We start from the raw sequence: 72089 nt of genomic DNA on the forward strand, positions 1-72089 counted from the left end.
TACCAAGTTGTCTTTTATGTGTGGTGAATGCAAACATGTGTATGTGTTCATGACCATTTGTGTTCAGGGAGAAACACAGAGCTATGTCAGGTGCTTTCTCTATGAATCTTCACAATATTTTTATATGTTTTTTTAATGTTTTAATAATGTATAATGTATTAATTATACATAATAGGTGTCTCGTTATGACATTTTCATACATTGAACATATTTAATTTTAATAGAGTTTACTCTCTATTATGCTTCCATGCCTGCCAATTCATTGCCTTATTCTCAACTAGCCCCATACATTTTCTTCCACTGTGTGTGTGTGTGTGTGTGTGTGTGTGTGTGTGTGTGTGTGTGTGTGTGTGTGTGTGTGTTGTCCAATAAGTTTCATTGGGGCTATTTAAAAGAGCTCAATTGAGAGTTTGTTTACTGGAGCAGGAGTCCCTTACAAGTGACTATACCACTGAGGAAAATGTCACTGTCCCCAATCAGTCATCCACTGCATACATATCTTCAGGAAGAGTAGCAGTCCCATAAGCTGATGCTCTATGTCAGAGCATTAATGGGCTCAGTCTTGTGCAGGTGTTGTGAGGAAATTGCAGCAGCTGTGGGTTTCATAGTGCAACCCACCAGAATTACCTGCTAAGAGATCTGGTGAAAAAAAAAATAAAACCACAAATCTAGGATGCAGAACACAGAGAAGTTAAGGTGGGACTGGGATGGAAACATCCTCTCGGCTTGCTGGGGGAAACTGATGAAGTAGGATAGTCTTACTGTCTTACTTAGCTGTGGATCCACAACATAACAATATTGACCATCCAAGTAAGAGGGGCACACTGATACAATAGCGGCAAGTTGTGATGGGAAGTAACCAGATGATTTTGGATTAGATTTGAGACTTGTTCCGCAGGAGATAATTCACATATGACCCTATAAACCTGGTCAAAAGCTCCTGGGTCAGGAAATGATAATCCCTAGAGGGGAAGCCACTAATTTTGTTTTGCCAAGTAGACATGATGTCCCCATCAAATTGCCTTTAAATAAGTATATTTATACCAATAGAATAGTACTGTTGTCAGCTTTGAGCAGAGGAGTTTCTTTTTTCAGTGGTCAGTAATGATTGTAGAGACTCATAACTAGTCAAAGTACTGAGAATAAATGACGGTTGACTGTCCAGTTATAAATAGAGTATTTTATCAATGGTGGGGAGACCTAAGCAGAAGGACCATGGTTTCAAGGCAAACATGGGCTACACAGACCAACTCTGCCTCAAAAACAAAGCAAAAGTTGCAGTGCCTTAATAGTAGTTTTGTTTTCATGAGAGGATTTCTTTAGGATCTCATATCTAGAACATAGTATTTTTATATTGTATGTGATAGTCTTCACTTATCATCAAAAATGTTTTCCAAGGATGTCAGTGGATTGCTGAAACTACAGAAATTAGCAAGCACTGTATATAAACGCTATGATACTGTAACAATAATCTACCTGGCTCTTGAGTGACTGTGGTAGTTTGAATGAGAAAGGTCTCTCATATTCTCTGATACTTTAACACTTGGTTCTCATTTGTTGTGTTTATTTGGGGACATTTTAGAGGTATAGCCTCGCTATAGGCAGGCATTGAGAATTTAAAGCCTTACACCTCATCCAGTTCACCATCTCTGCTTTGTGATTGCATTCGAAGATGTGAATGTTCAGCTTCCTGCTCCTGCCTCCATTCCTGTTGCTTGCTGCTCTGTTTCTTCACTGTGATAGTCTTATCTCTTGGGGGTGATATTGCTTCTATAAGCTGCTCTTCTCACGGTACTTTATGACAACAGTAAAGTAACTAAATGGAATTGGTAACAGAAAGCAAGCTATAGGTTGGAAGACTGTGACCATGTATTTTGAATGACTGTAAAAGACTTTGGAACTTCGGACTAGGACGAGAGTGGAATGATGTAAGCAGAGCTTAACTGGCTATTCCAGTAGGAGCCAGGAAGAAAGTATTACTGAGAGCAATGTGGACTACAGAAGTCCAGCTCAAGGGGATGCTGAGGGCTAAAGTATTAGCAACTGGGGTAGAGCACATTCCTGTGGTATTTTAGCAAAGAATCTGGCTTCTTTCTGCGCAAGTCCTGAAAAATTGCCCGAGACTGTATTTAAAAGTAATGCATTAGCCTATTAGCCAGGCAGTAGCGAATGCCTTTAATCCCAGAGCTTGGAAGGCAGAGGCAGGTGGATCAATGTGAGTTCGAGTACAGAGCTAGTTCCAGGACAGCTAGGACCGTTGCACAGAGAAACCCTGTCTCGAAAAACAAAAACAAAAAGCAAAACAACAATAACAACAAAAAAAGTAATGCATTAATTTCCTCAGCAGAGAAAATTTCAAGATTACATAATTAGAGTCTTTGGAATTGTTATCATTGATAATGTTTAGGCTGCTCTACAATGAAAAAGAGCAAGTGAAGCATTAAAATTACAAAATGCATAATTTAGAGAGAAAAAGAACATTAAGAAGCTTCATATTATAGCCAAGGCATGTACTCAAAGAAAGGTTATAATAGTTAAAGAGCTGTTTCCCACCATTAATAAGAGGCCTGCTCTGAAATGGAACAAAGAGAAGGGTACCATCTGAGAAAGACCCACCCAATAAAGCTTGCAACTTATAAAAGAGAGCTGAAGACTTTTTCTGTTCCTAGAAAGCAACTCTAAAAAACAAAAGCCACTGTTAATGTGATTGGTTCATTAGTTCTAGGAGGCCAGAGTCCAGTTCAAGTTGTCAGTGGAAAGTGTTGTCCATGTGGAACTGGCTTTTGAGGAATGAAGGATGCAAGAGAGGGGGATTCATAAATTCTCCCTCTATGGTTTTAGAGAGCTGAGGAAGCCAGGAAGCATGTGGCAGAGGAGCCCCTATGTGAAGACCTTGAGATTGCAAGAGCTAAGAGAGGACATTCCATAAAGATGTGAAATAAAGCTTGAATTATACTAGACATCCCAAGATGTTGGAGATGCTACAGTCATGAGACATCTTACAAGAAAAATCATACAAACCAGTATGAACCAGCCCAATAGAGAGGTATATGCTATAGGCAGCAAACTTAGAGTGATAAAGCCATCTAAGCCTTTTGAGAATAAATTCCCAGACACTGAAGAAGGGGTTATGGGATCCAGTGTTTGCCCTGCTGTGTTTTGGTCTTGCTTTGATCCAGTATTTCCTCACATGGCTCTAGTTCACCATGCGGGAATAGTAGTGCATAATCTGTGTCACTGTATGTTGGAAGTATGTAAATTGTTTTTCCATTCTCAAGGGTTTATAATAAGTTATTATCTTGGGTTTCATAAGAGACTTTGGACATTTAAACAGTATTAGGACTCTGAAAGACTGTAGAGACCTTATGGGTTGGGCAAAATGCACTTTGCATCATCAGACCATGAGACTGTGGGGGCTAGGGAGTGAAATATGATAGTTTGAGTAAGAAACGTGTCACACCCCCAAAGGCTCTTGTATTTGAAGATTTGGTCCCTATTTGGTAGAATTGTTTGTGGAAGCACGAGAGAAACAGCATTGCTAAGGGAAGCAAGTCACAGGAGGCAAGCACTGAGAGTTTAGAAGAATTGCAACATTTCCAATTCACTCTTTTTGCTTCTTGCTTTGTTTGAAGAAGTGAGATCTCAGTTTCCTGTTCCTGCCACCATTCGTAATGCTTGCTACCATGCTTCCTGTCATAATGAACTCTCTTTATCTTCTGTAACTATAAACTGAAGGAAACTCTTTCTTCTATAAGTTGTATTGGTCATGGTGTTTTATCACAACCACAGAAAAGATACTAATGCTTTGACTTTCAGGTAAGTGTCATATGCAATGTAGATATATTGGCCGAAGGAAGGAGTCACACGGGACAAGGAAGAGTGAGATCTCAACGGTTCTCAGATACTTAAACTAGTTAGCATGCAGTTTAGACTGTGAACTTTTATGTTTCTGGAATTTTCTATCTAATATTACATAAACAAATTGACCATAGATAATGGAAAGTATATCAAACAAAACTGCACATAATGGAGATATTGCATGTTTAATATGTTTTGGACTATATGTAAGGCAAAATGTTTACTACAGTCAAATTAATATTTCATGTCAAAGTAGATGTCTTTTGTGGTCAAGGTAACTAAGATCTAATCTTTAATTCATTTTTGGTATACATGTGATTTTTATTAACTATGGTCATATGCTGTGCCTTGTCTGTAGATTTATCATGCAAAACTGCAATATTATGTTCCTTCATCTGCATCTCCCCAAATCCCACCCAACCTCATTGTAATGAACTTTGTTTCTATATTTTTGAATTTCATTAGACTCTGCAAATTTTGCAGAATTCCTTTCTCTGGCTTCTTTTCTTTACCATGGTTAAGGTGAGAGGATCTCATTTTTGAAGGCTAGGTAATATTTGATTTTACACACAAACATTTACTTATCCATTCATTTCAGAGACAATATCTCTCTATGTTGGCCTGAAACTACAGAGATCCACAGGTCTCTACCTCCCAAGTGTGAGGATGAAAGCCATATGTCACCACACTTTGTTAAATTCATTGTTTTAACATTTTATTTGCTTTATTCATTCATTCATTGACAAATACTTGGGTTGATTCTGAATCTTGGTACTATTATGTATGAGTATGAGAAGGAGGATGTTTCTACAAGGTGTTTGTTTTATTTCTTTTAGCTATATACAGGGAAGAGATGCATCTCATGAAAGCACTTTTTTCACATTGTGAGTAAAATTTATGTTTCAATATATTTTGATTAGAGTACCAAGTCTTCCTAGCATCACTTATCAAAGAGATTATTTTTTTATGTTGTGTCTTCTTGATGCCCTTGTGGAAAATAACTTGCTTATGTATGCCTGAGTTTACTTCAGCATCTCTGTTCAGTTTCACTAGTCTTTGTGTTTGTTTTTTAATACCAGCAGTAGAGTGTTTTAATTATAATAGCTTTCTAGTGTGGTTTGGAGCAGAAAGTTGAAGCTTCTTGCTCTTTCTCAAGATGCTTTAGTAACTCAGTTTCTTTTATGGTTCCCTGTGAATTTTAGATTTTTTTTATCTCTCTAAACAAAACAACAACAATAACAAAAAAAAAACATAAAACAAATTGATTTGCCTGAAGTAAGCGAAACTTGCATCTCAGCCAAAAATGTCATCTTATCACAATAAAATGTCTTTCTAATGTGTGATTGAATTTGGTTTATAAGGGTTTTACTGGGAACTTTATATTTATGTTCATCAGAGTTATCGGTCCATAGTTTTCCTTCGTGCTGATTTCATCTAGCCATGCTAACCATGACAGTGACTTCATAAAATGAATTTAGAGGTCATGTGTGCTTCCACTTATTCAAAGATTTTAAGGAGAACTTGCATCAGCTTTTCTTTGAATATTGTGTTAGAAACAGCCATAAAACCATTTTATACTGGGCTTTTCTTAGTTGGCAAGTTTTTAGTTACTACTGCAATCTTTCACTGGTCTCCTTAGCCTATTTCTTAATGATTCAATCATGGTATACTACATATGTGTAAGAATTTGTCAGATTTTAGCTAAATTAATTAAGAAGATAAAAATAAAGATTTCCAATAGCTCCTTGGTTAGGGATAGGACTTTGTGTCCACTTTCTCTTCCCAGTGCTAGGATTGTGTCTGGTTTGAATCTGTGCAGGTCTTTCATATGCTGTCACAGTCTCTGTGAGTTCCTATGTGTGTCTCAAATGAGTGAAATGAGAAATGCAAGTCGACACATTACAACAAGTTCTCAAGAAACTAAAGCAAATTACAAGGACCTATTGTGAATAAGTATCTACCCATATGAGTACTGTAGAGGAAACCAAATTTATTCATTGAATATAAGCTACCTGAAGCACATTTTCAAGTGGCTGAGGAAGCATTACTTCTTAGGCCTGCCTACTGGTGGAGGACTTTGTCCACATTTGCTGAGTAAACACTTCATGAGATCGAGGGAATATAAGAGTTTCAAAGTGCAGGCTTTGAAACATTCTTAGGAATCTGAGGAAAAAGGTAGTGTCAAACACTACTTCCTTCTCACACTAGTACCTTTGAATTCCTCCCATAATCATAGGTACAGATAACAATCTCACAAGTTAGTTGATAAGACTTGTGCTAAAGTTTTCATGTGAAGTTAAATATAAAAATAGTCCCTTTCTAATTCACAGAACCTTCTCAGGAACAGAAAAAGAATCCTAGCAACATGAATCTACTGATCTTATTACCTCAACACTGGCTTTGTGAAGGCATTGGCATACTTTATGTATGTATGATTCCTAAGCTAGAAAGCATCAACATAAATAATCTATTTAATTTGTGATTGAAGTCATTCAAAATGGAAACATTTAAATCAGTAATCATGATTGTAAAATACAGTTTCACACATTTTATTTTTGAAGAGTACACAGAGTTAAACCATGTATCTATAAAATGTTTGTAGTTAGAAACTTTTATTTTCCTACTCAAGTGTTTCACTAGTAACACCATGTACTATCCTTCAAAGGCAGAATTTTACAAACTTCTTAACTATTTCTTCTGCAATGAAGTTGAGTATTACTAAGTAAATATTTACACTAAATTTGTTTGGTTTAACTTAGATTTGATTCTAGCAGATTGCTATGGTTTGGACATGGTTCATCCCCTGCCCTCCTGAGGACCAAGCTTAGTCCTCAGTGTGTTCATATGAGAGTTTGTAAAGCCTTTAGGAATTTGGGATGCAGTGGTATGTCCAGAGTCCAGGAGTAAGTCCAGAAACCCATTAAAGAGGACTGAGGTGATTCTAAAGAGAACTTGACCTAATTATCCTGTGTGTTAACTGTGTAAAAGCTTACAGTGGCCCCCTCTATTGTTCGTTGGTGTCCTGTCTACCAATGATATGTTCCTCTCATACATGCTTAGTCTAACTTGACACCTTCAGCAGAGGAGAACTTACACTATGCCATGCTCTGGAACTTGGAGAACTGTGCAATAAGTATGCCCATTTGCTTCAGTTACCAAGCTTCAGGTATTTTGTTTTAGTAATAAAATGGGCTGATTCACAATAATACCCAAAATTTATATGTTGTTGATCTGTGAGCTGTCTTAAACGACTGTATGCACTTCTTTTCATGCAGTCCCCCTTTTTTTCTGTGTGTTTGCTGAAATACTTGTGTTCAAATTAAGTCTGTGTATTTTTTGTTTTGTTTCATTTTTGTGAGACAGGGTTTTTATGTGTAACAGCCCTGTCTGTCCTTGAGCTCAGACCAGGCTAGCCTGGATCTCACAGAAATCCTCCTGTATCTGCCTCCTGAGTGCTGGAATTAAAGGTGTGCACCAACATGACCAGCTTGGTCTGTGTGTCTTTTAAAGCTTGAACTGAGCTGGGGAATGGAATACAGTTTCTTCATTACAAACAATATTTATTTGCTCATTTGCCTAATTATCTGGAGAAATTTTCATTAACTTTGGTGAGCAATGACATGTAAACACTATAAAGTTTGCATTGATTTTTCCATAAGCCTAAGAATAAAACCTTAATCCCAGAGCTTTTCTTTGCCAGCTTCTTATGTCAGATGAGTTATTCCTACATCCCACATTTTCTCTTTTCTTGTTGAATTATTTTTTACATTTTTAAAAATTATGTACATGTGTTTGTCCCCAAGTATATGCACCACTTGTGCGTTGGTACCCAGGGAGGACAGAAGAGGACAGAAGAGGCCCTAGGACTGGACTTACAGGCACTTGTGTGATGCCTGATGTAAGTGTGGGAACTGAACCTAGGTCCTCTGCAAGAGCTGTATGTGCTCTTAACCACTGAGCCAGTTCTCAAACTCCTGTTTTAAATGTATTCTTGTTTAGCAAGTATTTATATGTTGTATGTTTCTAATAAAACATTTGCAAATGTATAGTTTTGATCCTGAGCATCAGAAACTACTTTTCTTCTCCCATACTTGACTGATGTTTAGACTATATTCTAAAAAAATTATTCTTGGAAATATGAAGATATTCCTCTATTGCATTTTAATGACTATTGTTCTTAAGACAATTATATGTTTTCTGGTTTCTGATTATTATTTATGACCCCCTGTGTTTGTTACTTTGGGCATCTTTATTCAGCAGAATACTATGCTTTTCTAAAATGTTTTAATGATGTGTTCTGTTGTCTGATTTCATATGTTGGTTGGGTCAGACATAGAATGATCTTTTTGCCAACAAGGTATCAGAGTGAGATTCTCAAGATCAAAGACCCCAAGGAACTGATTGCATTGAGTCAGAGCTGAGCTGAGCCTCTTATCATAGTTGGTATTTCTAATCACTGTGCTTCTCATGGCTTCCTGAGACAAACCCACATTTTCTTTGTTTTCTCTCTTCTCTGTAGATATTATTATTATACTGAATAGGTTACAATCTGAGTTACTGCAGCTGAAGTTTTCTCTAGTCCTGCCTGGTCCATGGTCAGGACAAATTTTTCTCACCTGCCAGTCCCACAACCGCTCAGACCCAACCAAGTAAACACACAGAGACTTATATTGCTTACAAACTATATGGCCATGGTAGGCTTCTTGCTTTCTAGTTCTTTTATCTTAAATTAACCCATTTCTATTAGTCTATACTTTGCCACGTGGCTCGTGGCTTACCAGTATCTTGCATGTTGATACTCATGGCAGCAGCTGACAGTGTCTCCTGACTCAGCCTTCCTATTCCCAGAATTCTCTTTTCTGCTTGTCCCATCTATACTTCCTGCCTGGCTACTGGCCAATCAGCATTTTATTTATTAACCAATCAGAGCAACACATTCACAGCATAGAGAACATCCCACAGCAAGTTACAACAGTATTTACTTTTCTTCCTGTGATGTCAAAATACCTGACAAAGGGCAACTAAAGGAACAGTTACTAGAGGTTTTGTGTATCTCATGATAGCATGTTCAGTTTCTGTGTGTCTGAAACAAAGAATTGAGCAAGACAAATGTTACTGAGGAATCAGGATTCTCTTCATTAGATTCTTAGTCTCATTGATAAGCAAATTTACAAATGGACTCATAAGTAAGCATGGAACTACTTTATTGCAGTTTAAGAGAAAAATCACAGGGCAAACAATCTGTACATCACAATAAATGTTGGGAGAAGGGAGATGGAGAAGAGGAAAAAAGAAAGACATGCCTTTCCTGTTAAGGTCAACAGTAGTTGGCAGCAATGGTGGACTGCATCTTTAGAAGGTGAATGGAATCTTCAAAGAAAATAGTGAGAATGTTAAGGAAAGTATGTTTAGGAATTTAGGTAGTATCTAAAGATATAAAAGGGGGTCAAAGAAAAATTACGTTTTTGAGTTAAAACTGAGAAAAGCAGGCTGACATAGCAGTAAAGATTTTTGGGAACTGCCCTGAGGGAGAAGTTTCTGGGATATAGAAGCACATTCTCTAGTTAAGGGGTAATTATTCCTCCCATCTCATTAGCATGCCTTCATGTGAACTGGCTTTCCTAGGTAATTGACAGGCCTAGCTGTATTAACTCTTTAGGGAGTGGACATTAATAGTATGCAATGTTCTAATACTTCAGACAGATCAGAACATCACAACTCCACCTAGAGCCAGAGGTAGAAGTTAGATATCAGATTCCATCATTTTAAGGAGGAGTAGTTTTCCCTGAAGAGTATTAAAAGAAAACAAACAAACACCCTATCTCTGTATTTCCACATTTTCATATGGTAAATGAGAGGTAGGGTCCAAAGCTCATTATGTTATGAACAGTGTCCATCTTCAATGGGTTCCAAGCCTACCAATGCCTATGTAGCTTCCTGTATTAGTCAGGGTTCTCTAGCGGAACTTATGGAACCTATATAGTATAATTCTCATATACTTACTGTCATATACTTTTCTCCTTTTAGTAGATATATTTCTAATAAGTTAAATTATATTTTTATATTAGACAATTCCATGATATTTCTTCTTTCAATTCTAAGGATATGCTTTCCATTTCCCCTAAGTAATCCTAGCAACTTTACTGTTACATTGTAAATGTTGTGATATTTATCTGTTAATGATGAGAATAGAAATGTACATGCCTTACCAGAGAAACAGAGTCTCATCTGTACATGAACATCTTTGCCATAAATTTTTAAAAGTGAAGATAAACAAACAAAGCTAACATTTACTGCAGGCCAGACCTATACTAGCATTTATACAGTTGTTAATTGGGTGTAATCTAGAGTTCTAATTGCATAATCACACAAGTTTTGAGGAGGACTCCGGTTCTGTAGAACATTATTTCCACCATGAAATCTTGTGCTATTAGAGAGTCAATTGTGCTAAAAAATTATAATGAGGTTATGCAAATATAACTGAGTCATGTGGACATTTTATTGTCTAACTCCCACTCTGTAATAATAATAAAACTTTCTATTTATAGAATGACATTCTGTTAGGAACTGAAAGTACATTTAGACATAGTTTCAATATGCCTGTTACGTTTCACTCTCACAAGTAAGAAAAAGAAGTATAATGGTGTAATTTCAAAGAGCATGTTTAGTAAATGTTTAGCCTCTTCAGTAAAGAAATGAATTTTTACAACAAGATAGAAATTTTATAGATAACTTTATATTACCTAAAGGTAGATTCACATACATAATTGTGTTTCAATAACCTTGCGGCATGCTTGAAATGTCCCCCTGAATCCAAAATTTATGTCTTCATTTACTAGTCCTTTGTGTCTTCAAGCTTGGAAAAGAGCTGGAGTGTTACCAGCTTAAACTTAAAACTATACTGTTTATTCTGTATTTTATTGCCTAAGCTGTACTGAATACTCACAAGGATTAAGGATATTGGGGGCCATAGTGTACTCTGATCATCAATTAGGCAGATTTATGTATCACATGTGCTAATGTCCTCTATAATATGGACCCACCACTGTTCTCTTAAACAGTGTTTACTATTTAAATTTTATGCTATTGCACTCTAAATTTAACAACTGCCTTGTTCCCCATTTATCCATAATCCCTAGTATTTGGCATGGCAAAGATGCAGCCATTTCTCTTGATTAAATTAATACAGATGAAGATAACTGACCTTGAATTATTTTACAAAGATTTTAGCAACAAAATACTTCCAGAGTTAAAGTTATATTCTGTAACTGGAGAAGATCTGGACAAGTCCAGTTTGGAGCAGGTGTGAGGCTTATGGCCATGCCCTGGAAGAAGGCCAGTGTAGAGCATTTCCCCTCCAGTGCTGTCCAGCGGCACCCTGGGAAAGCAGCTTGCCAACTGAGCACTTCAGTCACATGCTCATTTAAGGGGAACGATCTGTGCTCTTCTCCATAACCATGGCTCGATGACCTCAATATTACATTAAAATTAGAGCCAGGACAAACTCAGCAAACAAGATACTTCTGTTCTCCAACTAAGCTTATAGGTAGCTTAGAGACATGAAGCAAGAAAACTGAATGTGACTTTAACAACTCAGTTTCAATAGAAAACTCCAAAATCCTGTTCAGAAGTTCTTAGGAGGCCTGAGACCCATCAGGAAAGTAAGATTCATGTAGCCCTTGGAGGAATAAAGATTGGTGAAAAAAATACATGTTTGTTACTAAGTTAAATGTTTCCAGATCTAGCTACACAAATCTCTTTCAACATTTGGATATGAAGGCTCTGGGTTATACTAATGGGTCAGTGCTTTTCTTAGTATTTGACTTTTAAAATTTGAGGACAAATTTTCATGAAAGTAGCATGGGGTCAGATACTATCTGAATGCCACTAGTAAGTACCTTTGGAGGTGCTGCATAGCAGTCCTTTCAACATTTTCAAATTGTCAACAAAATTATTAAGGACTCCCTTAATTGTGTATCTGTTCTGTATAGAGTCACTCATTATCTACCCTACCATGGGTTTATTTTATTTTCTAGCTGAAGTTTAATTTGTCAATCTATTAGTCTGTTATGTAGATACTCCTAAAATATAATGTTTATAAAGGTGGCAACATTGCGTGTATTGCTACAAATATATTCCTGGTTTCATTTTTATAGTATATATTCAATAAATACTTGTTGACTGGCAATGTGACTTTGGGCCATGCATATGACTTAAGTCATTTCTGAACAGTAAGTCCCAAGTATTTAATTTTGTTTGTGCTCCCCTGCTCTGCTACAAACCTTCTAGGCCACATTAGAGAAACTGCATGGAGCTTTTACTTTGTCATGTAATTGATGTACAAACTTCTAAATAGAATTTTATTGCTCAAGAGAAATTACTAATGAACGGTTGCTTTAGCAACCAAGTCACAATGTATCTAAATGGTACAAAAGGGTATGTAAATGCAAGAGGTCCTGATGTTGAGGATAATAGTGGTGGTTTTCACCATTTTTCTTTCATTTAGCACAATAAGATGTCATTTCATTTGCTTTTTCTTTACATAGTTTTCTTACTATTACAGTATTGTTATCGAATTCATCACAAAATTAGTAAGCTTATTAAAAATTTATCAGAAGAACTATAGCTTACTAATCTGCACCTTTCAACAATTTTTAGGAGTCATTATTGTTTACTGTAGAATTTGTAAGTTTTAAGTTTCTCAATAGATCTAAATTTGTCCTGTTTAAGGATTTCACAATGCTAAAGATTCTCAGGACACTGTATCACCCATAAAAACCAGAAGTTAAATGTTTCCTACATTAAACATGGCTAACTATAACAGCTATTAATATTACTCAAATTCTTCTAGTTAACTATTTTAGAAGGGTTCTCTAAATCCCCAGTAATTTAGAGAAGAAAAGTGGAATATAAATTTGAGCCCACTAAAAACCAATATGTTTTTCTAGAGCCCATTTTACTTAGAATGTACAGATGCATAAACATTCCTTATTGTAAAGTCAAGTAAGAAAATGTCTTGGCCCAAAGTTGCAATATCAACCTAATTAACATTTTAACCCAGACAACAATGGTAGTGAAGGATATCTTTTATTCGTCTGGATATAACTTTAAATATTGGAAAAATAGTAATAATAAGATTGTTTATTCCAAATACTATAAATATAATTACCACAATGTCAATATACATGCAAGTATATATTTGTTTGTGTGCACACTTTTGTGTTTGTGGAATAAATAAAACACTTTTGAAATCTTAATATTTGTCTTAACTGCCAATGACCACTAGATGGCAGCTAGTATTTGGCAACCTTAACACTCCTTTATTTCTAGTGCTTAAAATAGCTATAGCATCAGGTCAGTTCTGACAGAGCAAAAATTAATCTTGCCACAGACATGCAACTCTGCCCTGTCAGATATCTAAATTTAAAATGCATGCCGTTTCCCGGTCAACAGGAAAATATACAGTATTATTTTACTGTTTCTATTACATTTTTTAATTTTACTAAAAGATTTATGAGATTTAACCTTTTTAAAAATCATTTGATATGAGGCTTTTTAAAGTGTGAATTTGCATTTTTCATCCTACTGTAAGGGGTCTTCAGTTTCTATATTACATTGTGTTGCAGTTTAGCTTTTACCAACACATTAATTTTTGTAATGGTTTTCACTTCAAAGTATTTTACTTAGAGTTTTACTATTGTTTAAATACATTGGAATATGTACTTTGTAAAAATTAAAAGTGCCTCTGAATGATAAAAAAATAAAGTGTGAATTTGGAGCATTTTGAGCTAAGTGTATCCATTCTTGAAACATTAATTTCATTCTGCCAAGGCTGAGTTAAAAACAATCTTTTTTTTGTTTTTGTTTTTGTTTTTGTTTTTTTCGAGACAGGGTTTCTCTGTGTAGCTTTGCGCCTTTCCTGGAACTCGCTTTGGAGACCAGGCTGGCCTCGAACCCTGGCCTCGAACTCACAGAGATCCGTCTGCCTCTGCCTCCCAAGTGCTGGGATTAAAGGCATGCGCCACCACCGTCCGGCTGAGTTAAAAACAATCTTAATGCAGATGCTCAAATCTTAAATGACCCAACTGTTATCAACACTATTTAGAATAACACAGTTCCTTATTTTATGAATGAAGTAATTCTTTAATAATTTTAGTAATGTATTTTGACAATATCCTGCACTACAGCATCTGAATGCAATGTTGCTTGTCTTTCCAGAACATCTTATGCAAACTTAAAAAGAAAAGTAAATAATTAGCTAAATATAAAACAAATGTCTAAAAAGTTATCTAGGAAAATGGAAGTATGAAAAAAATTAACCCATCATCAATGAATTCAAAGTGATGAGAACTGGACTAAACAGATAATTTTTATGGGGATTAAAAGAATGCATTTCTTTGACATTTTTACTTATCATAATAGATACTTCTCTTTCATTGGCTTGTACATTTTCATGCCCACAGACATGTAATTGTGGTCCAGCTGAGACAAGAGTAGTCTTCTTGCTTTCATAAAACACCATTCATCTCTTGGTTTTTCACTTTTCTCTGGTCCACAATTATTTTCTACTCTCGTTGACGTTGCTATCACAATTCCATTGACATCTGCTCTCCTTCTGTTCATTCTCTCCTCTTCTCATTGTGCAGATGGCTACCCACATGATTCTATCTACTACCAAGAATTTGATGGCATTTACACTCTCTTATTGCTCTTTTCTGTTCAGCTTTTTCTGAGCTCCAGATTGGAATATAGGTGTGTTTGTGGAGCTTGGGCACATATATGGTTGAAAAATAATTCAAAATTACCATATCCCTAACTGAAATTTTTATCTTTCTATTTAACTGACCCAACCCTTTAAAGGACCCACACACTCATCCAAACCAGGAACTTGGAATCTCTCAGCTCTCACCCTTACCCTTGCAACTTAACAACTATAATCTCTGGGATCTGACCCCTTCTCTTTACACCATTCAAATCCCTAATAGTTTCTTTCCTATTCTTGCCATCTACTGTTCCTCTACCTCCTTTTTAAAAGTGTGTACTTGACAAACACAATTCTCATCCTTTTTATTCCTCTGTTTTTTGAAATAATGTTCCCTTTGTCTAGCCATGATTTCAATCCTTTGCCTGGTGATCATCTGTTCTCTTTTTAAGGTCTACCCATTTGTGAAGATGGCTCTAATATAATAGGTTAGACCCCGAGGTATGGGCTGCCTCCTGGGGTCACGCTGTTGTCCAAGGGATACCTCACAACTGGGGCAATGCTGACCTGAGTGGTATATGCAGCCACCTGGGGCCATGGTGACATTCAGGACCAACATGCCGTGGAGCATGAGGACTAAGTCCATGATTCTACAGCAACCTGGCTCTGTGGTGATATCAGTGGCCCATGTTGTCACCAAAGACCATAAGAATCCCTAGCCTCTGGGCTGCCACCTGTGGCTATGCTGGAGTCTAAGGGACATATCACTGCTGAGACCATGCCCATTTTAGTGGCCTACCCTGCTACCTGTGACTAAGGTGTCGTCTGGGCCCCAGCTGCTGCCAAGGGCCATGTCTGGGTCTGTGGCCCCACTTCAGTCAGGGTCTATATGGATGTCCAAGGATTTGGTTACCACCAAAGTAAAAAAAATATTTTTAAAAACAAAGAATATTGAAATAAAATCTCCACAGAACTTGAAAGGACAATTTTCAGCTTCGTATGGAAACATACAAAACCCAGAATAGATTTTTTTTTAATCTTGAATAGTAAAAGAGCTGCTGGAGGCATCCCCATCCCTTATCTCCAGTTGAAATACAGAGCTGTATACTGGCTGTATAGCATGGTATTGGCACAAAAAACGCACATTGACTATTGGAATCAAATTGAAGATCCAGACATAAATCCACACACATATAGACACCTGATTTTTGATAAAGAAGTCAGAAATACATACTGAATAAAAGAAAGCATCTTCAACAAATGGTGCTCTTCAAACTGGATGTCTGCATGCAGAAGAATGCAAATAGATGCATGTTTATCACCTGGCACAAAACTCAAGTCCAGCCGGGCGGTGGTGGCGCACGCCTTTAATCCCAGCACTCGGGAGGCAGAGCCAGGCGGATCTCTGTGAGTTCGAGGCCAGCCTGGGCTACCAAGTGAGTTCCAGGAGAGGCGCAAAGCTACACAGAGAAACCCTGTCTCGAAAAACCAAAAAAAAAAAAAAAAAAAAAAAAACTCAAGTCCAAATGTATCAAAGACTTCAACATGAAAGCAGATATGCTGAACCTGAAAGAAGAGAAAGTGGGAAATAGACTTGAATGCATTGGCACATGGAAAGAATTTCTGAACAGAACAACATTAACATGGGCACTAAGATCAACAATTGTTAAATGAGACTAAAACTAAAAACTAAACTTCTGTAAACTAAAAGAACAACAACAACAAAAAACTTCTGTAAGGCAAAGGACACCATTATTTGGACAAAGCAGCAGCCTACAGAATGGGAACAGTGCTTACCAACTACTTATCTGATAGAGAGATCATAACCAAAATATATAAATAACTCCAAACTCTCCCTCCCCCTCTTCACACACACACACACACACACACACACACACACACACACACACACACACACACACAATACATATCAAGAAAAGTAAAACTAAAAGATGGATTTTAAGATAGATTAAAATATAGATGATTTAGCTGGGCATGGTGGCACATGCCTTTAATCCCAGCACTCAGGAGGCAGAGGCAGGTGGATCTCTGTGAGTTTGAGGCCAGCCTGGTCTACAAAGTGAGTTCCAGGACATCCAGGACTGTTACACAGAGAAACCCTGTCTTGAAAGGATTAAAAAAATGGATGATTTAAAGATGGAGAACAGATCTAAACAGAATTCTCAGAAGAAGAAACTCAAATGGCTATTCAACATCCTTAGCCATCAGGGAAATGCTGCTTGAAATTCCATCTTATACCTGTCAGAATGGCTAAGATCAATGAAACAAATGACCACTCATGCTGGTCAGTATGTGGAGTAACGGAAGTACTCATCCATTGCTGGTGGGGGGTGCATACTCATGTAACCACTGTGGAAATCCATGTAGCAGTTCCTCAGGAAGATGGGAATTGATCAAGCTATACTGCCCTTGGGCATATATCCAAGGATGCTTTATCCTACCTCAGAGACACTTTCTCAATCATGTTCATAGTTGCTCTATTAATAACCAGAAATTGGAAATGCCTCAGATGGCCCTCAAAAGATAATTAGATAAAGAAAATGTGACAGATTTGCACAATGGAATATTATTCAGTCATTAAAAAATGAAATCATGATATTTGCAGGTAAATGGATGGAAGTACAACAAGTTCATCCTAAGTGAGATAACCCAGACCCAAAAAGACAACTATGGTATGCATCACCTATATGTGGGCATTAGCTGTTAAGTCAATCTTTAGACCTACAGAGCTTAGGTGTAAAGTAAGGAACCAGGGCAGACAGATTTCCTAGGAAAGGGAACTACAATATCGGTAGTTATAGATGAATAGGGTAGCTGGAGTAAGAGGATCAAGTGGAGAGGATGAGGGAAGGGGAAGTGACGAAGAGAATGTAGTTAAATACAGAGAGAGATAGTTAAATGGGGGCCATTTTGAAGTAGTATCGAATCTAACAGACTAGAAACTTCCTAAATTAAATACATATGTAAAGGCAATCTAAATGAAATTGCCAAATAATGGGTGAGACAGAGCTCCAGTTGGCCGTCTCTTTTCACCAAATGAAGTTTCCAGTACTGGGATTCAGTTACATATAATTGAGTTGTTGGGCAAAGGGGTGCCGCCGTGGGAGCCTACAAATAACCCAGGTCATTGCCATGACTATAGGCTGCACTACACAAACAGACAGCAAGGCCCCATTGCTGAAAACAACACCCACACAACTCACTGGAAATGGAGAAGTGAAGCTTGTGCTTACATAGAGTCTTCACCCCTAAGACTCTAATTAGAGTCTTCATTCCTAAGACAAGAAACGTATACAGCACACTACCAAAGGAGAAACACACACACCAAACCAGCAATAAACTTTCAATCTACAGTGTTGTCCTGCCTGCGAGATATGCTTGGGCAAAGAGTGGCATACAGAATGTGGGAGAACCAGCTGATGACTCAGTTGACATAAGGCCCTGTCCACAAGATGTAACCAACACCCAAAGCTGTTTGGGTAAACAAGAACCAGAGATTAGAGAGTCCAGCTCTCTAGGGCAAAACCAAATACTGCTATTCAAAAAATGTAGCAATAAAGTGACTCCTAACAACATTCTCCTATGGGTATAGATCAGTGCCTTCTCAGCCATCAAAAGGGGAGTTTCCTCCTGTAGCAGATGGCAGCAAATGCAGAAACCCACAGCTAGGCATTATTAAGAGAACGAGAAACATTAAAACCCTCAGCCATAAATGGGATTTCTCCATCAAATTCATTTCCCTCAGGGATCACGGAACCCTGCAAAAGAGGAGGCTGAAGAGTGTAAGAGCCAGAGGGGATGGAGGACACCAAGAAAACAAGGCCTCTAAATCAACAAGATGGACTCACATATGAACTCATGAGATTAAGGTGGAATTCACAGAGCCTGCATGGGTCTGCATTAAATGGGGTCCTAGACCTGAAAGAAGTGGGAAAAATGCTCCAATCTCTAACCCAGAAGTAATCTCCAACTGATTACCACTTGCAAATGAAAATGTAGTTTCCTCCAAAGAATTTCACTGAGGAAACATACTAACTCTTAAGGGCAGGCTGCAAGCCCAACAGTAAATGGACAACAGAAAACAAACTGATTGACATCTTTTGAGGTTCCTGTCTCATAATGCAGTGTCAGGGATGTTTCTCTCTCTCGCTCTCTCTCTCTCTCTCTCTCTCTCTCTCTCTCTCTCTCTCTCTCTCTCTCTCTCTCTCTCTCTCTGTGTGTGTGTGTGTGTGTGTGTGTGTTTACCCTATAGGTCCTTTGTGTATATATTATGGCTTTAAGTTTTCTGTTTCTATGGGATTCCTGAGTGTGCGAACCAGGGCTTCTCTGTGTCTGTATCTGTTTCTTGTACCTTTTCTTGGGCTCTTTCCCTTCAGTTTGTTTTCTCTGCCTTATTCCAATGTGTTAGTTTTTGTTTTGTCTTTATTAAATTTATTAGTTAGAAACTTATTTGTATTATAACGAGAGACAGAATGTGGATGGACCTTGGTGGGAGGGGATGTGGAGAGGAATTGAGAGTGATAGAGGAAGGGTAAACTGTAATCAGGATATATTAGGTGAGGAAAATACATTTTCAATAAAAAATAAAAAAAAGGAAAAATTTCCAGTTAATTCAAAGGAAAGCAAAAACAAACAAAAAAAGAAATAGGAAAAGGAAGTGGAAAAATAGAAAATTAAAAAGTGTAAAGCAAGATAACAGACTTATTTTAACTTATTAATAATCAGATAAAGTATCTTATCCACTCAAATTAAAAATCAAAACAATACCTGCTCATAAGAATTATGCTAGAAATATAAGACAAAAGAGATTATAAATAAATGTGGTTCCTGTCATACCTCAGTGATTAAAACAGCTGTATGAACACCAAAGTGGACTTCAAATGTATTATTATTTTTGTTTCTCTGTGTGCATCTGTCTTTGTGGTATGTGTGTGCATAACTGTAGGCACACATATGCTATGGAACAAATTTGAAAGTCAAAGAACAACTTTAGGAAGTAAATTTTCTTCTTCTGCACTGGATTCCAAGGAGTAAAGCCAGATCATCGGGCTGGCACATGAACAGCTTTTGCTCATTGAGTGATCTTGCCAGTCTTCAAAGTAGATTTCCAAAGCAAAAACAAACAAACAAAAAGGGTAATGAAGATAAGAAAAAGAATCTTGTGATGATAAAAGTACAATCCCTGGAGAATACACAGTATCCTAAGCACTGATCACCTAATAACAAAGTTCCAAAATACACTAAAAAAAAAAAAATGATAGAGCTGCATGATATTGCTGGCAAATTCACAATTAAAGACAGAAGTTTAAATATCATACCCAGTAATTACTGAAATAAGTAGTGGACATTCAACATGAATGTAAATGTCTTGAACCACACTTCCAATCAATTCGATACTGATAGAATATTCTACCCAACACGAGGACAATACAAGTTCTTTTCACATGTGCATAGAACAAAGAGAGTCCAGAAAGCAGATCATGACACACAATTCAGGAAAGTTGAAAGAATTGAACTTGCAAGAAGTATGGCATCTTATAACAATGGCCAGAGAGCTATCATTAACAATAAGATATCAACTTATTAGACAAAAAGAAGGAAAAAAGAATATTAGACAATATGTTTAAAGGAGTGAAAACTCAGTCAGCCAAATTTTTTGAGATTATATTAAATTAGTACTTGATGACATTCAAATTTTTATGACATCAAGGTATACAGGTTAGAAAAGAAGAAATTTGCAACTCAGTATCCCCAGGCTCCATCTTAGGAAACTACATAAATTAAATTCAGTTAAATTAAAACCAAAGTAAGCAAAAGAACCAAGATATTAAAGATTATGGCAGAACTAAGTGGACAATAAAATGGAAAACAACATTAGTGTAATTTTCTAAATCCAAATTCATTTACGTAATGGCAACAGCATCTACTTTAATTTTGCTTTTAAAAATAAAACAAGACAATGTATAATGAATGTCTAGCCAAGAACTTAGTTAATAGGAATGACTTAAAGCTTGGGAACTATCATGGCTGTGATCGCTGTCCTCATTTCCAAGATGCTCCCTTCTAGTGAGAGGAAATGGAACACGTAGTTGCTTTCTCCTTCACAGCCATCACCAAGATGCTGGGTGAAGAGTGCTCTTTGTCCACTCCAGTCTCAGAGACTCAGCTATCATCACTCAAGTTCTTAATGACATTGGAGCTCATGACTGCCGACCATCGCAGGGAAATCCAGCCAGTGTCCTCCTTTTACTCTCTGGCAGTTCACCTCTGTTTGTTCTTGGCAGACCTCATGCAAGTCTCCTGCAGCAGTCTTTCTTACTTGCTGTCTCGGTGTTTTTACATTTTACAATATCATAGTCTTTCTGTTTACTTTCCCCATCATAATGATTAATAAGAAAACATCCATCTATACACATCATAGTCCAGAGAAGGAAATGGCCATTAGCAACAGCAGGCAGTAAAATAATTACACTGGTTTCATCTTGATAAAATCTACTTGCTCACAAACATGGTATGTACTCACTCATAGGAGGATACTAGATGTAAAACAAAGATGACTAGACTGCTACTCACAACTCCAGGGAGGCTACCTAGAAAACAGGACCCCAAGAAAGACACAGGGATAGCCCAATGACAGAGAAATGGATGAGATCTACATGAACAACATGGGGGTAATGAAGGGCAAGGGTCGAGGGAAAGAGAGCTTAGGGGAGCGGGAGATCCCAGCTGGATCAACAACAGAGAGGGAGAACAAGGAATAAAAGACCATGACAAATGAAGACCACATGAGAGTAGGAAGAAGCGAAGTGCTAGAGAGGCCCACAGAAATCCACAAAGATACCCACACAACAGACTGCTGGCAATGGTCGAGAGACAGCCCGAACTGACCTACTCTGGTGATAGGATGGCCAAACACCCTAATTGTCATGCTAGAAACCTCATCCAATGACTGAGGGAACTGGATGCAGAGAGCCATGGCCAGGCCCCAGGTGGAGCTCCAGGAGTCCAATTGGTGAGAAAGAGGAGGGTTTGTATGAGCGAGAATTGTTGAGACCAAGATTGGAAAAAGCACAGGGACAAATAGCCAGACGAATGGAAACACATGAACTATGAACCAATAGCTGAGGAGCCCCCAACTGGATCAGGCCCTCTGGATAAGTGAGACAGTTGATTAGCTTAATCTGTTTAGGAGGTATCCAGGAACTGGGACCAGGACCTGTCCTCAGTGCATGAGTTGACTGTTTGCAACCTGGGGCTTATGCAGGAACACTTGGCTCAGCCTGGGAGGAGGGGACTGGACCTGCCTGGACTGAATCTACCAGGTTGAAATCAATCTTCAGGGGAGTCTTTGCCCTAGAGGAGATGGCAATGTGGGGTGGGCTGGGGGGAAGGTGGGGGGTGGAGGGGCAGGAGGGGGGAGAACAAGGGAATCCGTGGCTGATATGTAAAATTTAATTAAATTATAAATTTAAAAAAAAATCTACTTGCTCTTTTTCCTCTTATACAGTATTTACGTTTTATCTTCCTAGTCTTCTTTTCACAACAGTAGAAAAGGGATTTAGTTGTCTATTTGTCTCAGATTTATTCTTCATCTAACACATCATTAATATCATTTCTTTCTCTGGATCCTCTTTAGTCATACCAAAATAAAATTCCAGGTCTGTCTTGTTTGTTCCAAGTCCCTTTCCTAGAGGATTTTGAGTGTATTTTGAGAAGTTATCTACTGAGACAGAACCCCCTGATAACTGGAGAATGCCATCATCTGACAGTGATCATGAGTGTGCCAAGTTGTCCAGCTCTTTCACCCTCCACTCTGAGGATGAGCTCCCATGCTGCTAGGCACAACTCCAGGAATTTGAGAGAATATATGTCTTACCTCATGTTCTGTATTCACAGCAGCATTAAGGAGATTGACCCCTCTCTCTTCTGAAGAATGTCTCTCAGATAACTTTCAGAACAATAGACTCACCAGAAAAAAAAAGAAAAAAAAACTGCTATATCCATTAGAAATTCACCCTTGGAGGCAAACTTCACCACTCTGACTTGTTACTGAAATTAGAAGTTTCCTTCCTCTAGAAAAGTTCAGTCCTCCAAAAAAAGACTCCAAGAACTTCCTATTTCCATCTATTCTACTTCTCAATCTGCTATCTCTTTACTCAAACTTACTTTTCAATATTTTGTTATCTTATTAATTTTGGTTGTGTTGTTATTTTGGGTTTGTTTTGTTTTTAGGATAATGCTGCAACTCCAGCATTCCATTCTTCTTGCTAGCATTTCTGTGAGTGTCTGGCCAATAAGGGACAGCAGAAGGATTGTGACAGAGGAAGGAAGACCAGTGGGTTTGATCTCTCCCATCTTGCTTTGTCTCCTTACTATTTCTCTTGGTGTCCTTATACCAGTGAAGTTTCATTGATGAGGTAATGATGGCTTCCTATAAAATCAGCCAAATCCAGTTTGTAGATTCCATACATTTGCAAACTATCTTCATCACCACACATCCTGCTGTCTTCTCCCATCCCCCTAGCACTAGGCAATGTATATGCTAGCATTCTGGCACTCCCCTCTCAGAAAGCTTCATCTTCTCTGTCCTTTGTAGTCTGCCCCTCTACTAGAAGGGACTTCTAGTTCTTAATGATTTCAGTCATTTCCCTTGGTCTCTTTTAGGGACTCACCCTGCAGTTGCCAGCTCATTGACACCCTAGAAGTCTTCGTTACACTCTAATTAGGACTGAGTTAACAGTTGTTTATATTAAATTATCGTGTTCAAATAGCTAGTGTAGTTTTTATTGCTTACCATTATTAGTCTGTCTTGGTGAAAGAAAATTTTGGGGGTGATTTATGGGTGGTGGAACAAAGACAATTGCATCATTGGGAAGTTTCACTCCCACATAAGGGTTCAACTCTTGAATTCTCTACTTCCAAAGAATCCTCACCTGCAGTAAAACTTCTAAATATTCTACCAACCCCAAGAGGATGGGTAGCTGAAGCAGGAGAGTAAGCCAGGTAACTGAGCTCTCAGATGCGGGTTTGATGAGCCTCCTCTCTCCTCCTATGGGGGAATGTTATGACTCCATTATTAGTAGTGTAGACAAATACTGCGTTGTTCTGCTTACTTATTTGCCTGGACTATGACACAAACTATATGTGCTTCAGAGTAGCCAGTTATCATGTCAAACCCAGAGGAAGGAGCTGTCCTAAAACTGATTCTTCTACATTGAGACTGTCATCATTTTGCTCTGGTATCAGCATATGAAACAAAATGTGATTCTGCCTTAGGTTTAGGCTTATGTCATGTAACAAGACAATATCATTACCTCCATTTTTTTTATGCAAGTGACATGATTATTTTCTTCTTTATTACCAAATAATACTCCATTATATGTGTATATGTGTGTGTATGTGTGTGTGTGTGTGTGTGTGTGTGTGTATGGGTGTATGTCTTATGCAATACAGCCTTTTACAAGAATGCTCCCCTTGAATCCAACAGCCAATGCAGTAGGCACAAAAAAGAATAAATATTAGGTGTTTATTGAAGTGGAGCAATCTTTGTACACTGTAAATATGCATTATATATTTACATTAATAATATGTATATACATTACATTAATAATACATACATTAATAAAATTAATAATAATAATAAAATTACTAAAAATACTTATACATTAATATAAGAGCTAACTGGCCAATAGCTGGACAGGTAGAGGTTAGACAGAACTTGCAGACAAAAAGAGAGCAGGGGAAGAAGGGAGGAGTTTGTGGCATCACCAAGAGACACAGAGAGAAGCAAGATGAGCATGCTGTGCTGAAAAAAGTTACTGCCACATGGCAGAATGTAGATAAGAAATATGGGTTAGTTTAAGACATAAGAGCTAGTTAGTAACAAGCCTAAGCTATTGGTCGGTCATTTATAATTAATAATAAATCTCTGTGTGGTTATTTGGGAGTAGCTAGTGGGACAGAACTGACTGTCATTCCCAATGAAAAATCTACTTACAGTTTATAAAATGGCATGATAAGCACCAGCTAGAGTATATAAATGAATGAGAAAGAGTGAATGACAAAAGATAAAGTATAAGCAAGGGCTCAGTGAAACCACCAGGTGGAACCATTCCACAGGTAGAAAAAAGATTTATTGGGGATCAAACTGCCAAGCTGTTCTTCTGGGGCTGGGGGAAAGAAAGAAGTGAAATGGTGGGAAAGCAAATGGATTTTATATGACAGTCAACAGGGTGGGGTCTTTGAGCTGATACAAGCTATTTGGATTGATTGAGACCTAGAATCCATTGCCCAAAGTAGTTAACCTTTGGGAGCACATTGAGGGAGATCCTGGTAAACAGAAACTTATCTCATGAGGTTCCTAAAGAATGATAAATTTTGGTTTCTGTTTACCCCAAAACAATCCTTCTGTTTACCCGTTCAGAATCCTTCTATCTAGGACATTGTCACCAGTGCTGGCATTTTGGTAGCCTACTTTGTGCATAACATAAAGAGTTGAAAAACTGTGGCCAGCATTGGGTAACAAGATTTCCTTGAATCTACTAGAACAACTGCAGTATCCCGAATAAAACTGAAGTCTGTCTACGCGCTTGCTTCTGTTCTTTTTGTTCCTGTTTTTGACAGAATCTACTCTCTTTATGCTTCATGGTGGTAACCACCTGAGCTGGAAAACACAGTATTTCCTAGGGTTATAGAAGAAAGACTGGAAACAATGGAAAGTGGGAAAGGCAGTGAAGAGAGAAGGAAGAACAATGCAAAAAATAAATCTTGAATCAATGAAGCATCCCAAGCAGATGTAAACAGTTATCTTAACTAATGGGGCATAGGCAAGATGTAAGAAAAGGAGATCTGAAGGCGGATGTCAGACTACCACCAGTTATGATTTCTTACAGTGCTGAGGAAGCGCAACACCAGAGAAAGAACTGAATGAAATCTCTTGCCCATTATCATAAGGGAGCACAAGTCTTTGTGTTTATCACACTCTGCAGGGTTTTTTTTCCTTTATAGGAAAACTATTGCTTAGAGTTAGTTGTGAATGGATGGCTTAGTTCAGAACAATAGGCCTCAAGTAGAAGTAGAATATGTTACTTGAAGATCCCATGATCTAGCATGGGGCTAGCATGTATTTAACATTCTCTGTTTTCCTATGCCATGTGACCAGCTGCCTCAAATTCTAGCTGCCCTGGCTTGAAGCCATGATAGACTCTTCTCAAACTGTAACCCCAATAAGCCCTTGTGGCCCAATCTTAGTCACTCTTCTGTTGCTGTGAAGTGATACTATGGCTATGGAAACTCTTACAAATAAAAGCATTAATTGGAGGCTGCTGACAGTTTCAGGAATTTAGTTCATTATCATCATGGTGGGGAGAATGGTGGTAGTCATAGCTGGCATGTTGCTGGAGAAATACATCTTGATCTGTAGGCAAAGAGAGACAGAGAGGAAGGGAAACAGGATCTGGCATGGATTTGAAAATCTCAAAGGCCATCTCCATTGACACTCTCCAACAAGGCCATACCTCCCAATCCTTATAATCTTTTCAAAAAGTTCCATTTCCTGATGATCACACAATTAAGTGTATGAGCCTATGAGGACCATTTTCATTTAAACTACTACAACCTTTAAGCTGTCAGAGTATTTTATCCCAACAAAAATAAAAGTAAAGGAGAGAGATATTATAGAAAGATGTCCAGTAATTTTGGTTTTGTGGATGTTTGTTTATTATTTTCTTATCCCCCTATTAGTGTTAGTATTGTTAGTTTTCCTGAGATGAACATGATAGATTCCTTGAAACTGCCTTTTGTTTATCTATTCCCTTCACAAAATTTATTCTTTCCTATGTTTTATGGTTGAGACTGTTTTACTTCCCTTTTTGTACATTATTTCCTTAAACTTATTGCAATGTATTATTTTCTTTTGTGTTTAGCTTTGTCTCTAGAATTGTCAGATACTTCAGATAGAACCAGAGGTTAATTTAGCATCATCAGTGGAAGAATACAGCCCTTTTAAAAGGTGATATGCAATGTCATCCAAATATTTAAAGCATATGGATTGTAGATAGGATTAATAACATGAATGACACCAAATGAAAAAAAAAAATCTCAAGACGCATCACACATATAAGTCTGTAGCATCTTGTAGAGCGGGAAAGTGAAGCCTTCTGTGGGAAGGGAACTATAGTATATCAGGGGAAGAACTGTAGCCACGTAAACTATAAAAGAAGGTAAAAGTAGAAACCTTTAAATAATTCCCTTTGTTGCTTTTTTCTTCCTCCTTCATGCCCCAGTCATATTAAATAGATGTTTTTTCTCCTACTGCCCACTCAAACTCATTATGTAGAATTATTATATCCATTCATCAGATGGGATGGATAGAAAAGCCCATGACTTCTTTCTAGTTGCTCATAGGTAGTAATAATGATATAAAAATTTCTCTGTTTACACCTACTCAGTCACAAGGAGAAAGTTTCACACCAGGGATTAAAATGGTAGGCCATGTAATTCTCAAACTTCCTATACAATTAGAATAGCTCTTTGGCTCCGGTTGAAGTGCTGTAGGTTGTTACCTGCAAAGGGAAAGTGGAATTGTGGGTTTTTTCTCTATGCCCTGTAATTTTTTTCATATCCTACTAGGTGGTCTAACTTTAGAGCATGGAATAGTTGGCAAATATTGTCTTGGGTCTTTTGCCAAGACAGAGTCAGAAACAGTTCAGATTTAACATCCTGTTGCATATCCGTGGTAGCACAACTAAAACACATGATTTTCATATAACTTTCAACTCCATGTGTTGCAAGCTGAGAAGAGGAATTCAGGAGCAGGAGCAAGAAAAACAAAGTGGGCACATTTGGGCGCTTTACAGGAAATACCTAACCACATATGTCATAGTCAGCTACAGGCTTCCTCAACTTTCCCCCTCACCTTGCCCGGAATCACTGAAAAACAAGGCAGAGCCCTATAGGATATGAGGTACTAGTCTAAGAGACATTTTCATTTTTGGTTTTCAATAGTCTTGTGTGTCACTAATTAAAACATACACAGTTTGTGTTTTAAATCATAATGCCTGTGTTTATTTTTGATACATAACTTATGAGTTTTCTCTAAGTGTTTTCTTAATATTCTTACACCAGGGATATATACTTTTAACTCCTGTTATACACATGCAAAATATCCCCATTAAATTACCGTGAGTCTGAAAAAACGACAATGTAATTCTCAATAAAGGAGGTTTAAGAGCTTGGTTTTCTTATATTTTCCTTGACAGGAGATCATTGAAGCTGTTTTTATTTAGCAGAGAATTTTTAATTATTACTTGAGGGAAAGTAAATATTTATTTTCAGGAAAAGGTACATTATCTAAACAGTTACCTAAAACTATTTTCCATGTTCCCCTTTTTCTTCTCTTACCATATCCCCTTAAAGCCTTAAAGTTTCAAGGAAGACTCAGCTTAAACTAGAAATCAGTAATGTAGTTGGAAGGAGAAATACAACGCTTTTACTCGTTTTGAAGGAAATTGGTCCTGCAAGAGAACCAAGCTAACAGTCGTGCTGACTTGAGAGCGCACTTAACAAATTTATTTCATGCTAGCTGTTCTGCTGCACCTGTTGGGAATCCATTTACTTTTAGAATCTATCTATAGTGTCTCTACCTATAACTCCTGCAGTAATGGGAATCAGGGCTCCTTGCACAACTCTATAAACTTAGTTCTGAGACTCCAGTGAGACAGGTACTCAAAGATAAGTGGAAGCTATTCAGCTCTATTTCAGTTCACAAAGCTAACTTCTACCATTCCAGGATAAACATCCCTGAAGAGTTATTGGTGAAGTTAATACCACTGTGAGACGAATGGCTTTATGACCTAACTGTAAAGGGTGGGCAAGATAGGAAACCGAGAGCAAGACAATAAGTTTGTTAGCTAGTTTTAATTTTTAGAAATAAAAACAGCAACAAGAAAACAAACCCTAAAAGTCCATATTTAACCCTGGTTCTAAGAATGTTAATGATCTACCATAATGTAAAGTCATCTCACAATCTGAATGTTTCTACATTCCTAACCTTAAGACTTTATGCATCAGAATCAAAGGTAAATGTGTCGTCTTCTGAGCTTGCAGAAAATGCAGACTCATGTCATACCCTAACCCTCTTAAGTAATTATTTGAGAGTTGAATAATGCCACATATAAATCCATTATTAATATTGAGGATTTTAAACCACTGGATAAAAACATAAATGACCCATAAAATAAGGAAGGGATTAAAAATCATAGAGTATAATAATTTGCTAATAGTGCAAAAGATAAATAAATTTTTACTACTGCTCTCACAATTGTAAAAGCCACAAAGTACTGAAACCCACTGCATTGAAAACATTTTTAGTCTTTTATTTAGAAGCAATTCCAAATCTGATCAAATGTGTTGAGAAAAAAAACCCTATATTTTTGTGAGACTTAGGCACAATTTTGATGTGTCCTATTTCTGGACATATTTGAGTCTCATTCACAGTCTCTTTCTGATAGTCCAAATTGATTCGTCTATGATAAATGATAGAGGCACCAGTTTTTGAATTCAGGAAGGTATTAGGCTCAACTGATTTTTGATAAGTGAATGATTACCTGAAGTTGTTTATTAAGACTTTATTGACAAGAAAACAATGCAAGTAAATCAACCTGAACCTGCAGAATATTTCAGGGAAACTAAGATTAGCGAAAAGTCAAGGAGTGAGTGAGGTGGATTTATTCTTTTGACCACCATGAAAATGCCACCCTTGCAGTTGAGGAGCAAGAGTTGGGGAGAACGGGGCAGTTAGGGCTGCAAACTGCCGAGTATCTCTTCTAATTCTCACCCATACCAATGGAAAATTCCTGGACAAGATTTCCCATAAGAGGAGTCTAGCTTTAGGTAGCAATGGCCTGCTTCAAGCATCCTATTCAGTCAGTTTTCTGGTAGTGGACTGAGGGCTGTAGGGGCTCAAATCAGTGTCCACAGATCCAAAGGTACAGAAGTCACTCTAAAAGCACCTGAGACCACCCTAAGCTCTGCGTGGCCTGGCTTACCACAGAGAGTAGAGCAGCCCCGAAGGCAGCAGAGACACTGTAAAATGACCTACTCTAGTAAAAGGCACTTCTTTGTTTCATAAATTTCCATTTCCCTAAATGTCTTTCTTATAGTTACTAAATCTCATTCTAGCCAGTACACATCACATTTCTAACTGTCTTTCTCCCTATCTAACAAAGCATGTAATTGAAGTTTCAGAAAATATGATCACTACAAATAAGGGGTAAGTGCATGGCTTAGTTAGCCCAGCCTGTTTCAAGGGAAGGAGATCAAACTTGTCTTGATTTTCAAGGGCAGAGTCACTGCCTCTAGGCTTTGTTGTCCAACTGTCTTTAATGGGTTTTTATCTTGAAGTATACTTCTTTGAGGAGGATTGGTTCTAAAGAATCTACCTGGCTATTATAAGACAGGATAAAATTCATGAAAATAAAATTTATGAGCTATTTATAAATCCAACCAACTTGGACACTTTCATATATTCAAACATAACAGAGCTTGCTTCCTTCCTTCCTTCCTTCCTTTCTTTTCTTTTCTTTCTCTCTCTCTTTCTTTTTCTCTTTCTTTCTTTCTTTTTTTCTCACTCTCTGCCTGTCTCTCTCTCTTTCATCCTTTCTTCCTTCCTTCCTTTCTTTTTTTGTAGCCAGATAACGCAGAATTTTCCAGGTTAATCTAATAATCTAATAATGATATCTCTGTTACTGTGACATAAATAAGGTCTGGAGTATTTTAGTCAGGTCCTTTTCATAATTGAGACAGATACAGAATTAGTTTTGTTTTATTTTGATTTTATAACCTTTAAAGGTATTTAGATATAGCTCTCTTTTCTTTGTATTTTTTAGTGTCCAGAATAGGGTAAACCATGAAAACAGAGTTTTTAAAAATTCATATATGAAACTTCATGATCCATCTTTTTCTGGTTTTCATGGGTGCTATATAGGTTTCAGGTGTGAGACTAAGTAAAAAACGTTCACTAGTCGGTGCCCTTGCCTCAGAGATCAATACCAGTTTTTCTCTGAGACTTTTAGCATCAGGCTCATTACTTATTTATATTTTCTTTCTTTTTTCCACTTTGCAGATAATTGCTACTTAATTGATACTGCTTCCATGCAAACCTAGTCACAAGACACACAGCTAAACCATGGAATCACTAATCTATGTGTATGCTGTAGATTTCCTTAAAAGGGTAGCTGGAATAAGCAGAGTCATTAGCAGTTTATTTGCAGCCGAGCACTTAGGGGAAGCTCTGTGGAAAACACATCAACAGTCAGGGTGTAACTGGGCAATTAACACAGGACGCCTGTACTTTAGAATGTTAGCATGGGAATAAACAGCAGCAGCTGTGAAGTGTTTGTGCTGTTAGCATGCACGGTCTGTTCTGACATATGCAAATAGCACTCATGCTTACAGAACTTGCAAGCCCTATTGTACCATGACCTCACTGATGAAGCCCTATGACAGAAGTGCTTCATTTGCACCGAGTGCTATTAATTTTTAACAAGCCACGACCACCTCTTTTTGCTACCAGAGCTTTACAGAAAACCAGGTGAGAGTGTACACAAACAAGTGATGATTCTCTTGCTCCCAGTTTGACTTGACTACCACTCTGTTGCCAGAAGATTCCCGGGAAACAGAGAAGAATTAATGCCAGAGAAAGCAAAAGCTGCATCAGAAGAGTGGCAGATGGTATCACCTGTGCAATCCAGACACACACTTGGGTAGTTGTTGTCCATGGCACTGAGTAAACCCTGTGATAATCCAGGGGTTTCCTGTAAGTAAAAGTGAATGCTGGTCTTGGGAAAGATTTACGCTTAAGAACTCCTTTTATGGTTATCAACAACCCTTGATGTGGAGTTTAAAAAAAATGAGTGCTCACTATAGCAACTGAAATTAGAAATAAACAGCAAGGTTGTCTTTAGTGTATCATTAAAGGACAGACCATAAATCCTATCTCACACAACCCTTGCTTTCTAGAAAGAGTTAGACTTTATGGTCTAAAGTATCAACTTTCTCATTTACTGTCAAGAAAGGCTAAGATTTCTCTCCATTAACAAGATGCCTTTAAAATATCTCAAGCTATCTACTTAAGGCTGGCATGGAACTCACTAGGTAGCTCAGATTGTCATTAAATTCATACGTTTCCTGCTTTGGTCGCCCTAGTTCTGGGATTACAGGCCAGTGTCCCCATGACTTTATGTCTAAACCTGGCAAGAATGGTAACACTTCATAGAGGCAACTGACACAGTAGTTATTCTAAAGCTCTACTCTCTGTAACTACACAATCCACAATCAACTTGTGGATAATTTGGCAAAAGGCCAGTGGGTAATGATACTTAGGTTTCTTAATTATTTAAATTACAATAAAATGTGATTTTATGATGAGAGAAGAAACTGGCTATGAATTCCTCATTTTATAAGGAATACGCCTTGTGACCATGATTCCTAGATTTTTAAGCATTACAGACTTCTATTTTTCTCTATAAAGTAGACAATTTTCAGTCCACCACAGTTAAGTGAGTTCATTTGAGCCATTAGTGTGTTCTTCAATGGAGATCGTAAAGTTTATTTTAACTTTCAAGGAACCCCAGACTTTTCACCTTTCTTTGGATGCATGTTGTATATAGGACTTGACTGACGCTTATAAGAGGCTGAAAAATGCATCAGAGAGTGACTGCCCTGAAATTCTATCTCCTCTGTAAAAACATAATCAACTGTACAGGTATGAAGCCAGGTTGGCGCTCTTTGATCCTTATATAATTAGGAAGAAATCATATATTTACTAAATCCTGCAAAAGGTATAAACCTCAATTCATTCATAATCCTAACAGTATTTTCATCTATGAACATAGGCTTTTGTTTTGTTGATTTGTTTTGAAATTGCTGTCTGGAAAAAGGGCTTCAAATTTCCCATCATATTCCAACCAGGAATGCCTAGCCAGCAGCTCACTCATTACAAGTGCCCATGATGGCCATGAATGTGGCCTAACCCATTTGTAGATGAACTCATAACGTAATGTCAAGAGGCCAAATATCCCTTCAACATACTGAGTCTAATGCTTAATGGCACATTGGTTTTATCTATTGAAATAGAAATTACATTTTTAGGAATCTAATCTGCCAAGTAATCAATATTTTCTATGAAAATTAAATTAAAGGAGCAGGAGAAGTGGAAAGGGAGTAAGGACCAAGGCTGAGCAGTACTATTTATTTTTCTTTGAATTGTGAGCTGACCTGTGCCCTAATAGAACAGAAATTCTAAAAGGCGATTGCCTAAATGTTCTGTTGACTCCAGTTAAGTGAGACCAGTCTACACACCCCCACACCCATACTAATTACATTTATGTAACTGTGAATAAATACCCGACACAAACCATGCAAGAAAGTTTCATTTTTGCTCACAGATTCACATGAAGAACAGTAAACTGTGGCATGAAAGGTCAGGCAGAGTGGCTCTTCTTTTCTCAGAAGACCAAGAGAAGAGTACATAGAAGAAGGGTTCAACCATGGATAGGTAGAGTTCAGTCCCCAGTTAAGGGTTTCCACCAGCCAGGACCCAACACCTAAAGGCTCAATAACCTTCAAAAGGAACTCCACAAACTGGGAACCAAGTATTCAATATAGAAGACTGCAGGGAGCATCTCATCCTCTAACTATAACATATTCTGAATCCTGGGATCAGGCACCTGAATACTGGGCTATGGTGCTGTAGAAAAGAAAGCTAGGGAAGAAATCATGATTCATCCTTCACATTTCTGCACGTCGGTGAGCAGAGTTCTTTGTTCCATATTATCTTTTTAAGAATTTTTCAATTAGAAACAACTCATGATGGTAGAAGTGACCAGTTCCTCACTGGGAAGAGCATGACTTGCTTATTGTCTGACAAAACAGTGTCTCCTTCTAGGTAGTAATTAGAGGTGCCAACTCTAAAACAGTTTACCTCCACTACCAGACTTCACTGCCTAGAATACAGCACACAGCATGTGTGGTTGTTTTGCCCTATTAAAGCTAACTTTCACAGACCCAGAAAAATACATGCTGATGTTCATGCCATGAGTAGTAAAGATCTCTGTGACAAAGGAATTTCCTATTGACTGCATTTATCCATAATCTCTTTCAGACTAACTTGCTGGTTTCCCAGGTAAAGTCTTTGACTGTTTATAATCCACAGAATTTTGGTGATGAGCACAAGAGTTTCTATTTCATAATTTCACTGAAAACCTATGATTCCAACTAACATAGGTGACTCTAGTGGGTACAGCAATCATCATTAATACATTTTGCCCACAGATTCTGTATACTCCTAGTCTATATCATTGTATGGGATCCACAATTCTATTACCCCTGTCTCCCAAATACAGTAATTTTCTTCTAAGAAGTAGTTACATGCAGATTCTAAATGTTAAAAGAAAGTCTACTAGTACATTTTGCCATCAGACAAATGTGGGATAATTTCCAAAATGAAGGCATTCTAAGCTTTTTGGGTGAAACTTTCCAAAATAAAATTACCTCATCATTTATATTTAGTGTAATTTCCATCCTTTGTTGGAAATTATATAACTACAAAACAGCATGAAATTTATACCAGATACCAACTGAAATGATTAATGACTCCACTACTAAGCATTGCCAAGGATGACCGAATTTGACCTAGATTTTATCTATGTATCAAAATGTATGGGTCGATTCTTCAAGACTTGAAAAAGGCCAAAACAAACTCTTAAGGAAAAAGACACAAGACTTTAACATAGACCATGGTGATTTGTTGGTTGTAGGACTGTGTTGAAAAGGATTTTGCATATGCTGCTCTGACTGATCAGAATATCTGATGGTATCCTATACTCAATGGAAGATGTCTTGGAAGCTAAGGTGTCTTAGAAACATGATATTTAGGAAATAAATACCCATGGGTCTTATATTTGAAAATACGCTAACTACACTCTGTTCCAGATAACCTTTTCAAGGATGTGCGTGTAGAGGACAGATTTGAAAGTCAAAAGAAGGTCTTAATGTGAAACAAACAGCAGGCAATACACAACTGCTTAGAAAGAAATAATGTCTCCTCCCAAAGAATGCTAGGCATGCCTATTGTCCAATGGAGCAAAGGTAATGCCTCTCTCCAGAGCCAAGGGGAAGCAGGATTCTCACTCCACAAGGGTTGGTTTCAAAAATTCCCAAGTTAACCCCTTTTAAGGCAGTTCTCTGTTTGTGTAGATATTATTGGACTTGGTTTCTCACTATATACAGACTTAGGGCAAAGATCCAGGGGTTCATGAATGATGATCTTTGTAACATGGTTTAAAATTATGTAATTGTAAAATAATATAATTTAAAATGATATAGAGGGTTTGGATAGTTTATTGTGGTTTATATACACATTGAATATTAGGTAGCCATTAATGAGAACTGTTTAAGCATGTTTTAGGTCCATAACTACATCTAGTTAGTTAAGATGAGCAATGCTTAGAAAGAGAGTAAACTGGATAAAAAGGCAAGGGCCAGAACTAAAGTGAACTTACGAAGATGTATCAGAAATCTTCACTAAAGAGAATAGAATGATCATATTTTCATTTTAAGATATAAAGTCTAGAAACATATACAATTGGATTTAAGTGACAGACACCATTTAAAGAGTACTTAAAAATCCCTAGACAAGTAATGTAAAGACACTGTAATAGAACGCACTGATGGATAGAAAGAGTAAGGTAACTTTGAGAGACAAATTTGAGAGAATCACCAGGATTGGATGAATCAACAGTGCATCTACATAGAATATAGATTAAACAAAAAGTAAAACAGAAGATACTGTTTCAAATTGTGAGTCAATTGTGTAGAATCTAGGAATAGGTTTGGATGACATTACCAGGCAGTAATGGTGTCCTCCTTGAAGAATATGGGGAGCATATTTCAACTCTCCATAATCCCCACAATTATCTTTTGCTACAAGGAATCAGACACCTTTTCTATGAGAAAAGAAAGATACGAATGTTTATCATCTTTCAAAGAGAATGGGAATCAAAGAAGAAGGGAAAAGGAAGAAGGCCCAGATTTTTAAATATATTTAAAACCTGTCTTCATAGGCAAGCTCTCTGCACCCTGGTGAACTACTGACAGTTGAAAAACAATTCTAAGAACTTGATGTGTATAGTTAATCCCTGCTACAGATGCATGAGCATTTTTTGTAAGACTTTTTTTCATTTAAAAAATCATAACTATAAAATAATGAATATCCTAGAAAAGCGACCACTCTTATAAAAGTTACATTTGCCAAATATTTTCCATTGAAATAAACAAAACAAAACTGGAAGACTGAAAAGGTATAAAACAATACACTGTTTTAGAGACTGGTGCTTTGATTGAGGTGTTTCAAAATGCTGAGTTAATAAATATTGATAATACAACAAAACAAGGCACTGAGAAGTATTTGCAAACTGTCTGCCTTCTCACTCCATTTTTATATCTCCCACTCCCTTCTACATCTTTTGAAATCAAAACACAGGGATGACACCACATTCGCAGATCATAGGATCCAACACGTTGTGAGAGTGGCACCGTGTACAATGGTTGTCTGTGTTATTTGGAGGCAGGCTCACTAGATGATGGTAATTACAAATTATCACTCTACTGGTAAATTTGAAGAAGCAGAACATACAATTCTTCTAAATTATTTTAGAGTCTACTAAGAATTTTTACTCTCTCCTGCGCCCTCTGACAATTCATGCAACTTTCCCAGATAATCTCCTCATCAATTTTATTGGTTTTTTTTTAAAGAAATTCATGTCATTTTCCATACCTAGTGTTTTGTGCTTACTATTGCAGAATGCCTTAAAAAGCGTCTGATGTGAAACTATGTATGAGGGAAAAGGAAGGCTCTTCGTGTACTCTATCCATTACCTGAAGGATTTATAAAATAAAAGACTATTTATAGATTGTGATTTAAACTCTCAGCACATTTGTCTTCTTCCCAGAGAATCCCACTTGGATTAATTTCTTTTTCCCTCTCCTTCCTAATTGAATCTTTTCCTCTTAATATTTCAGTCTATTGTATTGTTTTTGCTTTCACTGAAGAGAAAGGTTTTTAAATTCTCATTGTATTCCTGTTCATCTTCTGTTCTCTTAAATTAGTGGTTCCTTGTTTTGTAGTTCACCACTATGCCTGAAAATCCCCCACATCTTTTATTAAATTAACTAATTGCAGTTCTTTTTACTATCATTTGGCCAATTACTATTTGTGTTTGGTTACCTGGAGTTCGAAGAATGACACAAATTGTGTCATTTCCAGCAGCTACAAACGCCATTGAAAATAAAAATTTGGTGTCATTCCAATCAGCCAGCTCTCCCTTCCCCTTTTTAATTATTTATTTTATTTTTAAGGCTCACACTTCTGTCATTATGAAGAGGGTTGTTCATTATTCCAAAAACTGCGAAGAACAGGATTGCTACCCAAGCAGAAGAGAATCTGTTTTAAGTGGTGAGACATTTGGGTTGATTGTGGAAGTAAAGGGTGCTTTATGCTTTCACTTCCCTGGTAGAAATGCTTTGTTTTAGAATTCTTAGACCTGGCTCTTATTCACATTATTCCCAAAATAGAATGTAGTGACATTTATAAAAGGAAGAATGAGTTCTACTTTGTTTCTTTATAACCCCAGTGCTTTAAAATTTAAACATTTCATGGAAAAAAGGATTAAAAGAGTGTATCTATTAACACTAATATACTTAATTTAGGGGATTTGAGTCTGTAGAGTGTTAAAACAATAAGATGAAGTGTTGAAAGAGTCATTCTAAATATTTATTTAGCCCTTTCTACCTATATCACTGTAATTGATGTTTCTTTGAGATACAAAGAAAGCAGGATTCAATTCAATTCAACAAATATTTATTAAATTACTATTATGGCAGGGCAATCTGCTGAGTATTGCATGGAATACAAATATATGAAAGAAATGTAGTCTTGTAAGTACTTGAATGTAGTTCAGTTTTTACCAAAGTATATTTATTGAACTGTAGTGTGTTAATCTTTAGAAAAATTCAATACATTTTCTGTATACAACGAGATGTGTGGTGTGATAGACTGGAGTTGAAGAAGCCTTAAAACTATGTGCAATTTTGTGTGTAGATAGTATATAGGTATAGGTGTTATTTCTGAAAACAGTGTATTCATCAGGCTTCTCAAAATGTCATACATGTGAAAGTGTGAAAAACTCAAATGTGGCCCAGAAAGATGGCTCAGTAGGTAAAGGTGCCTGCCTCCAAGCCTGAGAACCCGGGTATCACCCTCAGAACTCACATGATAGATGAGAACTGATAGCTGAAAGTTATTCTCTGACTACCACACACGTCATGGCATGCATGTATAAATGTATATAGTTCTTGCACAAACATACACACCGAGAGAGACAGAGAGAGAGAGAGAGAGAGAGAGAGAGAGAGAGAGAGAGAGAGAGTAGATTCTTGGGTTTGCAAATGGCAGCCTCTCCCTGCATTCTAACATATGTTTCCTTCTCTGTCTACGTCCTTCTTTCATATATATGAGGGCTTGCCCTAACAAACTCACTTAGATATCACTGTTACTCAGAAAGTTCTGTGGTCAAATGCAGTCACATTTGGATGTAATAGGAATTAGAAGTGCAAAACACAGATTTGGAGATGAGGAAATAATTCCTCCCACTGCATGTGAACATTCTTTTGGACCTCAACCATGCTCATTTATGCGTGGTCCTTCCCTGGTTGCAGCTGCAGCATTGAGTAGTTGATGACTGAGACTATATAGCCTACAAAGGCCAAATTAGATACTCTAGGGCTCTTCACTGAAAAGATTTGCTTCCTTCTAATCTAGATAGCAGATGAGTGGCTAGTTAGGGATGAGAACTGTTAATAAGAAAGAAATCAAAAAAGGGTGAAAGCAAAGAGTGGGAGGATTGCAAAATAAGACTACAAACAAGCCAGGGGAGAATTAAGAAAGACATCAAGGACATAAAAAATAGAATATTCAAAGTTGTCAGAGAAAATGCAATGAATTGTCTATGTTTATCTCACAAAAAGGGAGTAGATAATACAGTGACAATAGTGACTAGAAAGACCTAAGGCTTCTGATATCTGGGAAAACAGCACTTCAGGAGATGGCAGGAGGGTCTGAATAATAAGCATTTAAATGACTTTGGAGCTGGGGAGATGACTCAGGGGGTAAAGTGCTCATCTTACAAGTGAGAAGACCTGAGCTGAGATCACTGGAATCCCTGGAAAAGGCCACTTGTGGAGGACAATGCTGGAGAAGCAGAAGCAGGAGAATCTCAGGGACTTGTCGGTCTTACAGTCTGGATGAAGTGCTACAGCCTTGAGTCTGGGAGAAAACCTTTCCTAACAATAAAAAAGGGGATGATTAAAGAAGCCAGTGGATATTGATATCTGAACTTCACAAGCAGGTGTAAATAAATACACACTCCCCAACACATGAACTGTTATGATCATGTTCAAAGGAAAGGCATGCTCCACCACAGAGACAAGGAGATCTCAGAGTTCGAGGCCAGCCTGGACTACACAGTGAGTTCCAGGACAGCCAGGGCTACACAGAGAAACCCTATCTCAAAAAACAAGACAAAACAAATAAACAAACAAAATAGATCTATTATTGACTTATTTATTTTGAGGGAAAATCTATACATGTATTTATACTTATAAATAAATCTATTTTGCATGTCAAGTTTGCCTGTCATGGAACTTGCAGAGTGTTCTACAGAAAAAGCAATCAAGTGTCTACACTATAAGTATTCAAATTATGAAAATTATTCTTTTCAAACTATGACTATAATAATATTTTATCTTATAGCTAGAGTTTTCCTGCCTAGCCCACAGTCAGGACAAATCTTTGTCACCCGCCAGTCCCACAGCCGCTCAGACCCAACCAAGTAAACACAGAGACTTATATTGCTTTCAAACTGTATGGCCGTGGCAGGCTTCTTGCTAATTGTTCTTATAGCTTAAATTAATCCATTTCCATAAATCTATACCTTTTCACATAGCTCACAGCTTACCAGCATCTTCACATGCTGCTTGTCATGGTGACAGCTGGCAGTGACTCCTTCCGCCTTCCTGTTCTTTCTTTTCTCCTCTCTGTTAGTCCTGCCTATACTTCCTGCCTAGCCACTGGCCAATCAGTGTTTTATTTATTGACCAATCAGAGTAATTTGACATACAGAGCATCCCACAGCATTATCTACTGAGTAAAATGAGTCAAAAAGAACAATTGCAAATGCATTTTAAAGCATGGGGTGCACATTTTAAAGAGTGAGACTTGCAAGCATTTCAAATGTCAAACTTGACAGAAAAAAGGCTGCCAAATTTCTGTTTGACTTTTGCTGAGAAAATCATTGTATTTTGTAATTTATTCCTTTAATGTTGCTATTAAATCCTTTACTATTCCTCCTGAAAGCAAACCACTTTCATGTAAAGAGTATATCCTACTAGATTTTCCCCAGTTTGTACGGCTTCATTTCTTGTACCCTGAATTAAATTACTTTCAAGAAATGGCTTTAAATAGAAACCTCATCCAACTACTGAGGGATCTGGATGCAGAGATCCATGACTAGGCCCTGGGTGGATCTCTGGGAGTCCAATTAGCGAGAATGAGGAGGGTTTATATGAGCGAGAATTGTTGAGACTGAGGTTGGATAAAGCACAGGGACAAATAGCCAAATGAATGGAAACACATGAACTATGAACCAATGGCTGAGGGGTCCCCACTGGATCAGGCCCTCTGAATGAGTGAGACAGTTGATTGGCTTGATCTGTTTGGGAGGCATCCAGGCAGTGGGACCGGGTCCTGTGCTCATTGCATGAGTTGGCTGTTTGAAACCTGGGGCCTATGCAGGATTGCTTGGCTCGGCCTGGGAGGAGGGGACTGGACCTACCTGGACTGAGTCTACCAGGTTGATCTCAGTCTGTGGGGAAGGCTTTGCCCTGGAGGAGATGGGAATGGGGGGGGGGGGTTGGAGGGAAGGTGAGGGGGACGGGAGGGGGGAGAACAAGGGAATCCGTGGCTGATATGTAGAACTGAATTGTATTGCAAAATAAAAAAAAAAAAGAAAGAAATGGCTTTAAAAAAACTTTATACTAAAAATGGACACTTTGATGAGAATGTGAGCCATAATCATCAATTGGTTCCAGTATTATGGCTAGATAAAAATAGAGCAATCTTTCCATTCATTAGCTATGACATAGAAGACATATATGCTTACCATCCATACACCTAACATTCAAAAGGAAACAAGTTCCACATTCAGATTATGAGAAGAAGCAAATTGGTAGAGTGGAATTGCCACCAAAGTTAAATATAGTAATGATAATCACAGTGTGAACATGAGAAAACTAATATTCTCCATTATAACATATAAATTCTCTTTTGCTTCTTATTATTAAGTATGAAATTTACTCTTTAAATATACAAATATTGTCATTGTCGATGTCATTTTTATTATTTAATTTTATTTTATTATTCTTAGTTAACCTCAAATATGCATTTTGATAGAGTTTGATCATGGGTGCATTGTTTTTCTATTTGCTAGTCATCATTATTTATTTTCTAATTTGCTTCCTAACCAAGAGACAATAGTTAATATCAGTCTGAAGCAATTGCTTACTTCAAGGCACACCTTACTATTTATATTGCACTGGCCTTTTGATACGTTTATAATTTCAGATGAGGCTGAGCAATGTGGTCTTTACAGAGGAAGCATATTTCTAGTTGAAAAACTCAACATTCTAATTAGAAATGCCGCCAGAAAATCAGAGTGCTGGAAAATCAAGTTCTTAATTCAGTGACCCTAGTAAATAAATGCAAATGACAGTGTTCTTGGTGTTGGCAGCTAACTTGAATAACTATAATGGCCAATGTGTTGTTTTCCACCATACTCTTCTTGTATTTAATAATTGTCTTCTTCATAGGAAATCATTGCTTTCAAAGAAAAAACTCTAGATTTCTTGAATGCTTTCAAAAAAGACAAATTTCTTATTTAATGTGTTGAAACTAAATCAAACCTAGAAGACAGCTCTCATATCAGTCTTTGGAAATGTTCTCAGAGAAAACTCTTTCCTAGGAAGATCATCTTTTTTTTTTTTGATCCTAGACAAGTCTGTTAATTGGATATTACATTGATACAACTTTTAGTTGTATTTTGCTCTTAAGAGAAAGCAATTTTCAGCTTATGTACAAAATCAAAAAAGAAAGGAAAAAATGGAAGTTGAAGAGGAAAAGTAAAATAATATGTATTTAACATATTCTTAATATTGTCCCGTAATCATGTAAATCTTCTGATAGACAAAATATTCTGTCTTCTGTTGTTTTAAGGTTGGATTTTGGTTTTGTTTTGTTGCTTTTGTTTATTGAGTTGAAATTTGTCTGTTTCCAAAGCTAGACTCCAACTAGCAGTGCTCCTCCTTTTGTTGGGTTGTGGGAGTACACAACCAGACCTTCTTAATTCAAACTTTAAGGACCCTCCACACACACAACGAAAATCAACTATTTCAAGGATGTAGATACTCCTTGCTTGACCAACGTTTACACTTCACACTTAACTCAGTCTTGACTGTGCAGTGTGTTCGTTGTTATAATTTTATATTCATTAGATAGAAAAGGAAATTTAAGTCCAAATCATGTTCATTCGAAAGGTAAATATAACCACAACTTCTCAATCTTCAGTCTATTTTCTAATGAATCAAGAGGAAAATTGAGGGATACTTAAGAATGTATGAGTGGTTTTATATTTTCATAGGATCTTCATCATTTGCCAATGTTCCGAAAGTACAATTTTATCAGTTTTCTGACTATATTATTTCTTTTTCTGTTTTCATGCTGGTTTCTTTGGCATAAATCATAAGCAGTGGTTTGTTTGAGTCTTATTATCCATTTGTACCCCATCTTTCAACACTCTTGATACACATAGTCCATTTAGACTGCTGAATAGGCAAGTTGAGAGAAAGAGAGAGAGAGCAAAATAAAATTCTTTCCAGTCTAAGAAGCTTGTTTCTCAAGCAATATTTTCAGCTTTCCTAAAGATGTTTTCTTTCATCACTTTTGATGAAAAAGCCATATGTCCCTATGGCTCATATAATAGAAACTATAACCATGTACATCTGGGCAACATGAAGAATGCTGAGGCTGACCTGGCAGGCAAATTATGCTACCTTAATCTTCTATGCTTAGTTCAGGGGGAAATGTTAAAATTTAAAATAAATAATATGGTCTAAGAGCACTAAAATGGCTCCAATTCATAGAATTTGGAGTAACACTTTTGAATTATTTTACCATTTTTTGAAGCTACCAATTAAGCAGCCAATACATGGAATGTTTTTTTCTTCAATATAAACTCTGCTTTCCCATGATTCAATTTTCACTTAAGTAGTCAATAACAATATACATAGCACCTGTGTGAATTATAAGTATGCAATTCTGTTTTTCTTTTTCACATTCTGTGCCTTTAATCCTTTTGTCATTTTCACCCTACTCTTTGGCTTGTTCCCTAAGTCTATATTTTTTACATTGTTTATTGATAACATTTAAATGTAATATAATTGTGTATTAACTGGATCTTCTAAAAATGCATTGTCACCGATTACTAAAATAAAACAGCCTATGGGCAAGGAAAATAATAGCTATTTCTCTTCCCAAATAAACTCTGGTTATCATATTCAAGCATTATAGTCAAATTTGTTTCCTTATTTGTTGGACTGTGAAAGAATTCATGATGGTAGCAAGGTAAAAGTTTGTGGGTGGTGGACATACAAAACTCATTGTGGAGCAACCTGGCTAACAATGGAAACCAAGGTCATTCACAAGTAGCAGATGAAAATACAACCTTCATTTTGACCCCATGGACAAAGGGGATCAAAACCTGTATGAACTATGGAAGAATAAAATAAAAGGAATTTCAAATGAGTCCTGAGGGGCTAACATACCAGGGTTGCTTCTCTTGTGAATATTTCTATAGAAGGGTTCAGAGCTGTCTTCTGTGTTTAATTAGGGTTTTGATACTTCTAGTCAATTATAAAATGCACATTGAAATTCTTTGATTCCTAGAAATGACAGGGAAGTTTTCCCCATGATACCTCAACAATATCATTGCCTAAATAAGATCTCAACAAGGACAATGCCAACAGACAAGCTAACATATAAGGGGAGAACTCTTTTCCAGATAAAGAACTAAAGAAAAGTAAGAAATGCTGAGAATTATTCTTCCCAGGTATGAATTCCTTCATCGGTTGCCTAATACCCAGTGGTCAACCCTGAAATCATAAATATACAAGCTGTACTAAATGGGCTCAGCTGGTTAAACACATATTTAGGCACACGTGTGTGTGGCGGGGGAAATGTGTGTGTGTGTGTGTGTGTGTGTGTGTGTGTGTGTGTGTGTGTGTGTGTGTTATAACAGCAAAGGAAAAGGTCATGAATTTGAGAGGGAGCAAGGGAACTTGAAAGGACTTGGAGAGAGGAAAGCCAAGAGGAAAGACTGTAATTATATTTTTGTTAAAGATAAAATAAAAAGTAATAAAATTATATTCTGTATCTGAAAATATATAAATTGATTGCTTTACAATGTCTCACAATAAACAAGATTTTTTCCCAGGAAGAATCACTGAAAATTTCAGAAGAAACTAAAGTGAATTATCAGCTGTTCAACATTTCTCTTTAGTTTCCTTTAGTTTTGTAATCCACCAAGTGTCATGAAAATGCCGTGTCCAATGAACTGTGACAAAATAGATGGTGATGTCATCCTTGGCCTCAGATGGTTGACATTCTCACGAGAGGGGAACTATATTTTCCTGGTGTGATACATGATACAACAGAGGCTTAGACAGTATGTTATGTCATCACCGAACAAAGCTGGCTTTGATTTGACACACATAAAATAAGAATGAAATATGCCACCACATATAAAGAACTGTAACTTTTTAAATTGTGGATGTTTGGGGGAGAAAGAGAGAGAGAGAGAGAGAGAGAGAGAGAGAGAGAGAGAGAGAGAGAGAGGTGTATGTGTATGTGTGTGCATGAGTATGTGAGTGTGTGTATGTGTGTGTGTGTGTGTGTGTGTGTGTGTGTAGTGTGTTTAACACCCAGGCTTCTTCTTTCCTCAAACCAGCAGTCCTCTCTCTCTCTCTCTCTCTCTCTCTCTCTCTCTCTCTCTCTCTCTCTCTCTCTCCTGCTGTGAGGCTATGATTTCAGTTTTGTGCCTATTACAAATGCTATTGAAATGAGCTTGGCATGCAGCTCAGGGGTAGCATGCTTGACAACATGCATATACAGCTTCAGGTTCTAACTCCAGCAAACTTCAGTTGCAGCAAACTATTTTCAGAGCAACCAATTATGTCATAAGAACATTGTGAAACTTAGGTAATACTAATGGACATGAGTTTATATGTAAAGTTAAATGATTTTATACTTCTAAGTTTTTGTGGTTTTCTTTGTTTTCTTCTGATTCTGGTGGTGGAAAAGTGCATAAATTTAATGTGGAGTTTCACAGCTTCCATTACAAATGTTAATTCTAGCTGTATGTAAATAATTTCACTAAGTTGTATAGTGTTTGGGTGTGGTTAAGTTTGATATGTGGTATTACTTCTTTCCTTTACTATTATAAAGTATAACATGTCAATTCTAAAATAAATAGATCAAATGTGAACTATAAACTTTATTTATATATATATATATATATATATATATATATATATAATGTGTGTGTGTTTGTGTGTGTGGTGTGTGTGTGTGTGTGTGTGTGTGTGTGTGTGTGTGTGTGTGTGTGTGCTCTATGTGCATGTATGACTTTATGCCAGAAGAGGGCATCAAATTCCATGATAGATGGTTTTGAGCCACCATGTGGTTGCTAGGAGTTGAACTCTGTAGGCAGCCAGTGCTCTTAACCACTGAGCCATCTCTTTGGCATGTTTCTTTATATATATCTTCTCCTACAGTGTTCAGGAGCTTACCCTATCATCTCTTTTGCCCCTGGTTTTGATTTTCCAAACAGGAAAACAGGACAGTTTAGGGAGAAAATGAAAGTATGGATAGAAATAATGTTGGGGAACATAGAAGTTACCTGCAAAGGTAGCTTTGGAACAGTTTGTGAAGAATTATTTGTACCACTGTGTGTGGTGGGGATAAACCTTGGCCTGTAATGTTTCATTTAAGAATGAAAGGATTCAAGGACATTGATAAGATCACATCTTCAGTTGAGAAATTAGAATGAATTGAAGAATAATTTCAACAACAGGGATGAAAGTGTTGAGAGTCTGGTGGGGGGTAGCAGAAACAGCTCATTGGCACCGTTTAGCATAAGAGGGTGCATCAGGCTGTGATGGCTGCCATAACAAAGTACCACAGGCTGGGTATGTTATGCAATTGAAGTGTGTCATCTCAATGCTTCAGAGGTTTGAGACCTTAACCAAGTATCTACAAAGTGTCTCAATGAGGGAAGAGCTCAGTCCAAGCCTTTCTCCTGGGCTTGTACCTGACTGTATTTATGCTACAATGGTATTTTTCCTATATACTTGTCTCAAAATTTCTTTTACTTTGAAGAGCACAAGTCTTTGTACTAGGGTATATGGTGATATTTTATTTGTGCTTTAATAAATAAAGCTTGCCTGGAGATCAGAGCAAAAAAGTAAACACAGAAGTCAGTCAACCATAGCACATGCCTTTAATCCTATCACTTGGGAGGCAGGGATATGTCTGGATCTCTGTGAGTTCAAGGCCACACTAGGGGACAGAGCCAGGCATGGTGATATACGCCTTTAATCCCAGCACCAACCATAAAGGTCTGGAGGTCTGTACAGACAAACAGGAGGTGACAGATGACAGAACTGGGCAGGAAAAGGAAGTGATGTAGCTGGGCTGAGAGAGCAAATGAGAGAACAGAACAGAAAGGCATATAGGTGTTGAGTAGACAGGAAATAGTTCACTTTTGGAAACTGCAGAATTGGTGAGGTAAGGTTAGCTGTGACTGTTCCTATTCCTCTGATCTCTCTCAGGTTTTAACCTCAATTTCTGGTTCTGAGTTATTTATTTAATAAGACCATTTAGAAATTTGTCTACAAGGGGATACTTTTATAACACTATTTTAACTGAGTTATCAGAGATAATTCAGGCTTACCTCCTGTGGTAGTTTGAACACAATTGGCCCCCATAACCTTATAGGGAGTGGCACTATTAGGAGGCATGGCTTTCTTGGAGTGAGTATGGCCTTATTGGATTTAATGTGTCAATGTAAGGATGGGCTTTGAGGTTTGCTATGCACAGTATACCACCCAGTTTTTCAGTCAGCATCCTGTTGCCTGAAAGACATAGGATTCTCAGCTACTCCTGCACCACATCTGCCTGCATGCCACCATGCTCTCTGCCATGACAATAATGGACTGAACCCCTGAACTGTAAATGAGGCCCCTCAATTAATTCTTATAATTCTTATAAGAGTTGCTGTGGTCATGGTGTCTCTTCACACCAATAGAACCCTAACTGAGACACCTCCAAATAAGGTTATATTCTGGCACAGGGATTGAAACTTGAACACATAAATGGGAGTAGAATTCAGTGTTAGGTATTTCCATTGTCTACGGCAAGCCTGTCTCTCCAGTGGAACACTGTAGAAACTAGGAGAGGGACAGGCTTCGCTGCCTTCCACTCCCATTGCCAAGATGCTTATTTTTGAGATGACACTTCGAAACTACCTTTGAATGAATCCATTTCTCATTTAATTCATTTAACTCTTCTCCTCTCAAATGGGGTCTTTCTCATGTAACTTGACTATAGAGAGACAGTGAGTCTCTAATCCAATAAAGTTTTCAAACCCACATAATTGCCCTATTTCTATTTTTTTCTTTTTCAGATTAAATTTTTTTTCATTTATTTTACATCCCAACTGCATTTTCTCCTCCTGCCTCCCCTCTGTCCCTCCACCCACTCCCCCTCTGTCTCTGTTCAGAAAGGGGCAGGCCTCTCATGGGTGTCAACAAAGCATGAAATTGTCCTATTTCTAACAGCAAATTCATAAACTGCCAATCTGGTGTCTGTCCCTCTGACTTATGTATTAGTGTGTGTGTGGGGGGGGTGTGTATGTGTGTCTGTGTCTGTGTGTGTATGATGTGTGTGGGTGTGCATACTTTGTGTGTGTGCATGTGGGGCAGACAGCAGAGGTCAACCTCTGGTGCCATCCCTCAGGACCTATCCATCCTGTGTTTTAAGACAGGGCTTCTTACTAACCCAAGGCTCATTAATTAGTCTATGCTGCCTGTCTAACTAGCCCTAGGGAGCTGCCTGTGCTGGGATTACAAGCACGTGCCACCACATGAGCTTTTTTTTTTTTTTTTAAATGTGTACTGTAGGGATCAAATTGAGTTCCTCAAACTTGTGTGGTAACCACTTTACTGAGTATGCCCCTAGCCCTTTCATGTGTGTCTGCTATCAGTGTACTTTTATTAAGACTGTCAAAATATGCCATTATGGCTTTCAAAGGCATTGGGCAACACAATCAGGTCTCTACCTAGTTCTGTCCCCCTTAGGTGAAACCATAGTCACCTTCTCTTTTCCTACTCATTTCTACATTGAGTAACAAAACATCTCTCCCAGTGCACTACTTTGAAGTTTTCTTTTCTCTGTTCTTAAGCAGGAGAATCACAATTCAGTGACTTAAAGTAACCAGATGTTTCATATAAAGCAAAACCATTCTCTTTAAGAATTACACAATCTTGTACTTTTATGAACTTACAGATTTTGTTCAGTGAACAGGAGTCAGTTCCACTGTACAATGAGTATTTTACCCCAGAAGAAATAGGGGTTTTTTTTGTTTTTTTTTTTTTTTTTTTCGAGACAGGGTTTCACATATAATTTGTATTCTATTATTAGTTACATTCCTAACATGCTTCTAATAGAAGTGACTTCTAGAATTAAGCATCTTAATTTCTTCAATGATTGTTATTGATTTACCATTAAGGCTTTATCAGGAAATGACTGTTTTTGTGTACTCTGGATTTACAATTACTTATGTAAATAAAATTCAATTATTAAAGTTTCACACTAGGTCCTTGATCTTCCATTTTCAACAATAAGTGGCATTTATCCCTTTGTTTCACACATGTTGTATGTAATCATAGATCCTTATAGTTGTATTTCATTAGAAATTATTTTCAAAAAGCCACACCTTTTGTTTCCAAGCCATTAACAAAGTGAGGAAGTCTAAAGGGCATTGGGGCCCTAACCTACCACCCAACCATGAGGGTCCATCTTATGCAGCAGGGTATGTCTGTACAAGTTGCTACCTGGAGTGTTTGTGTAAAGTTAGATAAGGGGTAAGCCTAATGCTGAAAAAAATCTATAAATAATTATACAGTTCACCAAGCAAGGTAACACTGCCCCCTGAGGAGTCTGAATCAGATGGCTCAGAACATGAAGGAAAATATTTGTATTTAACTGGAGTTTAATTTAGTTTTACATCCTTACTATAGGTTAATCCTGCCTAAAAGTAGGTCACTAAATTGGTAGTGTTTTGAAGTGTTAATTTCTTTTGCCCTGTCTGACAGGTCTGCGGGCTAACTTTTGTGGTTTATAATGTAAATCTATACTGATCCACATGAATGTGAGGCTCTAATACCCTGATGATAAAATGAAATGGCTGAAATGAAGTCCACTGTTGAACTGTAAAAAAGAGGATTTGAAGTAAAGTCCCTTCAAAATCCAATTTAATAAGAATGGATTCCCTTGTAATTAGTGCCATCACTTTTAAATAGGTGCTAATAACTATCTGTAAACAAATAGTCTCTAAAGTTAAATATACATGTCTCAGCTCTTGATTTATTTAATTAAAAACATATTTTATAGCTATTTAACAAGAAATCTCCAGATTAGTCTTCAATCAATTTTCGTAAGTCATGAATGGTGTTGGGCTATACAGAAAATGAAGGTTGTTTATATTCTGTCTCCTTGTGTGCAGACACCATAACACACAATCAAAGAGTTTCCCAAAATACTTTTCAGAAAAGTAAATTTCAATTATTTCTATTACTTACTGTTAATTCTCCCCTTTGTGCTAGCCATGTGCCTGTGCAGAGGCAGGTGCTCTGCTGGTTCGTAGAGATGCAGCTAATTCAATGGATGTGTGTAATCCGCAGTATTTATGCTTTTCAATTAAACTGATAACTCATATTTCATAAGAGCCAATAAATATCTCAGTTCATTTTGGCATTCCAAGGAGGCTCTTTTATAAACCAGAAAAGGTTAAGAGATGCAGCTCAGGTTCCTGGGGCAGTGTTTGCCATACACTGACGTGACCCAAGGGAAAGAAATTCTTTCCTAGAATATCAAGGAAGCTCATGATCCACTCTGCATCATTAAGCGGTGTATCTGTAATACAAAACTGCTGCCAGGCACAAGAACTTGTGTTTATTGAGCAGCTCTTAGGCAAGAGCTGCCACCCATTGTCTTCTTTCATGTCCGAGAGAGATTGCAGCAGTCTACCAACTTCATTAACAAATTAACCAAAAAACCTTACAGGGAAAAATTAGCCTAATTCCAGGTAAATTAATGAGCCACTTCTTCATATCTTACAGTCTCCAACACAGGAAGCTTTAAACATGGTTGACATCTTTCCAAAATCTCTGTCTTCAGGAGTTGACATACACTTTGATTAGTTGACTAAGGGAAGAGAGGTAGTTGCAGAGGGTGAGCTGAGATAACAGCTGCCCCTTTATGTGCTAGAGTAAATCTTCTAGGAAGTTCTTCTGTTTTGAATCACACGTTAAACCAGAAACATCTCTAGTAGTCAGCAGATGTATGTGGCAACTGGATGTATAATTATAAATTCTATTTACTTGTCAGAAAGGCTCATTTTTCAATGAAATTTTGTTCATGTTACTTTGTATTCTCTTCATAAGAAATGGTTGGGTTTTAGGTACCCAATGTCTGTGTCAACCTAAAGAAAATTCTAAAAGTCTTTCTGACAACATTGCTAATGAGTACACTAAAACCCACTAAGGCAGAACTATTTTTTTATCCATAGATCTAGCAATCTAATTAAAGCCCAAAGAAAGCAAGCCAGTAGTCATGGGATCAACCAAGGACTCATTTCCCTTATGTCCACCTAAGAAGAGCCTGATTTAAATATCAGGTTACAGAGTGAATGCAGTTGGTTTTTTGTTTTATTTTTTATTCTTTGGGAACCTACCACCCAGCTCCAAAAAAAATATGCAGAGACTCATTCTTACTTCTGAAAAACCAGCCTTAGCTTGGCTTTGGCTTGCTTCTAACCAGCTTTTCTAATTTAAGTTATCCCATTTCTCTTTAACTACATTTTGCCTCTGGGCTTTTTTAATTTTCTTTATTCTATATGTCTTTCTTTCCTTCTTACTCTGTGGCTGGCTAGGTGGCTGGGTGGCTGGCCCTGGCATCCTCCTCTCCTTTTCCTTTTCTCACTCCTTCCTCTTCTCTCTTTTTTCTCCTCCTATCTATTCTCTCTGCATGCTAGCCCCACCTATTTCTCTCTCCTGCTGAACTAGTGGCCATTCAGCTCTTTAGTAGACCAATAAGATGTTTTAGGCAGGCAAAGTAACACAGCTTCACAGAGTTAAACAAATGCAACATAAAAGAATGCAGCACATCTTTGCATCATTAAACAAATGTTCCACAGCATAAAGAATGTAACACAACAAGTTAATGCTTCTATTTTTGAGAAAAGACTTCCCTTTGTCAAATGCTTCTTCCCTCTTAGCATATAGGTATTTACATGCAGGTTAAGTTGTTTGTCTAGCACATAATATCTCCAAAGTAATCAGATTAGACTACAAAGAAGATCTGTGAACATGTTACAGAAAGCCACATATAATCTAGCAGTCAATTGCTTGAGTAGCCTTATACCTCCAGGTCTCTGGACACACTCTTCACTGAGTATACACTGGTCTTTAGACCCCTTTTAAAAGTTTGTTAGTGTTTGTTTTGCAGTAGTGGAGCACAACCTTAGGCATTGTTCATGCTAAGCAAGAACTCTACCACTGAGCTACATCTCTAGCCTTCTGTGAAAGTAAGTGTTTACCCTTAGTTCCAGCTTTCTTTAGTTTACTATTTCTGTTCTATGTCCCACTTCATTTTATACTATTTTTATATCATATTGTCAGGTAGCCTTGGAGGCAATTAAGGATGTATCCTTCCTTCCCAATTTCCTGGTAACTCTGGAAAGGAAAAGCATCACAACTGCCCATCCTTAGGCCTGTCAATAGAATGGAACACCTCTCAATTTGGGTGGAGACATGACATTCAGATTTTGTGCAAATGTGAGAATATTGTGCACTGTTTTCTCCTTTTTAGAGTTAATCCAGTTAGTTCTACCAGTTAGCTTGCCAGTAGTCTCCTTGGCCACCACTCTCCACTGCAAAGCAGATTCACCTGAAGATGATTAAGAGATGGAAGAAAGAGGGAGATGCATAGGGAGGCTCCTGGGTAATATGCACAGGTCCTCAGGGATCGAATTCAATCAGTACGGTAATTTTGGTGGCATGGGGGTGGTGATTAAAATGACATATGGCAGAAACTGGGGTGATGCATGCTGAGGGGCATGGGTGATCAGTCCAGTTAGCCCAACCACAAAGTGGCCAGCTGCTTCTCTCAATTCCAATCACATTCTTGCCCATAGCTTCCAGGCTAAGAGACAACAAGAAACTAGGAACCAAAAGTCTCTTTTTGCATTCCTGGCCTCCAGCAAGGACAGTCCCAGAACTTCAGAAGTTCCTACCCCACCTGATCAGTTTCTGTATCCTGCTCTCATCAAGTTTTTCCTTTCTTGCCCCTTTCTTCCTTTTTTCCTTCCTTCCTTCCTTCCTTCCTTCCTTCCTTCCTTCCTTCCTTCCTTCCTTCCTTCCTTCCCTCCCTCCCTCTCTTTCTCCCTCCTTCCTTCTTTCAAATTATCGATGGATGAAATATTATGATATTGTTGAGTTACATACTCGGCCCCTGTGCTTACTAAAAATAACTAAAGTCAAAATGCAGATAAATCAGCTATTAATTCATCATCATTTAAATGATAGAACTTTGTTATATTAATCTCTACTTTTGTGTGCTGCTATAAATTTCCATAGTAAAGTGGTTTTAGTTGTCAGATCAGTATTTATTAAAAATATATATGGTAGTATTTATAGAACCTGTCAAAGTATATTTAATTGCAGTAATAAAGGTGAGGTCTGAACAAGCTGACATACTGAAGATGAACACAGACTTTTTGAGGGATGTAGGATAAACAACTTCTGGCTCAAGTTCATCTTTGCTCTTCCATGTTTATTGGACATTTCCCACCACAGACACGCTCCCCGTGTCCTTTGCTTGCATCTCATTCCCCTGTTCCACTTCATTCCATTTCCTCCAACAATCCTTCTCTAAGTTCCCATCCCTTCTCAAATGGGCAATAATTCGATTGATCTCTTTCACTCTTGACAATCGATGCATTGCTCTGAGAACCAACTCGCCATACAAAATGGCCTTGAAATTGTTCAATTTTAGGAAATTTCCTCTCCCCAAATTTAATCAGTCCCCTGTATTATATGTTCATTGCATATATATATATATATATATATATGCAATATATATATTAAATCATATGTATATAAAAGATCTGGGGCTTTTCATGTGTTTGTTGATATATAACTCATAAGAAACAAATCATATTGTTTTAATTTAATTTCTTTTAATTTACGAAGACTCACTATCTTTGCTAAGGGATAAATCTATTAGAAGTTATATATGGGAATATCCAATAGAAAGGAAATATTTTATAAAAACAAGTAATTAAATACTTCTGAAAATATTCACCTAGCAAGATAAGAAAGTAAATATCTATCCCTTGCTTTTATTTAACAATTATTTTAAGTTGCATTCACTATTTCATTCCTTCAATCTGTCCCGTAAATTTTTTATTTTGACCACCCAGCAACACAAAGTTCAGCCTGTTAGGAAACATTCTTCTGACTATAGGCAGATTTAAGATTAGCAGCAATTTTCATATTGTGCAGAGTTTTTCTCAATTGTCATTAAAAATCCTCTCTCATGAATCTGCCAAACATCTACTGAGTTCAGTATTTTTTTTTAGTCACTGACACTGAGGTATCATATCTCTCTCTGCAGCCCCAAGGATCTGGTAGAGCCAGTCTGTCTCATTCCAAACACACGGCCAGAAATTGTGACTCCCAGTTCTCTTCAATTTGAGCAGATGAGATAATATTAAGACTCTATTGACCTTTCCTATGTTTGTGTGATCTGTCACACCATCAACTTTTGGAATATCTGAGAGAGTACATCATTTATATCTGGGGGTAGGGGTATTCATTTGTTTGAGATTTGGGCAAAAGTTTGTAATGTTTCTTAAGAATCAAATATGTTCTTAAAAAGATGCCCTAACCCCTCTGCAGACACTAAGTTGTTGCTTATTTAAAGTGTAGGTCTGTGAAATTTGTGGCAAGGCTAACCATAGACAGAATTGCTCTTTTGGAGCTAGAAAAAAGCCTGATAACTTTTAGAAACAGTCAACAATGAGTTGGCTTCGGGGATGCCCTGTGTCCAGTGAAAAACAGTCACTTGATAAGTCTTGGAGTTGATTTTTGCTACAGAGCAAGGGCATTTTCTACTCTCTGCACTTGAGTTGATTCATTATGAAGTTCCCTGCTGTAATTGAATGGGAAATGGGAAAATAAGTCAAATTCCTTCTTCCTAGAAGCAAGCACGTTTTACAGAAATAATAGACCATTTTGCTAGTGGGTTTGGAAAAGGACTCAGTAACTTTTAATCTGAGCCCTCCCTGACACAATAGCCACATTGTTCCCACAGTTTGGCTTCTTTCCTCCTGCCTCTAATTCTGAAATATCTGATTTAATGCAAAAGCTCATGTCACACATTTTAGTCCTGGGGGAAATTATTATGACCTGTTTTCCTTCTCTCTGTTATTTCTTTCCTTTTTTAGTCCTTCCTTCTTAACTTTCTTTGGAAAGGTTTTTTTTTTTTCTTCTGTGCTTCCTGCTTCTCTGGATGGCTGGCTATTTCTTACCAGCTTCACGCCTCTAAATCCTCATGCTGGCAGGAGCTGCCAGCTGTCTACTAAGGATGCATCTAGTCTTGGCCCCTGTCTGTCATTTGGCCTTTTAAAAACAGTCCCAGTTTAAAGTGTTGTGTAATAAAAATAAATGGGTTTTCCTCTCTGAGTGTTATGACTCACCCTCATTAAAACCCCTACAGCCTTAAAGGACACTGATTTTACTTTTCTCTCAGGGTCGAAAAGCCACCATGTGCACTTTCCAGTGAAGCTAGGGCCAGGAGATTCCTATATTTTAATAAACCCATATTTATGGGCATGTACTAAATGTGTGGATCACGAAAGTGTGACCAAACCACTTGGAAGGGGAACAATGCTCACCACCTATCCTCTTCTAGCATTGCGGAGTTTGATATCAACAATCTAAACTCCACAAATCTACCCAGAGTTGAAATCTCAGAACTTCAGTCAGCTGTGCATTCTTGGCCTTTATATTCCAGGCAGAGTAGAGTATGTGTGACCACTGTTTCTACTCTCCTAAGATCAAATTCTCCTACCCCACGTATACCCCCACCACAAACACAGACCTGTTGCTATTTCAACCTAAATCCCCATTTGTTGCATACATCTCTGGATTTTAAAATATATAGCCACATTTCTGTAAATAATGTATGTTTTACATTTTAGTTTATAAAATAGTAAACTGTGATGCACTAGTTTGGGTTAAAGCTCTTTAGTGGTCTGTTTGAGATCTTATCCAAGTAATTTAATTTTTTAAAAGTTAGTAAAATAAAATAGCATAGTGGTGAGGAGCAAGGGCATATTAGAAATTTGCTATTGTCCTATGTTGTTCCTATAATATATAATTTACCCAACTAAGCTCAAATGCATTACACAGCTATAATTCTAATTAATACATAGTTATAATTTATATATTGTTCAACATTGTGCAACAATTGCCTTATGTACATCAACATTAAAACTACTTTTATTTTAAAATACACTGTTTTTTAATAAGCCGTAAGCAAATAGTAGTAAATTTTTTTCCTGTTATTCTAGTAAACGTTCTTATGTTAAAGTCTAATTCCATTAGTTAATATTATAGGTGCAAATGATTTGTTTAAGCAGTCTGCAATAGTCCCAGGTTGCCAGTTACTAACAATTAAGGCTCTTTGTTCCTGGCAGGCCTACCTAAAAGGAAAGCTGAAACTGACTAACAGTTTACATCAGTTTGGGCAAGGTCACAGACTAAGGGGAGCAAAATTAGAACATTTTAAATATGTACACCAGAGATTAGATAAAATAAATAAATACACTGAATTCTAAATTACAGCTTTACACATTAAAGGTCGGGGTTCTTAAACAGAAAGCCCACTCCCGTCCCCCTACCCCCAACCCACATCCCCACACACACCCCTTCACCTTCCTGCCCCATGGGTTTGGCTGCTCTGTCCATTCTCTGAGAAGCACTGGTCTTTTAAAATAGGAAGTTAAAATTCAAAGTGAGCTGTTACCATGTTTTGCCTAATAATGGGCATGTCACCAGGAAGAGGATTGATTGAGGATAAGAAGAGCCCCTCAAAATTGTTTCTGAGGGTCTTTGGAAAATGTGGAAAGGGCCACAGCTACACTTTCAGGACCAAAGTGACCACAGATATGTCTTAAATTTACGTTTTAATGATAATGTTCACAAGCTTTACAGTTAGACAAAGTGTTCTCTTTTGTGAAATAGAGTTTCAATGATGTTACCATGTGTTAATAGGTCTGAAAAAAAGTGTATTTTTTACTGTCTAAAAGAAGTAAACTTGGTAGTCTAGTTTGATAAAAGTTTCAGTGTAAGAGATAATCAAGATGGCCCCCACAGCTTGGAGAGAACAAAGATGCTGGCCAATAAAAAAATAAATAAAGTGAAAGAACGGAAGGAAGAAAGAAAAAGGTAAGGAAGAGAGGATTTTAAAAAGGAGGCTGGAGAAGAAGGCAGCACCATTTTTGTTTGCTAAGTTAAGATAGTACCTTTGTAGAGAGACTGGGGGATGAGACACTATCGTTTTGGTTATTGCATTTCAAAGTGATAGTTCCAAGGTCCTTGAGAAAAACATTCTTAGATAGTAATGCTGGAGGACTTCAAGAGTTCTGCGTATGTTGTCTAAGAGTTCGAGGGGAGAGAAGGTAGGATTCTTTGGGTTACTACCCAGCAAAGAAAAGAAAATGGCAACTTTTCAGAGGGAAGAGACACTGAGGAATAGCCAAAGACAGTAAATACCAAGAAGTACAAAACAAGCAAACAAAAATTGTTTGACTAGCTTTATTAGGCAGGCATGTAAAAACATATCTGAAATAAGGAGCAAAATATTGGATGAAAGAGTGAATTGGTAACAAATTAAAGATATCCTAGGAGCAGATAACATCATTTTGAGCTTAGATCCTGCAAAGTTCCCAGCCTTTTTCTTTTCTCCTTCCATTAAGTGAGTCCTGAGCTAATGAAGAGGATACTCATACTTTAGCTGGGAAAGAAAGAAGTAAAAGAAAGAAAAGAGAGAGAGAGGGGGGAGGTAACTGCTACTTTTCTATCTGCCTGGAGTTCCCTGAGTTTCCTTAAGCCTTGTGTTAAGAATATCTGCAAGTAGTAGGCGGTAGCTAATATGAAACTCACAACTGAAAATGTGCAAAGAATGGGGAACTTGGCAGCACTCGGCCCTAAACAGGATGTCTTTATCAAACTCTTCCCTCAAGGCTCAGGGATCTACGCAGAAGAGGAGACAGAAAGATTATAAGAGCCAGAAGTGTTGATGACACCATTAACCAGTATTCCAGAGAGACCTGGACTGTTGTGCAGATGAATTCACAGAGACTGTGGCAGCACACAACACCTGTATAGGTTCAAGCGAGAAAGAGTGAGTCCTAGAACTGAGAGGGAGAAGTGGATGTAGGCTCCCACCCCAATCAAGAAGCTATCTTCAATTGATTCCTGTTGGCAAAGGAAAACTTAGCTTGCTTCCGTAGAGTTTCACTGGGTGTACTAACTACATTTCAGGATAGGTACCATGGTTAGGAGTAGCTGGCCAATGCAAAATGAACTCAGTGTTATTTTTGTGTAATTTTTATTTCATTTTGCCTCACTTGGGTACTTTTTGTTTTATTGGGTTTTTGCTTAAATATTTCAGTTTCTTTTCGTGTGTGTGTGTGTGTGTGTGTGTGTGTGTTTCCTATTTTTGCTTTCTTGCTTTTGTTTGTTTTATAAAGAGATATAAAAAGAAAATTTGGGTAGGTAGGGATGTAGAGAGGATCTGGAAGGAATTGGGTGAGGGAAAAGTTAACCAAACTATTTTGTATGAGAAATATTTTTCAATAAAAAAGTGTATTTGCAAGTGTGTTTAATGATTTAATAGGGAAATAAATAATCTGGTCAATATAAAATAAGATTTTATTTTAAGTAAATGTCAAAATCTCCATGCATGTGAAATGTGACCCATGAGCTAGAGAAGTTTCTATGGCAAATATCTATAGGAAAACATTTTTTTAATTGTTTTTGTTCTTTGAAGAGTTGTGAAATAGAAAAGTGGTGTTTTTGAGTTCCACAGAGGCTTCCTGGCTTCAGGTGTATTTAAATTCAGGAGTTAAGGTACCAAATGGGACATTTGAGATCACACAAAAGTTCTACTGAGCCAATATCTTTCAGGTTCTTGAATTCAAAGATTGAAATTTATAGACACTAGGAGGATAAGTTTAGAAAGGTTTTATTATCAAATCATAGGTGATAAACTAACCATAAAGAAACAATACTAATGCATAACAATACAGGGACACTACCTATGAGTTAATCTGGCATTACAGGATGGAGGCATGAAAGGGAATGAATTGGTCAGTCCACGTCACCCATCTCCCAGGAGTCTAGGTGCCTCCTAGTTTTGATCATCCCTTACCCTATTTATAGTATCAAGCCAGGGTGCTTACTTTCTGGACAAAAGAATATGGACAAATCAGAACTACCTCTCTCTCTTCTCATCCCTGGCCCAACCAAAGACATTGTGATCTAAACACTTCTTAATCTCTTGTCTCTAGCAATGATACAACTACCAAAAAAGACACAATTACTAACAGCACCAAGAATATTTTCAGTGTTAGACAAGGAAAAACTGCTTGCTTTCAAGTTCTACATGAGGGATGCCTAACAACCAGTTTCTCCCATTTTCACCCATCATGAAAATAAAAACAAACAGACTGTAAACATGTGGTTCAGTACCTTTCACAGTGAAAAACACTCAAACACATTTTCTCATCATAGATGCTAAACATATTCTAGTGCTAATGTATTTTGAACATTAGGATAAATGACATGGTATCTGTCCTTAGACAGTAGAATGCATAGTAGAAAATGTAGGAACTTAAAGAGAGTGCCAAGAATGCTGCTTGAGGAAGCATTGAAGAATTTACACTGTGCTCCTGTTATGTAGCACTAAAGGCCTATTAGTGGAAAGCTGGGACCTGTTCGCCAAAAGGAATAAAATGCGCCTCTGGTGGAGACTTGGCATGGTCTCCTCCCTATAGAGTTAACTCATTTTAGCCAGCCTGTCACCTAGGGAGCACCCCTTCCCAAGAAGACAGCTTTACATTAAGGCAGGATAAAGAGGTAGGAGAACTAATTAGCTTCCTAATGAAATAATAAACTTTTCTGTCTCAGAATTTCTACTCCCTAATGCAGTTAGGAAGATCTAAACTTTCCTCTTTCTTCTCCTCTGTGTTTTTGTTTGTTTGTTTTGTTTGTTTTCTTTTTGATGCTGGCCAGAACTGAATATGCTTTCTCTGGCATTTTGGACTTCCTGTATGGCTGCCTGTGGGCCATATGGCTGACTTTCATGTTAGGGGCTTGGCTTTTTCTTTCTCTGGTCTTCCTTCCTCCTCCAGGCAGTTTACAAGATTTACAACCTGTCTGCCCTGAGGTGTTTCTGGAAACTCTAATAAATTTTCCTTGAGTTTCCCTTTGAGTCTATTCTTAAATTCATTTATTAATGAGGCTATGAATCCCAAGAGCAAAATCTGATTTCCCTAGTACCTTAACTATTCATTCATTCGAAGTGTAGATTTGAACATTTATTATGTGTCAGTTAGTCTACAAGTTACTTTGGTGTTAGTAGTCAGCAGGAGAGAGAAGATTTTGTAGAGTTTACTTTGTTGTGACTAGAATTAACAATGAACAAAGTAAATAAGTGATGTTCTGTCAAAGAATAGCTAGCTTGGTAGAGGCATGAAAGTCTGGAGAAAAGAGTGGTTATGAAAGGCTTTCAGAAGATAAGCTCTCACACATAACAATTGCACAAGGAGGTCATCCCAGTAGGTGAAGCAAAGTGTTCTGGCTAAGATACCAGCAAGTTTAAAGATCCTAGCATGAAAGCTAATGTGACAAGGAGAGAGAGCAGGAAGAGATGGCCAGCAATGGCATGTATTATATAAAATACTGTTAAAACAAAACAAAATAAAAAACAGAGTAAGGACTCCAGATTTTATTGTAAGATAAATGGGATGAAAATATTGTGAGCAAAGAATCAGTATACATGTTCTATGGTGTTTATTTGAGATATAGTAGAGCTGTTGAGTTTAAAGAGGAATGTTTACTGGATGAAGCCTGGACTTCATCCAGAAAGGTATAAAAGCCAGGAGAGTGGGTCCATCTGAGGTTCAGGGGCTATGGAGTGGGAACCAATGTCACAGCAGGCAGCTACTTTATCCAGTAAACAAGCAAAGCTATAAGCAAAATGCCCAAAGTCCAAGAGCATTCAAAATTTGAGAAAAAAGTTTATGAGGTTTAAAATTTATGAAGATTTTCTTTTGCTTTGTTGTTGTGAAAGATAAAAGCTTTAATTCCAACCAAGCAGTAACAGATTGTATTAAAATGTAGTTGAACATAGAATGTTGACTCTACAAAAGTAGGTAGGACTGTACATGAATTGCTAAATGGTCTTATTAAAAAATTCAGAGCCAGAAACTGAGGTTAAAGCCTGAGAGAGATCAGAGGGACAGGAAAAGTCACAGCTAACCTCATATCACCATCTCCACAGCTTCCAAAGCAAGCTACTTCCTGTCTACCCACACCTGTATGTCTTTCTGTTCTGTTCTCTCATTTTCTCTCTCAGGCCAGCTACATCACTTCCTCTTTCTACCCAGCTCTGTCACTTCCTGCCTGTCTATACAACCTCCAGACCTTCATAATTAGTGCTGGGTTTAAAGACGTATATCATCTGCCTGGCTCTGTTCCCAGTGTGGCCTTGAACTCACAGAAATCCAGACAGATCCCTGCCTCCCAAGTGATAGGATTAAAAGCATTAGAAGTCATTGCCTGACTTCTATGTTAATATAGTTGCTGGATTTTCCCTCTGATCCTCAGGTAAATTTTATTGGGAGTCACAGTATATTGGGGGACACAATACATCACCACATAGGACAAAGATTTAATGAAGTATCTCAGTAGTTAAATTAGAACCCTAGCCTGTAGTGGTCACCTAGGAAGTACTGAATAAATGGATTTCATTCAGGTCTACAAAATGTGGCAATATGTCAGCTGGTCAACTACTATTATTTTGTGCATTAAAATTTTTCATTTTATTTTTTGTGCATGAGTGTTTATCCTGCTATGTCTGTGCACCATGCATGAGCCAGGTGCCTGTTAAGGCCAGAAGAAGGCATCAAATCTCCTGGAACAGGAGTTACAAATGATTGTGAGTTACCCTATGGATATTAGGAATAGACCCCAGTAGAAGAGCATCCAATGCTCTTAACCACTGAGCAATCTCACCAGCCCAGTTGTACATTACTTTTCTTTTAGAATATGAGTATATTTTAATGAATTGGTAAAATGACAATCTCTAAAAGGAATGCCCCCAGGGCTTATAAGGTTGTTGAAAGACAGTCTCTGACTTGGAAGCCACCAAGTGGTTGCAGTGAATAGTCTGAGTGGATAAAATAGTCAGAAATGGACTAAGAGGGCTTAGCACAAGTGAGGCTGTGGAGGGCTTCTGAATCAAATGGGAGCTATTAAACACTATCAGAAATTGGGTCAGGCCGGGAGGTGGTGGCACACGCCTTTAATCCCAGCACTCGGGAAGCAGAGGTAGGCGGATCTCTGTGAGTTCGAGGCCAGCCTGGTCTCCAAAGCGAGTTCCAGGAAAGGTGCAAAGCTACAGAGAGAAACCCTGTCTCGAAAAACCAAAAAAAAGAAAGAAAAAAAGAAAAAAAAATTGGGTCAGATCACATGTTATTCCATGAGGGATATTCTTGTTTATTTTGACAATTATTCTTACTGGGGCATAACTATGGTGATAATTTGGAAAAAGAGTGTGATATTTAGCCGGGCGGCGGCGGCGCACGCCTTTAATCCCAGCACTCGGGAGGCAGAGCCAGGCGGATCTCTGTGAGTTCGAGGCCAGCCTGGGCTACCAAGTGAGTTCCAGGAAAGGCGCAAAGCTACACAGAGAAACCCTGTCTCGAAAAAAAAAAAAAAAAAAAAAAAAAAGAGTGTGATATTTGTCAAAACGAAAGGATAAAATAAAGGTGAGATAATCTATAAAGCCTTATACATGGGAAGAAATGAGACAGGAATTTTTTGTTTTGTTTGTTTGTTTGCTTGTTTGTTTATTTTGGTATGTATAAGTGTACAGGTATATTCATGTCTGCAAACACATAAGGTTGTTGCAGGATATTTTTTCACACTCTGAGAAGATGTGTCTGTCTATGTTTTGTCTCACTTGCCTAAAGTATCTGATTTGTTTAATAAAGAGATGAATGGACAATAGCTAGGCAGGAAGGAATAGGAAGAACTTCTGAGCAGAGAGAGAAACTCAGAGTTAGAATCACAGGAGACACCAGAGAGACACTAAGGAAGGTGGACATGCAGAATGGAGGAGAGGTAAAGAGCCATGTGGCAGAATGTAGATTAACAGGAGCATGTTAAATTAAGTTATATGAGCTAGTTGGGAATAAGCCTAAGCTAAAGGCCAATGTCATTTTGGGGTGCTAGCAGTCCAAAGTCTGACAAGAAAGTACAACTGCACGTGATATGTGTGTCTTCACAGTTTGTGTACTTGTAAAGATGTACTGGCCCATGCACAGGCACTTATTGGCCAAAGTAAGACATGAGTATTTTCCTCTGTAACTTTCTACCTTTTTATTTTTAAGTTATATGAGCTAGTTGGGAATAAGCCTAAGCTAAAGGCCAATGTCATTTTGGGGTGCTAGCAGTCCAAAGTCTGACAAGAAAGTACAACTGCACGTGATATGTGTGTCTTCACAGTTTGTGTACTTGTAAAGATGTACTGGCCCATGCACAGGCACTTATTGGCCAAAGTAAGACATGAGTATTTTCCTCTGTAACTTTCTACCTTTTTATTTATTTTTTGAGACAGGTTCTCTCATTGAACCAAAATCTAACTGTTTTGCCTAAGTTGGTTGATCAGCCAACTCTCAGGATCTGTCTGTCTCCATGCCCCAGTGCTGGGGTTACAGGCATGATTGGCCATGTCTGGCTATCACATTGATATGATGGGGTATTTGAGCTAACTATCCCTTGCTTGTGCAGCAAAGGCTCCTACCCACTGAGTCATCTCCATGCCTGATGCAAGTCCTTTAAGAACTTTTGGAGACACACAGAGGTTCCCTAGTGAGAACTTACTCAGGATCAGGGAATCTGAGCTTGCTTTACCCAGCAGGGCTGCATAATGGGATGATTTGACCAGGGTTGTGCTTACCAGGTGTTTGGAAGGGTCTATACTTGGATGTACTGTGTGCTTTGACCTTGCAAGGGGGAGGTCTTTTGCTCCTCTCCTTGGTATGTTATAAAAAACCCTTTACAATAAAGGTTGAATATTGATCCAGGCCCTCCGGAAGCTATCCTGTTTCTGTCTTCCTTCTCATTGGCTAGGTCTCTCTTTCTAGCTATCATTTGTTAACTCTTCTCTGGAATACCTGGCAATGAATTAATGAATTAAGTTGAGATGGTGGTAATCTATTCTTTGGAAGTAAAACTATAAAAATAAAGCAAAGTTAGGCTTTAGTAAGTATCTATCTCTACGTTTCTCTCTCTTTATCTATTTAGTAAGTTATGTTTAAATTGGTAAAAAAGTTTTGATGAAGTTTGGAGAACATAAGCTTTAGGTCTAGGGATATGGTGAAGGTTTAATATAAAGTGATTTAGAGTAGAGTAGGCTTTCCCTAAGCACAGACGAGAATGGGACGCACAAAGCCATGCCCATGACCTAGCAGCCACTTCGAACTTAGTAGTCCAAGAGGCTTCAGAAACTCCAGAAGCCATCAATAACAACAGATGCTGAGTGAGTCAAGGTGAGCAGCAGGGTTCTGCGTGGTTTCTGCTGGAGAGATATGGATTGAGGCTAGGAGCAACCTTGACAAGCCAAGCATTGATGCCATGCAGCAAGAGAGGTGAACTGCAAGCAGCGGCTTGGAGAGCTGCAGCAGAAACTTCAAAGTTCAGCAGCCAGAGCACCTGAAGCCAGAGTCCCTGGTGGCCAGAGTGGAGCAAGGGATGCCCTGGGAGAGCACAGGCAGAGTTCCGAGCAGGGCAGCATCCCCGCAGGGTAGAGTGGTGGTGGAGGTGTGCTGCAGACCCAGGGGAAACTGCTGGATGACAGAACACCAGGGTAAGAGATGCTGGAAATCAGGCCATCCTGAGCTCCCAGCAGCAGAGTGATATTGGTGAAATTATTAAGGCCACTCCACGTAGTTAAAAGGGAGGTTTATTTTGTGGGATAACTTACAAGTGAAGGGATAGGTTACAGGGTCTGGGAAAGGTGTAGTGCAGTCCGGCTGTGTTCTCTGGAGAACTCTGCTCAGTCTACCTTCAGCATCCAGGGTCCAGAAACCAAGAGAGTCAGCACATCTGGATCTCGGGTCTTCAGGGTCCTCTCTCGGCCCTGCCTGTAGGTGTGATAGTTTCCAAAGCCTCAATGGGGCTTGGAACTTCCAGATAAAAGCTGGAATGGCTACCCCCTACAGAGTGAAGCAGAGTTGTGTGGTTGTCAGAGTTTGGCCATGCAAGCAGGACAGAGCATGGAGGCTTCCAGGACCCAGGGTGTTGAGTGTAGGGCCGCTGACAGAGCAGGCAATGGGACCCAAGGAAGCCACAGCAGAGACTTTGGACCCCAGCAACTAGAGCAGGTCTGTCACTCAGAACAAGAGTTCCTGGCGTCAAGTACCCAACAGAGATGACATGGGAGAGCTGAGATGTACTGGAGCTCAGAAAGCGGTGGAGGTAAGGCAGACTGAACAGCAGAGATGCTGGAACCTAGAGCAGAGCAAGCTCCCAGGGGCAGAATGTGGTGGAGCCAGAGCCAGGGGCTCTGAGGCAGCCTTTGGCTATGTAAGCAGGGAAGCAGAGGCTTCCAGGACCCAGGATGCTGAGCGCAGGCCACCAGCAGAGCAGGTAATGGTACCCAAGGAAGCCATTGCTCATAGCAGCTGGGAGGCACTAGGACGCACCAGAAGGGAGGCATCTGAAGCCCCTGCAGTGTGAGGCAGTTGAGAACCTTTGGGCCTCAGGACTGACTGGGACTGTATATAGCTGAATGGAGCCAGCAGCAAAAGCTGCACAGTTTATTTGCTGGCAGTTCACGCTGGCTGTAGAAAAAGATCTTCCCCAGCCAGCTAGCAGCTTTTGCCCTGGAACAGTTTTTGCCTCTGGAAAAGCTAACTGAAAATGACTCTGTAGCTGAGAGTGAGGCTTCAGAGGCACTTGTTTGAACTGGGTTTCATCATGGAAGGGAATTGGAAAAAAATTTTTGGTTATGGGACTCCTCATATTTAGAGCTGTTTGCTTCAGAGTCATTACAACTTGGACTGCTATACAGGAACTTCAGGGCAGCTGATGAGCCAGGCCCTGATTTTGAGTACTCAGAGGAACTTTAAGACTTGTACCAGAACTGTATTTTTAAACTTTTCAGACTTAAGAAATGGGGTGGACAGGAGTGATTCAATTGCAAGAATTGTTTTGTGTATGCATACATGCTTTATTAACTGTGGTGTCTCACAAACTGTTTGTAAAGAAATGGAAATGGTTTTGTTTAGAAATGGAGAAAATTTTATTTTACCCAGGCTCAAGATGAAGATTAAAAAGTTATAAAGAAAAGGGATAGTTAATATTCCTCAGTCACAGTCGGATGGTGGTGATGCATGCCTTTAATACCAGCACTTGGGAGGCAGAGACAGGTGGCTCTCTGTGAGTTCAAGGCCAGCCTGGGCTACCGAGTGAGTTCCAGGAAAGATGCAAAGCTACACAGAGAAACCCTGTCTCGAAAAACCAATTATATATATATATATCCCTCAGTCACTTTAATTAAAAAAATTTTTTTCTTGTTCTTTGTGTAGATTAATGTTAACTTGTGTTAATGTACCTTATATTTTGTAAGCAAGAAATGCAAATAGTTCTATTAAGACACTGCTTTAAAGTGTAAATAGTTGTTTTGAGAGTTTACTTTTGGATGTAAGTTTGCAAGAATTGTAATTGTGTATAGTAATATTTATATTAGAATTATGATATTAACTTGTTGATGCTAATGGTGATGCTAAAGAGTCCCTAGATTTGATGTGGTTGCACATCAGGAGTTTATTGATTTACTGGATGCAGTCATATCTGGAGTTTATTGAGTTAAAGAAGAGCATAATGCAACTAAGACTGCAGTAGTCATCTAAGACCCATTTAAAAAGATGATTCCATCTTTATCATCCTCTACTCTTTTACTGGGAGATATGGCAGCCATAGGGAGCAGGAATAGTGCTGTGGTAATTCCAACTATTTGCAAGCTTTTAGTGGGAAAGCAGCTTCAGAGCTGCATAGAGTTAAGCTCTGTACCCTCCCCTGCCAGAGGCTGGTAGTCAGAAGGTAAGTCCTTCTTGCTAGCTGCCAACCTACCAGGGTACACTTGGTAGAAAGTATATCTCGATGATGGATAAGGATTTTTAGTGATGAAGAAGACCTAAGACAGACACAATCCATCTGAGGTGTCTGAAGGTTCTGAGGGGCCCTTTAAATTATTAAAAAGGGGGACCTGTGGGAGACCCACAGAGGTTTCCTAGTGAGAACTTACTCAGGGTCAGAGAATCTGAGCTTGCTTTACCCAGCAGGATTGTGTAATGGGATGATTTGACCATGGGCATGGTTACCAGGTGTTTGGAAGGGTCTACACTTGGCTGTATGGTGTGCTTTGACCTTGCAAGGGGGAGGTCTTTTGCTCCTCCCCTTGGCATGTTATAAAAAGCCCTTTTCAGTAAAGGACAAGGCTGGTTGGATATTGATCCAGGCCCTCCTGTAGCTATGTTTCTGTCTTTCTTCTCATTTGCTAGGTTTCTCTTTCTATCTATCATTTCTTAATTCCTTTCTCCTCTACCTGTGAACCCTTCAAAACGTGGGAGCAAGCTCCCACAAAGAGTAGCTGCTCACTTATGGACAAAGAATGCAACATTATGACAAGCTCTCAGACTTACAGCTGCATCACTACATGGGTGGTAGCATCTTTCAGGAGTGGATGGTTGTAATGGATTTTTCTTTGGGCTGTCAGCTCACAATAAACAACACAGAGACTTATTTTTTAATTATAAAAGCTTGGCCGTAGCTTAGGCTAGTTTCCAACTAGCTCTTATATCTTAAATTAACCCATTTTTATTAATTTACTTTCTGGCTTATGGCTTTATTACCACACCTCTGTACTGTCCATCTTGTTTCCTCAAGGTCTGGTTGGTGATTCCACCCTTCTTCTTCCCAGCATCCTCTCTTCCCCAGAAATCTCGCCTAGCTATTGGCCATTCAGCTTTTTATTAAACAAATAAAAGGGATACACCTTCACCGTGTACAAAAAGATTATTCCAGAACAGTGGGTAGTGAAGGAAATTGTTGTTAAATTGATTAATAATGTGAAGTTTCTGGACTAGCTCCAAAAATTACCATCAATTAGATTTTGAACAAATTGCTTAAGTCTCAAGTCTCTCATCTATAAAATGAAGGCACGTGCTATCTACTCAGTCTGATTCAGGGACTAATTTAAAAACAAATATAACAGTATGCTTCTTAATTTTAACAGTATTTCACATTTATGCATGTAGAATAAATCATGAAGCTTAATTTTAAAAATAAAACATCTTTAACCGGCGATAAACAAGGAAAAGGCATTGATAATATTGACCAGTCATGTGTTTCTCTCTGTTCACAACTGACTGTCATAAGTGTAATGCTCCACAGTTTCTTACCTTACAATGTTTGATGTAAATATGCATATATCCACAAGGCAGATAAGACAAAGTTTTTGCTTTGTTTTAAGCTTTATTCAATTGATACCAACTAGTTTAATGTACTCTGTTTATTTAAAAAAAATCATTCAATATAATGTTTTCATTATGGTCATAGAAAATTCATTTGTGAAAGTAAAAACATAAAAATAAAACTGGAAATCCATTGAAATTAAGGCAGTAAAGTTCAGGCAATAAAGATACTTCTTGTCAATTCTGACAATCTGAGTTTCATCCCAGGATTCACATGGTGGAAGGAGACAATCTACTTTTGCAAGTTGCCCTCTAATCATTATATGTGCAATGTGGAACTGCACATACAAGTGTAAATATGAACATACACCCACAAAATAAATAAATGTAATTTGGAAACACCAGAAATCACAACTACACTCACAGGAGAATAATAACAAAGTTGTGATAATCTTGTTCTAAATGAATACTGTATAGTAGGTGAAATCACAGCTAAGCATGGTAGTATGTACTTCAGAAACAGACAGGTGTAGACGAATTTCTAAACAGTCTTATACATGAAATACAGAGAGTAATGTATTGGGGTGAATTCTGAAAGTTCAGAGAAGCAGAACAATCCACAGCTAACCTCACCTCGCCAACTTCTCAGCTGATCCTGTTTCCTCAGACTGGAAGCCTCTGAGTCCTCATCCAAATTTATCTCAGCTGAACTGCTGCTAAAAGCCTAAAAGCTTAAAAGCCTAAAAGCCTCTAATTCCTGGTCCTCACACCGTATATACCTTTCTCCTTCCTGCCATCACTTCCTGGGATTAAAGGCATGTGTCTTTCCCAAAAAAGACATGAGATCTCAAGTTCTGGGATTAAAGGTGTGTGCCACCATGCCTGGCTCTGTTTCCAGTGTGGCCTTGAATTCACAGAGATCTGGATGGATTTCTGCCTCCAGAATGCTAGGATTAATTAAAGGTGTGTGCTACCACTGCCTAATCTCTATGTTTAATATAGTAGCTCTTCTGTTCTCTAAACCCCAGATAATTTTAATGGGGTGTACAATATATCAACCACAGACAGAAAAATCCCAAATTGAAGGTTAGGCAGGACTATATAATATGTTCAAGTTCTACCTGCTTAACTTAGCAAGATGCTGTCTCTGTGATGGAAGGCTTCCCTAGCATGGGTAGAGCCCTGCGTTCAATCCCCATTGCTCAAAAAACAAAAAATCAATTATTTACTTTGAAAACTTGAAGGAAGGTAAATAAAATAGTAAAGGTATACACAATGAGTAACAGATTCAAAATGCTGTGTAATTAGGGGTAAATGTTTACAGAGGAATGCCTTTCATACTAAAATAGATAATATAAAAAACATTTGATAAATGAGATTTTGTAACGGTAAAAGAAGGACATTCTTTGGAGCTGATTTGCTGTAGACTTGTGTTTTTCCCTTTATGTCTTCTGCAGGGTTCTATGAGCCTTGAGGGGAGAGATTTGATAGAGACCTCCCATTTTGCACTGGGTGTTCCAAGGTCTCTCACTCTCTGCATAATGTCCACAGAAGGAAGCTTTGATGATGATAATTGAGCAAGGCACTTGAGTACAACAGAGTGCCATTAGGAGTCACTGTATTGCTACTTTGTTTGTTTGTTTTCAAGGCAGGGTTTCTTTGTATAGCCCTTCCTATCCTGGAACTCACTCTGTGGAACAGGCTGGCCTGAAACACAGAGGTGTGGCTCCCTCTGTCTCCCTAGTGCTGGGATTAAAGGCCTGGGCTACCACTGGCAGCCATCCTTTTATATTTTAGACAAATAGTACTTGGTTTTCTATGTCTCTGAGCTTTCTATGTTTCTATGTCTGGGGCACAAAGGTCCTTGGACCAACAGAGCTCTAAGGGAACCAGGAATGTTAAGCAAACAGGGGCCTCTCCTCAAAGAAGGAATTACCTGTTTTCAGCCCAGAAGACTGGGAGTGGATATTGTGAAGGACCTGCTGACCTTTTACTGTCTGTGGAGGCAGACCTCACCCACTTTCTGCTATGGAGGCAGACCTCACCTAACACCCCCCCCCCCCAGAATGTTTATCACAGACTTTCCCTCCATAGACCTTTATCTTTAGCTTCCACTTAATAGAACCCATCTTTATAGGAGTTGTCACATATACTTATGGCCTGCTATCTTGGTCAGAGATTACACTGGATTCTTGGACTTTTAGCTTTAGAACCCACCCTCATGTTCACATATACCTTGTAAAGGAGTTTCATAAGCTTTAGTATTCACCTGGAATTAGAATGACTATTTTTTGGAAACCTGGAATGGGAATGATTGTTACCTGGAAACTTTTCCCCAAATTATACTGTGTTTTGAATGTACTGATAATGAACTGCCTGGCATCAAATTCCCAAAGTATGGTCCAGGCTGATGAAGTCAATCTGAACCAAGGTCTCACTCTCACCTCTACAGCATTCACTTCCCTGCCTGGACATCTGCAGGGTCCCCCTCATTTTTACCTCAGTCTTGGTCACCCAAACAGCATCAAGTATGGGGTCCATCTTGTGAAGTGGGCTTGTCTTAGGGTTTTTATTGTTGTGAAGAGACACCATGAGCACAACTCTTATAAATAAAAACATTTAATTGAAGTGGCTCCCTTATAGTTTCAGAGATTCAGTTCATTATCATCAGAATGGGGAGCATGGGAGCATGCAGACAGATGTGGTTCTGGAGCTGAGAGTCCTACATCTTGACTCAGAGGCAATAGGAAGTCAACTGGCTGTCACACTGAGGGAAGCTTGAGAAAAAGAGACCTTGAAGCCCACCCCCACAGTGACACACTTTCTCCAATAAGACCACACCTCCCAATAGAGCCACTACTGTTGGGGGCCATTTTTTTTTCAAATTGCCACAGGGCCTTAATCAAATGAGGTATTGGTTGGCTTTTGCACAAGCTTTGTGCCACCATTGCCGCAGAATGTCTTGAAGGCAGAACAGCATCGTATAATAAAAGGGGTTTTGTCTGGCTTAGTGTTTACATTCTCCTTTCTTACTTTCTACTGAGTACCTTCCTGTATCAAAGACTCTAGAAAGTTGGGCTGAAGGCTATATGCACAGCTTGAATTCTCCGTGTTCAATGAGTTGTGAAGGTGTTGTCTTCAGCAATGGGGCCTTACCATCAGGTTTTGAAGAGAAACCCTGGCAATAGCATGGGTTGTTTGGGGATTTCTACAGGATCCCTTTGGTCAACAATTCAAATATATATAACCCAATTCCAACAATGGAAACTTCATTTGGTGACAAGAGATGTTCAGTTGGGGCTCTGTTTCCTCCATTTTTTTTTTTTTTTGGAGGTTTCATTTTGATCACATTCATGTATGTATATATTTTAGGAAGCTTCTACTGCATTACATTACCATACTACTCCTTACATGGCTCATACTTTTAGCTGTCCTTCCTCATATCCCCTCCCCTTCCCTTCCCCCTTGATCTTCACAATCCAGGACCCTCAATCAGTCCATAACTATACTATTTCCCTTTCCTAATGAGACCTGTCCACCATTAATCCTTTATTCCATACCTACCCTCTGTGGCTCTATGGATTATAGATTGGCTATCAGTGATTTAACAGCTAACAGCCACATATAATCAAATGCATACCATTGTGGCTCTGTCTCATTAGCTGCGTTGGTCTATGAGGGTGAAGAGGGCAGAAGCAGGGAATAGGATTAGGACAGCTGTGGTGGATAGCTGTTCCAGCTTTGACCTGGAAGTACTACCCCCAGTGAGGCTTCTGGTAACTGTCACACCTACCTATGGCCTGCCCCTGAGGGTGGGGATGAGATGGGAGCCCTTAAGACCCGAGATCTGGATGTGCCAGCTCTCTTGGTTCCTGGTGATCCTGGATGCTAGAGGTAGAGCAAGCAGAATTCTTAAGAGAACACCCCCTGATTCTCCAGAGACTCACCTCTCCAGGATCCTTTAACCTATTCCTTTACTTGTTGTAAGTTACCCAAAAATAAACCTCCCTTTTAACTATGTGGAGTTGCCTTAATAAATCCTCCAATAGACAACTGTGGGTATGATGGAATACGGACTCCAGTGAACCAGGTCAACTTTATTCCGGAGTATAAGGAATATATAGGATTGGGGAGCCTGGGGACAAACCCTAATGTATATTATGTGGCAT

This window comes from Peromyscus californicus, unplaced genomic scaffold (assembly GCF_007827085.1).
Source record: "Peromyscus californicus insignis strain IS unplaced genomic scaffold, ASM782708v3 Scaffold_6__1_contigs__length_162567912, whole genome shotgun sequence".
In the NCBI taxonomy this organism is placed as follows: domain Eukaryota; kingdom Metazoa; phylum Chordata; class Mammalia; order Rodentia; family Cricetidae; genus Peromyscus; species Peromyscus californicus.